The sequence below is a fragment of the Sceloporus undulatus genome, chromosome 3, assembly GCF_019175285.1.
Source record: "Sceloporus undulatus isolate JIND9_A2432 ecotype Alabama chromosome 3, SceUnd_v1.1, whole genome shotgun sequence".
Taxonomy (NCBI): Eukaryota; Metazoa; Chordata; class Lepidosauria; order Squamata; family Phrynosomatidae; genus Sceloporus; species Sceloporus undulatus.
Window position 1 is genome coordinate 140,362,028 of NC_056524.1, and position 72,089 is coordinate 140,434,116.

General features: G+C 39.7%; 1 protein-coding gene across 1 annotated transcript; it reads left to right on the forward strand.

Moving 5' to 3' along the window:
- The first annotated feature begins 9,303 nt into the window (after positions 1–9,303).
- Positions 9,304–35,256, forward strand: TNFSF11 (TNF superfamily member 11). Its single transcript, XM_042459236.1, has 5 exons — positions 9,304–9,548; positions 23,046–23,210; positions 30,647–30,695; positions 30,779–30,877; positions 34,251–35,256. Exons 1-5 carry the CDS (start codon positions 9,321–9,323, stop codon positions 34,670–34,672), a joined length of 963 nt encoding a protein of 320 aa, XP_042315170.1. The 5' UTR covers positions 9,304–9,320; the 3' UTR covers positions 34,673–35,256.
- Positions 35,257–72,089: the final 36,833 nt, after the last annotated feature.

Below are 72,089 nucleotides of genomic sequence, written 5' to 3' on the forward strand. Positions count from 1 at the left end.
GGGTTTCTGAGGCACTGAAGGTTGAGGTACTGGGAAATTATGCTGGCAGTGCTCTCCTGGTTGTGGAGCATGTTGAGAGAAGATGTTACAGCAAAAACCCCACAAGGCCTCTCCTGTTGCCCATCTAAACATGCATTGCAAGAGTACTGGATATGCCATGTACTTCAGTGCTATGAAAACTCTTTGGTTAAGATACAGCCTGATTGAAAAGGTAGGGTTTTTAGGGGTGGCATTTTCTGAGGTATCTATGATGGAACTCTGTTTATTGTAGTTAGGTCTTATGATGCAGGATCTTGGCCAGAGCTGCAAAGAGACAGGTAGTTTCTTTTGATGGGTGGGTGGAGGGTGTTAAATAAATGATCTGCACCAGGTGTCAAATATGCTAGGTATGCCACTGGGGATTGTACAGAAGAAGTGGGATCTGGAAACATCCAGTCAATCAGATGAGAAAGAGAGACTGATGCCTCTCAGGATGCGCAACAAAGGGGCTGTTAAAAGGGGGGGGGGATGCATATGCATTTACAATGATAGGCAAGGGACAGACTAGGAAAATATGATCACACACACACACGGACGCATGCGTGCGCACACACACACACACTGCATATTACACATATCAATAAATCATTTCTGGGCAGCACAGAGGGACTTGAGCAAAGTGTAAAGACCTGAACTTTAAACTAGAGGTGTGAAGTCCAGGTTTCTGGGACTCCAAGAGTGTTCACCCAGCAGTGGGATGGACACCAGTGGGGGAATGGATTTCCTTCAGACCTGGAGTCCTCCATATGTCCCCTAAAGTTGCTCTGAGTACATGAGGGAGAACAGGAAGGGGATGTCCCATTGCACAAATGGATGTCTACTCATGTAGTAGTGGTTAGAGTTTTTTCTAAGTTGTTCCAAAAAACAAATAGCAAAAGGATTCTGTTGTACACTTACACAGACGTTTTGGCCTCAGACGTTTAGAACAGGGAATACAATAGAACTCTGTGCAGTTAACTGAAACCTGTTCTGTTTATAAACTCAAATACCTTTGTGGGGGTGGAGAAAGAGATCTAATTACTGGAAAATAGATGACTGTAAACTCAAACTCATTTTTTTATACTTAAAATAGATTTTGTCTTTGTCCTGTAAAACTCAATTGCCAGGGTAAAAGACTTCTCGGTCTCTCCTGCAAGATGCACACAGCTATCCACATCCGTTCTTCTCCTGACAGTCCATCTCCTGACAGCTTAGAAATTAGCACAACAATTATACTAAATTACTAATTCCATTTACACGAAAAATTGTGGTATTGTGATGTGGGAGGAATCTAGTACAGGAATACTTCTGTTAAAAAACTTCAGATAAAGAAACTCTTTTTAAATAAGGTATTTTTTAATACCTGCCCAGCCTACCTTCTCCTCCTTGTCTTGTGTAGCTGGAAGGTATTTTTTAGGCACATTGACAATCGGAGACTGGTGAAAGAAGGTATTGGAAACACAGACCTCTTCTTTTCTTTCGCTTCATTTATACATCAACCTTTGCCCAATACTGTGACTCAAAGAGGCTAGCAAATTATTAAAACCAGTACAATTTTAAAACATTTGTTGTTAACTGCCATCAACTTGACTTCAACTTGTGGCGGCCCAAACATACAAGTCACCCTATCTTCAACAGCCCCGCTCAGGTCTTCCAAACTCAGGACTGTGGCTTCCTTGATTGAATCTATCCAACTGGAATTGGGTTTTCCTCTTTTCTTACTGCCTTCTTCATTACGAAGTTTTATTGCTTTATTTAGTCAGTCATGTCTTCTCATGGAATGTCCAAAATATGGTAATCTCGGTTGACTTAAAGCTTGATTTGCTTTAGGACCCATTTATTGGTCTGTTTGTTGTTAACAGCACTAAACTCCACTCATGGTGACCCTGTGGATGAGACATCTCCAGGACCCCCTGTCCTCTACTGCTCTGCTTAGGCCCTGTAATTTCAGCCCCATGACCTCCTTGACTGAATCTATTCATGTGGCATGCCTTCTTTCTCTCTTTCTACTGTTCTCCACCTTTCCTAGCATTATTGTGTTTTCTAATGAGTCATGTTTTGTCATGTTGTGGCCAAAATATGATAGTATCAGCTTGATCATCTTGGCTTCCAGGAAGATTTCTGATTTTATCTGCTCAAGTATCCATTCATTCATTCATTCATTCATTCCATTTTTATGCCGCCTTTCCCCCAAAGGTGGCTCACAAGATAAAAAACACTTTAATTAAAAAATAATTCAAATAACCTAGTTAAAACAATATAAAGTTAAGATTAAAAACATATAAAAGTTAAAAACCCATTTGTTTTGTCATTTTGGCTGCCCACATTATCTTTACTACTCTTCTCCAGTATCACATCTTAAATGAGTTGATCTTCCTCTTATCTGTTTTCTTCACTGTCCAGTTCTCGCATCCATACATGGTAATGAGGAATAGAATGACTTGGATGATTCTAACTTGAATGTTTAATTGTATATCTTTACTCTTTATGCTCTTGTCTAGTTCTTCATAGCTGCCCTTCCCATTCCTAGACTTCTTCTGATTACCTGAGTGCAATCTCTGTTCTGACCAGTGTTTGATCCCAGTTATGGGAACTCTTTAACTATTTTAATTTCCTCATCATCTAGGTTAAATTTATATAGTTCTTTTCTGGTCATTATTTTTGCTTTCTTTATGTTCATAATTAAGCCTGTCTTTGAACTTTCATTTTTGACCTTCATTAGTAATTATTCCAGGCCTGTGATATTTTCCACTAGTAGTATGGTGTCATATAGAACAATATAGATTGTTCATGTTCCTTTCTCCCATCTTCATTCCTTCTTCTGAGTCTAAACCTGCTCTTCTTACTATATTTTCTGCATACACGTTGAACAAATTGCGTGCTAGAATGCTGCCTTATCTAACCCCTTTGCCACTTGGGAACCATTCTGTTTCTCCATTCTGTTCCAATAGCAGTTTTGTGTCCTAAGTATAGATTTTTCATCAGGATAATCAGATGTGTTGGCACTCCCATGACTTTAAGAGCCATGCATAGCTTTTCATGATCTATGCAGTTAAATTCTTTGCTAGAGTCTATAATGTATTTCCTGATTTTCTTCTGGAATTTCTTCATGCTCTCCATTAACCATTTGGTGCTCTCTTGGTGCTCTCCATTAAACATTGCATGGCAGGTTACATACCACCATTTGAGACGTCCCCAGGACGTCCCAGTTTAAAAAAGGGGTGTCTCTTCTAGATGCCCCTACTCCTGTTATGGACTCTGTCCGTAAGAAATGGCGGCGGCCGTTCCACACGGCCGCCGCCATCTTGACATAGCGGATGCTGTGCGTCTGTACGTCGCGCAGCACTTATGATGTCGCAAGGGTGCCATTGGCACCTCGCGGTGTCATAACTGTGACACGAGAAGAAGCTCCATTTTGGAGCTTCTTTTTTGCTCTGCGCGGAAGTCGCGCGGTTTGGCTGCTGCGGCTCCCTCGCGGAGCAAACAGTAGTGCCGGCAGACCGCCACAAAGCGGCGGTCTGTAACAGACCTATGTTTACAACATAGTTATAAACATTCAACTAATTCCATCATAGCTTCATAGCTGCCCTTCCAGGTCCAGCTCTTCTGATTTTGTGACTGCCATCTCCATTCTGATTAGGAGCCTTGATGGCACAAGGAATAAATGCCAGTACTGCAGTCACAAGGTTGTGAGTTCGATCCTAGGCAGGGCTCCAATGTTGACTCAGCCTCCCATCCTTTCATAGGTCAGCAAAATTAGTACCTTGCTTGCTGAGGGCAATTGGCTTACAGATTGTAAACTGCTTAGAGAGTACAGATTTCACTTTCTTCAGTAATCATGTCCAGACTTTGCTATTTTCTGCTAGTAGTCACCTGCCTCTTCCTTCTCCAGTTTTCATACTTGCTTCCTTTAAGTCTAATCCTGCTTTATGTTTGATGTGTTCAGTGTACAAGTTAAAAAGACAGGGTGAAAAATACATCCTTGCCTTGACTCCTTTTCAGTTGCAAACCATTTCATATCTTCATATTCTGTCCTGATAGTAGTCTCTTATTCTGAGTACAGGTTGCCATCTAGACAAGCAAATGTTGTGGCACACTCATAATAGTTTTTTAGGATCAAGACAATCAAAGATTTTGCTATACTGTAATTTATAAAGCACAGACTGAGTTTCTTCTGAAATTATTTAATGCACTCCATTATCCAATGTATGTTGCAATATGATCCCTAGTGCCTCTTCCTTTCTTGAATCCAGCTTGGACATCCATACATGGTAAAAGTCTTTGTTGTAGAATTTTGAGTATCACTTTACTTGAATGGGAAATTAATGCAATCGTCCTGTGGATACTGCAATCCCCGGTGTTCCTTTTCTTAAGGACTGGGATGTATATTGAGCGTTTCCATCCTGTAGGCCATTCTATTGTTTTCCATATTTGTGGATGGATTTTGGTCAGAACTAAAGTAAATTTGGTCTGTGTTGCTTGGAGCAGTTCTAGTGGTATGCCATATGTTCCTCGTGATTTGTTTCTCCCAAGTGTTCTCAATGCATTTTGTACTTCACTTCCTAAAACTGTAGGTTCAATTTCAAATGGTTCTTCCTTGTATGAATCTGTCATCCTCTAATCTCTTTTACATTATTCTATAGTGTTTTGTTTTTTACAATTTTTTAGAAGTTTTTACAAGTTGTTTAAAATCATAGGCCAGTATTCTGTATCAACAACAAAGTTAAAGTATACTTAACTAAGGGGTTATGCAGACTGGCAGTTTGGGCCAACCTGGGGGTGTCTACACGACACATGCCCTGGCTCCATGATGCCACATGCCACATCACATGGCACACAGCATCATGATGCTCCTCTGGCACTGTGTCCGCATGAGCAGAGCCAAAGAAGCACTGTAAAACTGTAGCACCGTGGCTATTGTGCCCTTCCTAGGGTGCAAAAAGGAACTGCTTTTTGCAGCTCCTTTTTGCACCCTGGAAAGGCCAGATCAGAGCCATGGTGTGTGGTTGCCGTGCCCCTGATGTGGTTGTAAAAGGGGCAGCTGGAGGCTGCCTCTTTGGGGCTGTCTGTGCAGCTCCTAATTTCTTTCTTCTGGCCCAACTCCCCCCACCCCACGATCCCAAACCTGATGAAAACATCAGTTAACACATGCTCCATTCACTTGCAGAATGGGTCTCCTTCTCCCCATGCAGCTGCTGTCTGGTAAAGTAATGGGGTGTGTGTGTGTATGATTGTGGAAATTGTATCAAAATTGTGACTAAGTAGAGATCATGAATATAGAACTGTTACAGATGATTAAGTCTAAGTAAGTATTCCATAATCACTATTACTACTTAGTCATGATTGTGATGCTATTATCATGATCATAACTACCCCTCCAACTGCTTTACACAAGACATCAGATGCACAGGGAGAAAGAGATCCATTTTGCCAATGACTGTAGTACAGGTGAATGGCGTTTCCACCAGGTTTGGGGGGTTTCCACCAGGTTTGGGGGGACAGGTTTCATAATTAAGAATACAGTTAGACCTTTGTATCTGTGGGGATCCATTCCAACCCTCCCCAAGGATAGGAAAAAAATGTGGGACCTCAAGTGCTGTTGTCCCTAATGCTGGTGTGATGTGTACATGGCTGCTCGCATGACCTCATGCACACACCTCCATTTAGGACAATTGGATGCTGAAATCTGTGGATGGTGAAGATCCAGTGTACTTTGTTTAGTATTTGATACAGGATTCTGGGCAATATATATAATAATTAATTTTTGTTTTATTTTAGCTTACTTGCTAATTAGCTTACTTGCTGTTCACCGCTATGATCTTTGGAATAGCGGTATATAAATAAAACAAATTAATTAATTAATTAATTAATTATATATTAAACAGTTCTACAATCTATAGCATTTAAATCATTTAAACTTACATTTTACTTTTGGGGATGGGTTGCAAAAGCATGCCTGCTGTTAAAAAAACTACAATAAAACTTGTGTTAGGAAAGAATGAGATTCTGTTCCAGATGATCCTACTGTAGTTGTGTGTGCCTGCTTACGACACACAAGATAAGCAGCATCTGTCTCTAAAATCCCTTATTAAGTATGTTTAAATGGCAAAATAAAGATCCAGTAAGCCAAAAGAGATCAGATAAACACACTGTTGACAAAGCATAGATCTTTAAGTTTGGTCACCAAAATGGAAATCATAAGGAAAGTGGTGAATTTTTTTAAAAAAATCATCCCTGGATGCATTTTGGAAAAACTTTCAAGTGGTGTCTGGAAAGCTCAGAATGGTTTTGTTTTGTTACGCAAGGCTCATCTGACCTGGTTGTTTAATTTCACATGTGCATATTACTTGTTTTCAGTTTTAAAAAGTGCTGAAACATGTTGAACTGCTCTTCTTTTTTTGTGGTGCTGGCTCTGGTACCAAATTTTCTACTGAAGAAGTTATGCCCATGAACACATCTACTTGGTTAACTGAGGTATATCTGTACTCAGACAGGTGTAACACAACTTCTGTACTCCTCCTATGTTGTAAGAAATAACAGGCCCACTTTGTTAAGTTAGGTTTGCCTCTAATTTCTTGCAGAATCCAGATCATTTCAGCTTTCACAATTTGCTTCAGAACTCCAACTATCTGTTCTGTATATAGAACCAGCAACTTGCTGTATAGCTATCAGAGTTTCATCCTTATCTTGTTCTTCAGTCAATTCTCTTTACAGTTCCTGGAAATGAACATTTTTTTTTTCTTTTCCTTCTTGACACTAAGATTTTTTTTCTCTCCTACTCTAAATGCAATTACTTCAAAGACAATTCAACTGAAGGGAAATCACTTTTTTCTAGATGTAGGTGTGTCTGTTCTGAGAATAAATCTGAATTTATCTAGTAACGGCACCTCTTTTGCAAAGAAGATTTGCTAGCAATATAGGTTTCACACCTTTTCCTGCTTGGTTTCTTGATTTTTAACAGCTGTATGATAGCCATTACTTATCTAGTGGTTATTTCCATCTCTTCCTGCATTAAAAAAACAACACCTCTTAATCTTTTTTCTTGAAGCTCCTTGAGGACATAGAAAACTAATATCTGGTCAAATTATTTTGTTCATCTGGGTCAGAGGTGGCCAGCCTTTTGGCCCTCTATGGAATGCAACTTTCATCAGCCCATTGCCATTGGTGATAAATGATGGGAGCAAAAGGTAGGAATGTGACATAGAATCATAGAGTTGGAAGAGACCACAAGGGCCATCCAGTCCAACCACCCGCCATGCAGGAAATCACAATCAAAGCATACCTGATAGGTGACCGTCCTCCACTACACTCTGAAGGAGTGTGTTCCACTGTCAAACAGCCCTTGCTGTCAGGAAAGTCCTCCTAATGTTGAGGTGGAATCTCTTTTCCTGTAGCTTGCATTCATTGCTCTGGGTCCTAATCTCTGGAGCAGCAGAAAACAAGTTAGCTCCCCCTTCAATATGACATCCCTTCAAGTATTAAAACAGGGCTATCATATCACCTCTTAACCTTCTCTTATCCAAGCTAAACATCCCCTTCTCTCTAAGTCGTTCCTCATAGGACATGGTTTCCAGATCCTTCACCATTTTGGTCACCTTCCTTTGGACACGCTCCAGTTTCTCAACATCCTTTTTGAATTGTGGTGCCCAGAACTGGACACAATATTCCAGGTAGGGCCTGACCAAAGCAGAATATAGTGGCACTATTACTTCCCTTGATCTAGACACTATACAGTGGACCCTTGTTATCCACTGGGGCTTGGTTCCAAGATCCCCCGTGTATAACAAAATCCATGTATGCTCAAGTCCCTTAAATATAATGACATAGCAAAATGGTGTCCCTTATAAAAAATGGAAAATCAAGGTTTGATATTTGAAATTTATACTTTTTTGAACATTTTCAAACCGTGGATGCTTGAATCTCTGTATAAAAATCTGTGTATAAGAAGGACCGACTGTACTTCTATTGATGCAGCCTAAAATCGCATTGGCTTTTTTAGCTGCTGCATCGCGCTGTTGACTCATGTTCCACTTGTGGTCTACTTGGATTTCTAGATCCCTTATATGCAATTCATGTGATCTGTCTACAGAGTCCATTGGATACTCATCAGGTTGGATGGAAGAGTGAAGGTGCGACATGTCCTTCCAGAAGTCCAGTTGACCATTTGGTGGTTGGAGGTGCTGCAAATTTTTGTTGACATAATAAAAAGTGACCAGTCTTCATAAAACGTGTTGTCATTTTTGCACCCATTACAGACCTTTATGGTGTAAGAGAGTTTGTCTTCTAGCTAAGTGTCCTATGCTCTTTTCTCCTCAATTATCCAGCTTAAGCACTTGGCTATTTCTGCCCAAGCAGGTAGAAGCCATTCCTCTATGCTTTCTGCAAAACAACGTGGATCAAAATGGAAGCGCTTGATGGGCCTGCAGGTGTTTGTTTATTTATTTTGGTGCAATGATTCTCCTTCACTCTCTTTTCTGTTTTGGGGGAGATGAAGTCTTTAATAAGCGTTGATTTTCTGTCAAAAGTGGTCCCCAAACTGTGGCGTTTAAGAAATTTTGGACTTCAGTTCCCAGAAGCCTTAGCCATGTTGGCCAACAGTCTGGGGATTCTGGGGGCCGAAGTCCAAAAAACCCCTAAAGAGCACAGTTTGGGGACCACTAAGTGGTCTCTCTCTCTCTCTCTCTCTCTCCCCATGTTAGTGGGCCCACCGACTCCATAATCCCAGGCCCCAAACACACTGCAGAAATAACCCACTTTGAGACCGCTTTAACTCAGTGGTCTCTAAACTGTGCTCTTGAAGGGACTCCAGTTCCCAGAATCCCAGGCTATTGACCCAACATGGCTGAGGCTTCTGGGAGCTGAAGTCCCTCCAAAATAAGTAAATCTCTTAAAGGGCATAGTTTGGGGTGCAGTTTAACTGATCTGGGCATTCTGGGAACTGCAGTTTAGTGAGGCATTCAGCCTTCTCTGTGAGAGAGAGAGCTCTGTTGCCACAATAAACTACAATTCCCAGAATTCCCTAGCACACTGAGCCAGGGCAGTTAAAGCAGTGAGTGTTTGGGACCCCAGAGCTCCGCCCACTTTCAGCCACCTTTGCCTTCCTTCACATTCTCTCGGTGGGCGTGGCTTCAGGAGGGGAGGCATCCGAAGTTTATAAATCTCATTCTCTTGGTGGGCGTGGCTTAGGGGGGGAAAGCATCCGATTGGCTGGCCGGCCCCGGCCGAGCTTATAAATTGAGCAGCCAGGACTTCAACGGGGTTTTAGCGTCGGGGAGCCCTGCTGGGCGGAGCTCGTGGAGGAGATGCGGCGCGCCAGCAGAGACTACTCCAAGTACCTGCGGGGCGCCGAGGACCCCCACGAGAGCCTTCCCGAAGGACCCCTGCAGGGGGCGCCCTCTCCTCCTCCTCCTCCTCTCCAGGCGGGCCCCACTCAGCCCCACTCCCCCAAGTCCCTCCTGGGAGCCCTGCTCTTCCTGGGGCTGGGTCAGGTGGTCTGCAGCGTCGCCTTGTTCCTCTACTTCAGAGCCCAGGTAAGGCAAGGGCCATTCTCTCATAGGGAAACATAGGAGGATGCTGCCCATAGGGAATCATTGGAGCATGCTTGCCCATAGGGAAACATAGGAGGATGCTTGCCTGTAAGCAATTAGAGACTATTTGCCCATAGGGAAAATTTGGGCAAGTGCTCTCCAGTGATTCCTAATGGGGAGTATGGTTGCCCTATGGGCAAGCACTGTCATTTGTTTTAGCACATCCCCCCTCCTCCAGTGGGTTTTGCCATAGCCAAGCAGAGGGATTGGGATCCAGGGGTTCCTTGGCAAGTTTCTTCACAGTTTTCTTCTTGCCATGGCCACCCTCTGAGGCTGAGAGAGTGTGTCTTGCCCACTGGGGATTCAGACTCATGTCCCTCAGGGTCCTAGTCCAACATTCAAACCACTAACTCACCCAGCCACCCCCAAATAAGGGATCATTCATTGAGTCCAACAAGGTGAATTGACCCCCCCCCAAAAGAAAAGGGTCCCAGCTGCTGCCTCCATTCATTCATTCATTTATTTATTTCATTTAGTTTTCATGCTGCCTTTCTCCTGCAAAGGGAGCCAAGACAACTTACCCTCCCTAAGTGTTAGTCATAGAATCGTAGAGTTGGAAGAGACCGCAAGAGCCATCCAATCCAACCCCCCTGCCATGCAGGAACTCTCAATCAAAGCATCTCCAACAGACACATCTACCTATCTGTATGTATGGAGGCTCCCCATGGGTTGACGGGTGGTGGGCCGTCAACACTCTCTCAGTCTCAGGGAACATGGCCATGGCAACCTTTGGAGAATGACTGTGGTCTCACCCCCTCAAGGCACAGCCATCTTTCCCCTCCACCTTCCAGAAGTCCTCCTTTTTGCCCTCAGGACCTGTTCTCCATCCCAGCCTTTTCTCCAGGAGGAATTCCAATGCCCTCTCTTTGGAGAATGACTGAGAAGCATGCATTTGCATTTACATTGGTGCTTTTAGCTTTTTTGGGTAATGCTCCCTGGGTGGTTGCGCTCCAAAAAAACCCACCCCTTCTATTCTTCAGAAATCAGGCCAAAGGAAGGCGATGGACATCATCACTTCACCCAATGGTGCCCCACCTCCTCTCCATGCACCTGCCGAGGCCAGTTCTTATGGCATCTTTTGCTGGTTCAAAACTTTTGGGCAAGTCTTGGGATAATGTATTAATCTTTAGATGCAACCAGTTTTCCAGTTGCAGCCAAGTGCTCATTGGGGCTGTCAGGGCTTGGAGTTCAGGCACGTTCTGGGCATCTGCACCACAGGTAGCCCTTGTGTATGGGCAAAACTACCACAGTGCAGGTGATGATGGGCAACCGGCATTGTGGATGTGACAACATTGTTCAGCAGGTATCCAAATACCTAACAGGTATCTCCTCCTTTGGAGGTCTTTAAACTGATATCAGATGCTCATCTGTTGGGGCTGCTTTAGCTGTGAGTTCCTGCATGGCAGAATGGGATTGGACTGGATAGCCCTTGGGATTATATTATAAGAGAAAACTAAAGTGTGCGCGTGAAGCCACTCTGAGCAGCATGAACTCCTGTGCCTGTAAGCTTTCAGGTGAGAGTTTTAGTTGTCCACATGTCAGTGGGATGATGGTGAGGTTGGTTTTGTGCTCTTTTACTAGGGCCTGTTACAGACTGCCAAAATAAAGCTGCTTGGGGTCTCTTTGGAGGTATGCTGTTTAAATGATGCATGGGTCCTAAGAGTCCGGAGGTTGCGCCAAAGCCACACTCCATTCCTAAGAACAGGAGTGCAGCTTTGGTGCAGCTTCCGGATTCTTAGGATGCATGCTTCATTTAAACAGCATACTTCCAAAGAGACCCAAACCAGCTTCATTTTGGCAGTCAGTAACAGGCCTAAGACTTCTTAGCTGTGCTTCAAGTTTGAGACTTGTTTGTTCTTGACAGTATCCGGTAGACTGGCACAGTAAAGAGGGAAGGTGGGCTTGCTTTAACCATGCTAAATTTAAGAGATTAAGAATACCAACCATAGGTTTTGCATTTTAGTGCCTTCAGTTTTGTTTTTTGTAGATCCGAAAGTTGTCATGGTTGGTCCCATGAACAATACATGCAGAGGTTAGCAGCCTAGAGATAGCAGCAATGAGTAAGTTGTTGGTTTAAAAATATGCAGGTAAAAATATGAAACTCAAGCAACAGTTGTCAAATTTGTTCAATATATCTTTGGTTGTTATTGCAGAATGGGGGTTATGGCCCTGATGTAGATAATGCAGAGGAGAAAGGGAGTGAAGGCAATCCCTCGGGAAAGTCCTCTTTTATGTTTATTCTTTATTTACTGGTCACACCTCAGTGCCCCAAGTCCCAGTCCAGTGTCTACACCACACAGACTCTAAAGCTTTGTCTCTGAGACATGGCAAAAACATAGATGTGCCACTTCTCTTGGTTGAGGGATGCCAACCATGTCCTGCTATCACATCTTTGCAAAAGAAAACCCCAAGTTCAGCAGGCCGCAAAAATCAAACAGAGAAATAAGTTTTCATTGGAGGCTGCACAATGCATATTATATCTGAATTACTATGGTAGAAGATTGAAGGGAGGAATCGGCCTGCAGTGTGGTTTATGCCTTGGGACTGAAAAGAATGGGTTTTTTCTTGGAAATTACCCTGTTCATTGGCTGAGTTGGCTTTTGTTGTTGTTTTGGTTAAGCTCTCTGAACTTTCTCAAAGGAAGTTGAAGACTGATGTTTGCTTTTATTTCCCTTCCCCAAGAGGTAGAGGCAAATTCTGGGTTCGGGTTTCTCTTTTTTAGATCTTTGTGTAAGAGAAAGAAGGCTACTTGGTTGTGCAGGCAGTAGAACACCATAGAAACATCTGCTGCATGTATGTATTGCAGCAGAAACACAAAGGAGTGGGAAGTCTCCCCAGGCCAGGAATGTAACAATAAGGTTAAAATAACCTTAAAATAAAAGGGCAGATTCCTTTTAAGTTATATATAAAAACCCTAACGTGCTTGTTGGTGTTGACAAAGTGGAATGTAGTGGATGAAAACCCACACTCTTAAAATAAGCTAGTTTTTAAAGGTTTGATCTTGCCAACATGAAGCAATTTAATGTCCCTTTAATGTCAGTGAGAGACCTAAGTGTGTGTTTCAATCTCCTACATTGAAATTAGTGCACAGGGGCTGCTTAACTTTGGCTGAATTGCCTCCATTGGATCTTTTCCTTTTCATCAAATGATGGTAGGGCACAAGGGTTGAGCATTTGGGTAGGGCACAAGGGTTGTGCCCCCTTAACCTCTGTTCTCCTAACCAGCAGGATAGTACTTACCGGTAAACTACCTAAAAGAGAGGTGTATAGCAAAGTAGTTGTAACTGTCCCCACCCCAGCAACCCAAGTGGGCATCAGCTGCCACTGATACATATATAAGAATCAGCTCTAAATGAGTCTTTATTGTGCTTCTGCTTATATATATATTGTGTACTGTGTGACCTAATACAAATCATTTATATTTGTGAGCATCACAGATATTTGTGTTCTTTAACAAATTAGGTTTTAGTCTATGGAGTTATTCACAATGATAATAATATGAACAGTCTCTTGGATCCAATTAAATATCTAGTTCTCTGACCATTGGCTAAAAAAGCAGTATCTCACTTGTGTGAGATTTCCTTCTGTGAGAACACAGAAGAAAGCCTATTAAAGTTTAGGTTTAATTATATATATAAAAAAAGTTAAATGTAGATGAACATGAAAAAACAGACTCATTTGAAAAGATGATGATCTTTTATAATGTCCTTAAATTATATTTTTTATAATTATAATTTTATAATTATAAACTGAATTTCTTAATGCAATGGGGGGGGGATCCCAGTAAAGTTTATGCTTAGAGATCATATACCTCTCAATACCAGTTGCAAGGAGAAGAGAAATAGAAAACCTTGCCATGTCTTTCTTTTGTGGGCTTCTTGGAAGTATTTGGCGCAGTGCTGCAGAAAATAGGACCCTGGACTTAGTGGGGCCATTGGTGTGTTCCAGCAAAGCTTCTCATGCATGTCCCTGTCACTGATATGACTGGGCTACAAGAATTTCTTCATATGGTATAGCTTATTTTGTCAAACCATTTTAGCTGCTGAATGGGCTGATATACCAGTATAATTTAGAACAAAGAATAATGTCCGGGATGAAGTGTATTGTCTGTTGCTCCACATTTGTTTTGGCTGCATCATTTGGGTATACCACAGGCCAAGGGAGCCAAACCTCTGGTGGGCCTGTGGCTGAGACAGTACTGTGAATGTGGAACAGTTGTTACAGAAGCTCTGTTCAGGTGTTCTAAATCCTGAATAAGGCAAATGCCTTATTGAGTGGATCATACCAGCCTCTTGGCTGTTATTTCTGCCACCCTCTACATGTGAAAGGTGACAAGTTGAAGAGGAGAGCCTCCTCTATCTATCTGTATGTATGGAGGCTCCCCCATGGCCCTCCATGTGTTGGCAGTAGTGGAAATGATGTTTTGAGGGGTGAGTATTCCTCATGTATTTGCTTGCTCAGAGTGCGTTAGTAGGGCTATGGTCTCATCCAATTGTAGGAAAGTTTTCTGTACTTAATTTTCCTTTTGAGGCTTTCTTTCCTGCAAAACAGTCCATGCAAACAGTACTTGCAGTATAGTCCAAGGGTTCCATCTGATTGAGTGATTAATGGGGAAACACACCCTTGATATCAGTTTGTCTATTTATAGCCCATCTTTCCCCCAAAGATTAACCTCAAGGCGATTTACAAGATGAAGAGTATTTTTTAACCATTGTCCAGCAGCAGTTGTTGCTATGTGCCTTTGATTCAGACTTACCACAATTCTAAGGATTAGAACCCAGGATTAGGGTTTTCTTGGCCAGATTTGTTTAGAATGGGGTTTACCATTCCCTTCCACTGAGAGACAGTGATTTGCCGAAAGTCACTCAGTAGGATTTCATTGGCGAGCTGAATCCTGGTCCACAGAGAAGTACAGGCAGTTTTATTTAACTAGAATATTAAAGTTTAAAAGTTAAAAAAAATCAGTCCAACCCCTTGGCATGCAGGAATATGCAATCACAGGGCCATCCAGCCTCTTTTTAAAAACCTCCAAAGAAGGAGACTCCAGAGGAGTGTGTTCCACTGTTGAACAATAGAATCATAGAATCATCTAGTCCAATACATAATAAAAAGTTTATTTCCAGATCTGTTTTACCAGTATATTTTTAAAGATTTGAGCAGATCCATTTGTAATGCAACCTTTAAGTGTGAGGTAGCAAATCAGATCAATTTTGTATAGTTTAATGCAGGCCTACACAGCCTGTAAACCATTAGCTGAAGGCAGGACATCAGTCGTATCCTCTGGCATGCCATGGACTTGCCATGCCACCTCGCAGGTCCAGGCAGATAGGAAGAGCAGATACTGTATTGAATGCTTAGGCCCCATACAGCCAGGCCAAAATAAAGCTGCTTCGGGTCACTTTGGAGGTATGCTGTTTCAATAATGCATGCTTACTAAAAGTCCAGAAGCTGCACCAAAGCTATGCTCTAGGTCCTTAGGACTGGATTGTGGCTTTGGCAAGCTTCTTGACTCTTAGTACGCATGCATCATTGAAACAGCATACCTCCAATGTGACCCGAAGCAGCTTTATTTTGGCCTGTCTGTATGGGGCCTTAGTGAACTGCATTTGATTTGGCAGGACACAAGGTGTGATGTCTTGGATGAACTGCAGTGTCTTACAAGCGCAGTACAGCTCTCATGCAACTTACAGAGTAAATTGAGAAAAAAAAATTTCTCCAAATGATACATGCATAAATTAATACCACATCCTCTAGAATTCTGTCAGTCATCTTTGCCCACTGCCACAAACTTGCATAACAGAAACAGAAAACAAAATTTTTGCTCACTTCAACCTTTTCTCCCCCCACCCTTAAAAAACAACCTTTCTGAGCAGCAAAGCACTGCATGCATAGTTCCGTTATACACAGAACACGGTCTACTGTTTTGGCCACCCCATCAAATAAAAATAGGGAACTGAAAAACTTGGTACAGAAGGGCAGCTAAAAATGGATTCACCTTGCTATGTAGAAACAATGGAGAGATTGAGTACTTTTTGGTTTGAAAGAGAAAGCTGTGAAAGGGAACTAAGTGTTCATAAAATTTTGCATAGCTGGAGAGAGCAAATAGTGATCCCTGCCCATCAGTACTGGTACTAAGATCCCCCCATGAAATGGGACTGGCTTGTTCATCCAACCTGTCCTGATTCCTATCCTGACATTTAGGACTATAAAGGAATAGGATGGCATTTTTCTCTATTCCCTCTTCATGCGCAGGGTTATCAAACTGCCTGTGGAGACAGAACATTTAGACTTGAAAGACCATGATTTGTTTCTTGAATTTTCAGGTTGATGTTTTGCTGAGGGGAGGCCATTGATAAAATATCCTAACACAACGTCTTGGAAAGTCTCATACCCCAAGGAGTAACTCAGATTCACCATCTACTGTGTTTCACAATTGCATTAAACTATTAGTAAATGGGAAACATTTTGATGACTTTGGAATGATGTACAAGATAATTTGAAATCAGTATAATAAGGCAGATGAAGAATTTATATGGAGGTAAAGGACTGAGAAGAAGTGGAAAGGAAATGAAGGTCTTATGGCTTTAATTAGCACCAAATCTTCAAAGGAGGGAATTATTATGTAATGAGGTCATTTGTAATTTGTTGATGTAAGCAGTTGTGTAGTTACCTTTTATTTGTTATATGCTATTTTTAAAATAAATTTAAAAACTACTTAATGTCTTGAACTGAAATCTTTGGAATAGAACTGAATAGATGTTGTTGGACATATCACAATAGCTCATACTGTAGTTATTCCCCCCCTCTTCCTCTTGAGGCATTATCTGAGAGATGCAGTTTGTAAACTCAATGGGAAAATTATTAATCCCATATGCAGTATTCTGTTCCCCTCTGCCAGCATAGTGATCCATTGGGCTTTCTAAAACATGCAAAACTCCCTATATAGGTCTTCCTAGCCATTTTTACTCCAATCTGAAGGATCAGAAGCAGGAGCTATTGAAGACCAGGTTTTAAAAAAAAAGCTACTTGAGCTGAAACATACTTTAATTGTGGTTAAACACATCACATAAAAACAACTAAAAGAGTTGTTCTGGTTAAACAGTGTCCCTCCATGTCTATCAGTAGCAATTGAGTGCAAAACATGCCTTTTTGCAGTGTCCACAACTCTCAAGTCTCTGAGAGTTTATTTTTCATAGCAAGTTCTGTGTTCAGAACTCCATTTGAGTTTTGGGAGATGGCGCTGATCTATATTCTACAAGCTTTATTCAGCTTCCAAAATTCAGTTCTCTGGATATCCACTTTCTGAGGCTGTTTAAATTATTTAACAGTTGTGGATCCTATAATTTTCTTGTTTTTCCGCTAAATCAAGTGTGGGTGTAGCTGCCACTGTACCTAACTGCAAAAGTGTGCCCCTATCACCTGCTTCCATGCCTATCTACTCCAGTATTTTCTACTTTTTCATTGTCATAACTTGCAGTAGCTTAATAGTTTAGTAGGTGCTTCTCCAGTAGCTTTTCCATTCCCCTGCTGCCTAGTACTGTGAGATCTTCCTGAGCCTCTGATCTACTTAGCTTTGAACCAGTTATTACTTTTGTGTTTAGGTCAACTGGAAAAAAAAAACCTCACTCTAAATTTATTCACATTCATTTGCTTTCTCTCAGCAGTTATTAATTTGGTCATGGTTTTGATTGTTGGACAGATATGGGAAAATACTGCAAAATTTTCAGTAACATTTGTTAATGTCAATCGGTGACATTGCCAATGTTGAAGGAAGATTTATTTCATGTTCCTGTACAGGTCTGGCCCTTTTAGGAACTCATATCCTTTTCTCACTGGTCAATGCATTGTGTGTGTTACCATATATATCTCTAAATTTAACCTGCCACTCTTATTATCTGTTTATGTGCATGTGCTATCTGCTTGACTCAGATATTTTGCCATCTATCCCTCCCCTGTTGTACTCTTAGAGTGGCTGAAGATGTGTAATAGGTAGCGAACAATCTTAGGAATTTTTGTAAATCTTTATGTTCCCTTTGCCTTGCTGAGAGAGGCCTAAACCTGGCAGCTGCTGTCCAGATTGTGTTGGGTATTGTCAGATGATGTGCTAGGCATGCACAGGTAGGTCAGTGGTCATAAAGCACTGCCGGTAATGTCTTGGATGCTGTCCAAATGTTGTTACATCCTGGTTAAATCAATATTAGGTGCATGGCACTGCAGTATTGTAAACAAAACTCTTGAAAATGCTGTTTGCTTTGCATGTAGTTATGCTGCGTGTGATGGTTCTTCGTTCTTGTTGAAAGATTTCTCTGAAAAAAGAATAAGACGCCCCTAATAAAATCTAATCACTTTGTATTTCCACTCAGTTTTAGGAATCACTTGGCAATAGAACGGATCCTTGGGAAACTGATTGTAGAATAGCTCCTTAACTCAGAAATTAATCTGGACCAAATTAGACATGACAACATGTGTTTCTGCCCAGGAATCTAATTAAAAAGTGGCGTTTTGCTAAAAAATACACCGCGGGTGGGTTATGAGGGCAAACTGCTCCATCACTCGCCTTTTAACCCAAACCATCGTCTCCAGCTCTCTTACTCCTGGTGAAGCATTATTTCGAGTCTGTAGCTCCACTGGGAGAAAAAGAAACACCTGAAATATGAGTGAATAACAGTTACAAAATAAAAAGTTACAGGAGTGAGAGGAGAACTGAGCTTCCAATCTGGCCTGCCTTTAGTATCCCCTTTTTTCATCGAACATATGCATATCCATGCACTGAGCTTCATGTGGCAGATCCAGTTTAAACAAAGTAGATTTGCTGGCATGGCATCTAGTTTGACAATTTCCCTCCTTCACCTAGCTTGCTGGAGCTAATTTGAAACCCCCCACCTTAGTCATTTGCGCGCATATATATATAAATGTATAGTTTTATTAACTTTGTGGAATACTATAGGTATCCCCCTTCAGTATTTTTCAAACCCAAATATTGCATTGAATTCTATGCTAGGCTAGAGCCTAGCTCACTACTGGGCCATTTTGTGTGTTGAGGTCATGGTTTATAATACTTTAACCACATGCGAAACCATACACCAGAGTGAAAAGTGCATGTAGTAATCTAGAGCAGGAAACAGAATGATCCTGTAAATTTCACCCAGGGTGTGGTGGTTGTTTGCTTGCTTTTGCATTGTGCATGTGCGATATTTCCAATTGTGCTAAAAAGAAAAGTTGCAATTGCAGCTCTGAGAGTTGTCTCATCTGTTTGTTACAGGTGTCCAAAACTCTCCACATGATGATGCTTGTGAACATGGGTTCCTACAGTGTCAGTGAAGGAGATGAAATGTATTTTCCATGGTCATGACAGTGTATTTCCCCCTCTTTTTATGGATGTGCTTGTAAAAATGTCTTCAAAGAGTTTCTGTGTACTTTTAGTTCATGCAGGGTAGCATCTCCATGGAGTCACACAGGTGGGATTTCGTTGGAGGATAAAATTTGAAAAACATTGCTGTGAAGATCTTCTACAGCAGTGGTTCTCAAACTTTTTACCATCTGACCTGTTTCCATCTATATTGCCCACCTTCTCGAAGTAGTATATGAATAAAAATATTTTGTTTATTTAGAGTGCTTATTTTCATTTGCACATTCATTTATAACCATATTTTAACATTTCATAAGAATTAACATCATTCAAATTAGAACCGTGTTGTTTGAATAAATTCAGTACTTAACACATGTATAAATTTTACACATACTGTATCACCCAGAACCACACTCACAGATGCTCACTGATATGTACACATCTCAGTCATGGTCTTTTGTTTTTTCTTTCACTCAGAGCACTCATTTACGCTCTCTCACACACAATCACACAGAAACCATTAATTTTCTTGTGTATATGTGAATGTATATAACTGTATATGTGTGCAGGTAAAAAAGGGAAGAAGAGTGTGAGTGTGTGAGACAGAATTTGTGTGTGGGACTGAATAAATCTGAGGGAGACAGCATAATTATTATTTGAACCTTCCAACCAAAGATTGCCCTGCTTATCTCAACTTAGGGCCAAAACAGATGGCTGTATGGGGTGGCTTTGAGCACCAAATTGGGACTGCGACAACTGTATGCTGCAGCCTCGATCTTGTTTTTTTTTTCAGGCACAAAAAGAAGTGGCAAAACACCGCTCCTTTTTGCACCAGAAAAAGGGTGGCTTTTCTATCATGACAGCGGTGGCTTTTGGGTGGCGTATAAATGCCGGAGTGCTGCAATGCTGCCTGCTGTCTGGTTGGGAGGGTGACATGATGCCGGCTTGGGGGCACTGTCAGGGTGTTCGCCGTCTAAATGCCATTCCCTCATGCCACCCTGAAGCTGGCGTACTGTGCTGGTCTGTTTCACCCCTTAGTTTGTGGAAAGCTTCTTTTCCTACCTCTTGAGTCTTCATGTTCATTACTTGTCCTTTAGTCCTTTTGTTTTGGGGGCTTGCTCTGTTTCTGCCCCCTAAACGTTACCCTGCCTTTTCTCTCCTTGGTTCTTATTGCAGTTTGTCCTGTGGGCTCCCTTACTGTTTGTTCCCTCATCTCCTCATCCCCCTGCTTCTTCCAGCCCCCTTTTCTCCAGTCTCTTGACACTGCAAAACTTCTTTTCTTTTGGTCTCAGATCTCATCTGCCTGTACTCTTTCTGGGGTGTTTGGGACCACTAACCCTGGCAGAAGCTGGGCAGGCTAAACGGTGTGTCCCTACTTTGATCTTAGTCCTGTTGAAACAGACAGTGTTCCTCTCCTTTTGATATGAAAACACTTCTTTTTCACTGCCCGAGGACTTTAAGGCAATTTAAAAAAAGTCGCTCCAATTGACTCTACTGTTTTGGGGATGAACTGCTTTTTAAAACATGTGGTTTGACTCCTGAATTGGGATTGGGGTCGAATTGGGAGTGGAGGAGGGTGAGGCCAGGTTGATGGGTGTTCAACTAAGTCAGGTGGCCACTTGTTACCTGGTTTGTTTTTTGGTTTGGTGTTTGCAGGCACACATTTGCAGGTCAGCATTTCATTTTGCCTGGCTTCACTGCACATATTCGCAGGTTAGTGAGGTGGGGGTGAGGGGCAATTTGGTAGGTGGAACATACTCACCAGAAATTTGTCCCCCAGGCGCCTTCTTGCCTACAAAAGGCTGGAAGGGTCAGCACCATTTCCCCCCCTTTTAATCCATTTGCACTCCGAGCATAGTATGAAGCTTTGAAGCTTAGATCTTTGAACATTTCTTGCCTTTGGATGTCCTTTTGAGTAAGGTGATGGGGGTCTCATGGGGAAAGTGCTATCAAACAATTTCCTGAGTGTAAGTACTATTGAATTCAGCTAGACTTATGTCTGAATAGACCTGTATAATATTGCATCACATTTTGTCAATCCTACACCCACTTTCCTGATAATTAAATTTGGAAAATGAGGTAGCAAATTAGAGGGGATGGAGGGAACATATGTGATGACTGACGTAACTGCCCAGGTATGCATCCAATCTAGTGGGAGTGCAGGTGAGCTGTCAGAATGATGGAAAACAGGGAAAGGCTATTTGATGATGCAAATATGCTTGTGCATGGTGGGAAGAAACAAAAGAAAGCCCCACAGCTGTGGTCCTGTGACTGATATGGGTAAACTAATATGGGGAACACAGCAGAAACATCCCCTTGTAATTATGAGACTACATGATGGGGGGTCTTTCCAAACCGATGTGGCTTTCCAAACTGAAATCAGTTCAGATTTAAAAGGGTGTGCGTGGCTGGAAAGTGGTCAGGCTGAGGCAGGATACTTTGCAGTGGAGCAGGGGTACAGCCGTTGGGTAGATTCAGCCCCTGTCTCCTGACTTCTTCAGCCATGCAGCTTCCTAGCTCAGGACTGCTATTTTATTGCCTCACAAGAGAGCACGTGGATCCTTTCACAGACCCCTTAGGCAATTTATCATGTAACTAAAGCCAGCCAAGTTATTTTGGCACTTGAAAGCAGAAAATCCCGCAATCATCTCTCCCAATTCTTGGGTGTAACACTGCAATTTGTTGCCTGCTACAAAAATTATAATTTGCTGCCCTCTCAGCCCTAGTGGTGCAGTGGTTAAATGCCAGTACTGCAGTCACAACATTGTGAGTTCGATCCCAGGGCTCTAAGGCAGACTCAGCCTTCATCTTTTTGTAGATCAATAAAATGAGTATCCAGCTTATTGTGGGCATTTGGCTCACAAATTGTAAACCACTTAGAGAGTGCTGAGTTCAGTATTAAGCAGTATAGAAATGTAAATGCTATTGCATTCATGACACCAAAAATTGGCAGCTGAGTTAAACCATTTTTCTCTTTCACTGTATTTTATGATAGTGCCAGCTTGACTCAACTTTCACATTATCTTATTTCTACTTTTTTCTTTCCACAACTGCATCAATTAACATTTACTTGCCCCCTTGAAAATTTCCTGTGCTATTTACCCCAAATGTAAATAATAGTCCTTTTCTGCATACCATTTTTGAGAGAAGGGTAGGAGATAAATCCAGTAAATCAACTAATAATATCGGTGCATCTAAGTATGATTTGCATATAAGACAGTAAGTGTATGTGCTACACTTACTGTGTGACAATGTATGTCAGTGGTTCTCAGCCTGTGGGCACAACCCCTTGGGGGGGGGGTCAAACGAACTTTTCACAGGGGTCGCATAAGTCCATTAGAAAACACATATTTCTGATGGTCTTAGGAACCAGGACACTGCAATTTTATGGTTGGGGGTCACCATAAAAATACAGACGAACTGTATTAAAGGGTCACGGCATTAGGAAGGTTAAGAACCACTGATGTATGTGCTCTTTCCTTTATAGCAGAGGTGGGGAAAGTGTGGTGCCTCAAAGCTTGGACCCAAGAGTCTACTTTTTTGATTTTCTTCTACTAAAAGTTCTACCGTGCCTTTACCTCCCCAACTGTTTTAGGTTTTAGGCCCAGGTGAGACATTTATTTAACCAGGAAATAAGCTGGAAGTCCTTTCCAACTTCAACCCAAAATTGGTGAACTATCTCTAGGGGCATTTTTAGTAAGAAGGAAAGGAAGGAAGGATGAAAAAGTTTGAAAAATAAAAAACAAAATCCAGTGGTGACATAATGAGGTGTGGGTTATGTCCCACAGAGATCCTTCAGAGGCCATTGTAGTCTTATCTGAACTAGGTGAGCTCATAAAAGTGTGGTTACCATTCGGGACTCCTTTTGCATGTGACCCAGATTATGTGGAAAACAGATAAAGGTTCCATCTTTAGCTAGTGTGGTTGATACCTGCAGATAGACTTAGCCATATCTTGTCATTATTTGATCCTTGAATAGAGGACTGGAGTAAGAAGGGAAGAAGGGTTTGGGGGTGGGGAGCAGAATTTCTGGTTTTTCTGGGGTAGTGTCTATTGTTTGCAGTTAGCTGTTTTTTCGATATTTTGTTTCAGATGGACCCTAACAGAATGTCAGAAGAAGATACGCACTGTTTGAGAACTTTCCTGAAGCTTCAAGGAAGCATCGATCTGCAGGAAACAACCTTGGCAAATCAGGAAAGGCTGATGTCTGAATCATGCCGAAGGATGAAACAAGCTTTTCAAGGAGCAATGCAAAAGGTCAGTTGATTCCAGCAGTGTATAAAGGTTTGCCTCTTCTTGAAGCTTTAGAGTTGCTCCAAAGCAAAGCAAACCATCACACAGAGGCCTAATATTGGCAGACTGCCTTGTATAAGTTCAGGCCAATGAGCTAGCCATTTAATCCCGTTTGACAAAAAAGTCTTAAGTCCATTTCTTCAGCTTCTCTGGTGGATGCAGTTTGCTCAGCTATTTTTGTTAGGAGCCTTCATTTAAGAGTGCTTTGTTCCTATGTCACACAGATGGCATACTTCATAATCACTAAGGGCCTAACTACAGGTTACGTTAATATTGTTAATATAATATGCTTATTGTGACTTACTTTGTGCTCTTACTTTGGCTACATCCACGCTGCAGAAATAATCCAGTTTGACACCACTTTAACTGCCATGGCTCAGTGCTAAGGAATTCTAGGAATTGTAGTTTATTGTGGCACCAGAGCTCTCTGATAGAGAAGGTTAAATGTCTTAGAAAACCATAACTCCCAGAATTCCATAGCTTTGAGCCATGGCATTTAAAGTGGTGTCAAACTGGATTATTTCGCCAGTATGAATGCAACCTTTGAAAGGAAAGGCTGTCATAGAGACAACATTCAATGTTCATTTATAACTGTTTTTGGAAATGTTTGTACTTTAAGATGTTCTGCTAGATTCCATGGATCCTCCTAATAATAATAATAATAATAATAATAATAAATTTTATTTCTATTTCCCGCCTCTCCCAATGGATCGAAGCAGGATTACAAGCATAAAATCACAATAACATCTAGATTACAATTAAATATCATCACTTAAAAATACAGTTCAGAACAATAAAAGCATATTCACTGGATTGGTTAATGATGAGAAAAAGAAAGTCCTCCCCCAAGGATCTTAAGATTCTGGTGGGTTCATATATAGGGAGATAAACAGATTTTCAGATAGTCTGGACATAAGCTGTTTTGCAGGCTCTCTGATGTGAGGAATCAACAGTTATTTTTCCCCAGTGGTTTCTTTCTTCCCTATAAACTCAACAGGGACTTGCAGATCGCTTGAGGATTGGCGGTCCAGGTACCACCACTTTGAATAGCATTGCCATGTAGGGGTTTATAGATCATAACCCTTATATGAGTTGGTGTGGTGTAGTGGTTTGAGTGTTGGACTGTGCAGACCAGGGTTGAGTTCCCTGCTTGGCCATGGAAACCCACTGGGTCACCTTAGCCGAGTCACACATTCTCAGCCTCAGAAAAGCCTGCGATAGGTTCGTCATAAATTGGAAACTACTTGAAGGCACACTAGACAATTCTGTCCACTCGAGAAACCTGGATGTCAAGGGTCACAGTACACCTAAACTACAAACTGAGATTTTGGGGGATTTTAGTCCTATCCAGCATAGGATGAATTTGTTCTCCTTGATTCACCTTTTGACTGACCAGGAACACCTCTGCTTCTTCTGGATTAATCTTCAATTTGTTCATCTCATGCAGTCCATTATTTCCAGCAGGCACTGGTTCTGTATCAAAGTAGTTTCCTTAGAATTATCTGGAACAGAGTGATACATTGGGTGTCATTGAGATATCAGTGAAACTCGACACCAATACTCTGGGTAGTTTGTCCCAACACCTCTATGTGTACATTGAACAGGATTCCCATAGCACCACTTTTGGAATTCACTACTCCATGAAGGACTGGAACCACTATAAAAGAGTCCTCCTAAGTCACATCTCAGAAAGAATCCATGGTCAATGGTAACAAAACCCATGAAAATCCCAGCAAAACTAATGGGGGAAAACTCCCCTGTCCAGTTCCTACCATAGGTCATCCACCAAAGTGACCAGAAGTATCTCCATCCCACAGTCAATGGATCTAGATAATCAATTTAATTCAGGAGCCCCTAGACCTGGAAGCCACCACAGGCATTAGAAACTTGGAATGGGGCACATGGTGAGGAAGAAGACATCCTGATGGACCACTGGCAAGACCATCTCCTCCCCACAGGCTTCATCTGCTGCTGCAGAGATAACAGATGGACAGAGTTAGAAAAAAGTTCATGGAAAGATCTTAATGCTGAAATATCATTTACTTGGGATGCAGGCGTGAAGCTTTTGAGAACGGGTTACTTTCAAGCAGGAAATTCTCTTTATGTATTCAGAAAAGTTCCAATTCCTTTCAAGTATCATGTTTCAAGCAAAGCCTTTCCATTGTTATTTTGGGATTCTGGGTTTGGGGTGGAGAAGGGAGGTTTTGAAGTGCAGCAATTACTGAAAAGCTCAACACAGTATATTTATTCTATGTGAAACGGTGTGGCAGCAAGGGTGATCCAAATGTTTCAAGGATGAGTTCACCAATTTCCAAAGGGTCTTCAGAGTACTTGATTTCTTATGCATCACTGCATATTAAGCTCTGTTTAAATGTAATTACAATCTAATCTAGGGCTGTTTAAGAGCTGACAAGAGTACTAGGCACTTGATATGTATTCTCTTTCCGATTAGCCCCTTGCGCAGGAATCTCTTGGTCCATTTCCTCTTGATTGCCTTTCAGGGATTCTAACGTCCTAACACTTCTGCTAATAAAAATTATGGCAGTAGGTTTTAATTTGAATAGTTCAAAGTTTAAAGAGAAATGTTGTCTGAATTGCACTGGAGAAGGCTGACCTTTAACACAGCCACATGTAGTTGTGTGTTTGCATTCTTGCATGAGTTGGCTTTGGCTTCTGTGTTTTGGAAAAAGTACAGTAATGCCTCTATATGCATCTATTATATTGTTGCCAGGCTTACATAAAGTGACTTGTCAGTGGCATTTGTCCTTGCTGACAGTAATAGTGAACAAGTTTAGCCCCTGTTGTCCTAGTAAAATGCTTCTTTCTTGTAAAGCATTGCTCTTTTTATGATCACCTGAATATATCAGGGGGCTCTTGCATCTTTCTAGAGGTAACTAGTTCCCTGTGTCAGAGAAATGGACAAATAAGCATGCATTCCATCCTGTGACTTTTGCAGCACTTGGATAAATCTGCGCTGTTAGATGTGGTGTTTTCTATGCAAGAAATAAGATGGGATTAGTAGGAGTCAAAGGGTGGTGTTAAGAATTGGGGGCTGCAGTGGTTCATCTGGTTATATTGAGCCCCCATGTCAGATGATCAAGATGGACCGTCTCACACTTAACAAAATATGATTAGTTAATTCTGGCTTCTATGAGAAGCAAAATACAGTAGCAGAAGAAAACATTAAAACAGTGTGCAAAAAGCCCAGCAAATTTGTAGCCCTCAGCAAAAGAACAGTATCCAAGGCCAATGATAGTCACCACAGATTCAAAGGTGGGAGGATCCTTTGGGCACGTTCAGATGATGGTAAAATGCAAAATGCCATCTAGATACAACTTATTTTTCTTTGCTGAAATCAGTGGGTTGCACGTCCACTTAAACATGTTGAAGATTATGGTGTCTTTTTTCTTTGTTGTAGCTTGGCATGTATTTATAAATTTCCTGGTTTATCAAATTCATTCAAACTAAATATTATCTAATGTTTTTCTTTCTTGTAGTTGGTTTGCTGGTTTCTTGCATGAGATTTTAGAAGGCCCTTGATACCCTAGAGTCACAAACCACATGGAGGAAAATGTACCATTTTCTCAGGAAATTGGCAAATGCAGTTAGTTCATGGCTTAGTTCATGGAGTAATTTCCATTCTCCCTTCCTTTGGCAGGATTCCCAGATCCTTTCAGCTTGCAGAAAACTCAGGCCTGGACCTGTCTTACACATGGCAACAAAATACTTAATGCCTTAGATCTCCAGGCTGGCTTTTCATGAGGAATCATTAACATATATGAGAGTGCTTAAGAGATGCTTGTTAAGAGTCTGATCTTTGCAGCTGACTGAAAGCATTGTGTGTGGTGTGAATGAAAGAATGAGAGGCAAGTGTGTAAGCCTAAAGTCCACTAGTTGACCTTATTATTGGTAGAGATAAGGTGCAAATAGGTCCTGGTTTTTATGGATATATTATAAACAATACAGTATATAGTTTGAGAAATGTTGTGGAAATGATTTCTTAATAAGTTTTTTTAAAAAAAGAATGCAAAAGAAAAATACAAAAAATGTTAAGGCTGCAGGTAGACTCTGACATTTCTATTGTAGGGGAATTATAAAATTACCATATTATCAGTACAAATCTTGCAACTGCCATTAATTTACTAAGTGGCCTAAGGCAAGCCATTTTCTTTTAGACACAGTCCCATTACCTGCAATATGGAGGCCAAATGCTGTTGGACTAGGCATAGAATTAATGGGAGTTGCAGTCTAGCAGTATTCAAATGGCTACATGTTGCCCAACCCTGGTTTATCCCAGAATAAATTAATGTATATCATGTCCTAAAGCATTTATAAATGGGTTGTAAATACTATGTTTATAAAATTTGTCAGTGTGCATGAAAGTGATTTCTGTAAAGCAGTTCATGGTTTGCATTCAAGAAAAAATACTCTCTCTCTGACTGGACAGATGACAAAAAGCTATGCATGGCTCTTAAAGTCATGGGAGTGCTAACACATCTGACAGTCCTTGTGAGAAATCTGTACTTAGGACAAGAGGCTACTATTAGAACAGAATATAGAGAAACAGATTAGTTCCCAATTGCCAAAGGTTTCAGCCAAGAGTGCATTCTATCTCCCTACTTGTTCAACTTGTACGCAGAAAATATGAAAAGAGCAGGCTTAGACTTAGGAGTGAAGATAGGGGGAAGGAACATCAACCTAAGATATATGGACAATACCATAATACTAGTGGAAAACATCACTGACTTGGAACAAATAATAAAGAAGGTCAAAGAAGAAAGTGCAAGGGCAGGTTTGCTGGTGAATATAAAGAAAACAAAAATAATTGACCATGGAGGAACTATATAACTTCAACCTAGACAGTGAGGAAATTGAAATAGTTACAGAATTTCCATACCTTCAATCAAACGTTGATCAGAATGGAGATTGAAGTCAAGGAATCAGAGGAAGAGTAGGATTGGGAAGGGCAGCCATGAAAGAACAAGACAAGATCCTAAAGTGTAAAGAGGTATAACTGAACACTAAAATTAGAATCGTTCAAGTCATTGTTTTTCCCATCCCCATGTATGGATGTGAGAGCTAGACAGTTAAGAAAGTTGATAGGAAGGAAACCAGCTCATATGAGATGCAGTGCTGGAAAAGAGTGCTGAGAATACCATAGATACCAATAGGTTCTGGACCAGATCAAGTTGGAACTTTCCCTGGATGCCAAGATGACGAATCTGAGGCGGTCATATTTTGGTCATATCATGAGGAGGCATGACTTACTAGAAAATACAGTAATATTAGCAAAGATACAGGGCAGCAGAAAGAGAGGAAGACCACATGCCAGATGGATAGACTTGACCAAAGAGGTTATGGGCATAAATTTGCAGGACCTCAGCAGAGCAGTTGAGGATAGGGGGTCTTGGAGATAGATGCCTTATCCACAGGGTCACCCTGACTCAGAGGGCAGCTAACATCAACAGTTTTCAGAATGGTTCACCCTTTTAAAATAAAATACAAGGGAGGGTATTGGCCTGTGTAGGTTAACCTTGCCTCCATCATAAATAGTAATTTATGCACATACAGCTCCTTCCTGAGTGTGCCAGAATCATTAGCAAGTCCTTTCCCATGCCAACCTGGGCTAGCTTGTGCTCCCCAATGGGTTCTTGGAAAACACCCATCTCTAACACAGCCTGAACATGCGGGTAATTTTAAGGTGTTATAAGCACTCATGACCTTCTTTCTGCTATAGTCTCTATGAGGTTAACCAAATGCCCAGGAAAGACAGGGCTCTTGTACTTATAACAGTTACAAAAATTGAAAATGGTGGTAGATGACAAGTTGAATACACTTGCAAAAAAATATGATCAGCTGATATTCCACTTTTCCCTCAGCCATGGAAGGACTGCCCTCTTTGCAGTCTACTTTCTTTCCATTAAAAATGAAAAGAAAAGAAATCTTAAGTCAAAATAGAATAAAATGATAGTGATATGAATGGGTTCACTGATGTGACTTACCATTTGCTCTGCTGCAGGGCTGAGCATAGTATGGTCCTCTAGATATTGTTGTACTGCAGTTGCCCTTATTCCGGTCAAGGATAATTGGGGTTACAATCCAACAACTGGAGGGCTGCAATTTGTCTGCCCATGCTGCGTGTAGTAAACTTGTTGCTCTATTTGCAACTAGAAAAGAGCAGTAGCTTATCTCTAGCAAGATCCTACTTTCTCACATCCTCCTGTGGTTTCTTCTACTTAATCACTGACAGGAATATTCTAAGAAAAGATATAGCCATGTTAGTCTGTAAGATCAGTGTATAGAGAGAGCTTGTATTGACTTTAATACTAACTAAAAGAAAAAAATTGGCAGCATGAGCTTTCGTACACTTCCAAATGCATCTGAAGAAGTGGACTTAGGTATGTGAAAGCTCATGCTGCCAACCTCTTTCTTTCAGTTAGTCTCAAAGGTACTACAAGATTTCTATATAAGAAATATTTCAAGTTGTGTACAGTTGCAGATATGTTCAGCCAGTTAGAACACTTCGTTGAGCTCCATATATATATGCCCAGTTTTTACTCTTGTAGCTATATAATTGTGTTCATAAAATTTAAAATGTATTGCCTTAATATACAGATAATGGGAGCTTAGTCTGCTTTCAGTGATGTTTGTGATAAATTATGCTATATAATATTAGGTGCTAAATGGGAGTGTTGTTCTTCTACACATTTCAGATAGCAGGATTCAAAAGATTTCTCCTAAATGTCACTAAGAACTTGATTGCAAGAGCTGTTTGCAGTGAAATAGGTTGCCTTGGGGAATGACAGAGTTGTCTCCTTTGGTGATCTTTAAATAGGCATTAGATGGCCATCTCTTGGGAGTATTTCAGTTTTGTATTCCTGCATGGCAGGGGGGTTGGCTCTTGCAGTGCTTTCCAACTCTAAGTTTCTGCAAATTTTGCTCGCAATGCAACTTTTTGCATTGTTAGTAATAATGGCAATATGTGTTACAAAGATTCACTAGACCCATTCCTGAAGCTTGCTTGTAAACATTATTAACCAGTAGTTCTGTGTTTCCTTTTCGGTTTCCTTCCTGACTTGCAAAGATAGAAACCAGTGGATTTCCTGCAAGATCTTGATTCTGATCTTATTCTCAATGTCAGTCACATACAGTATAACCCTGTTCACATGTTACAGGCATAAGCTGTTGTGGGGGTCCACATTCACAAATTCCCCTGTTCCCTTCCACACAGGGAAGTATATAAGGTACTTCCAGACCTGAGGGTGGTATTGGCAAGCTAGAATGAACCCTGACATTTCCTGAAATTAAATAGTGCAGTACTGTAGATTTGCAAAAAACATACTTGTGACTCTCCCCTTTAAATAAATAAATAAATAAATGTATGCCTCTTTCATTTTCAGGAAGTCCAGCGTATTATTATTGGGAAGGACCAGTCAAGATCAGAAAAATGTAAGTAATAGGCAATGCATTATTGGAAATCTTTAAGTTAAAGTGTTTTCTCTGGTGATTTTAATGAGATTTTTTATCTGTAGCTATAATGGGAGTATCGTGGTTGGATTTACCAAAGAAAAACAAACCTGACAAACCACCATTTGCACATCTCATCATTGATGGCAATAAAATTCCAGCTGGTAAGTTCATTTTTTAATGATTCAAAGTTATATTAGGTTAATGACATTTTACTATCACTGTTGTGTCTGAATTTTGTAGCACCTTTGAGACTAACTGTGTGAAAGAAGTTGCAGTGAAAGTTTTCATAGACTTGGTCTATATTCTGAGGAAGCAGACCAAGTCTACAAAAGCTTATGCTAAAACTTATTTTGCACAGTTAGTCTCAAAGATGCTACAAGATCCCTTTGCACACTGATTTCCCAGATCAACACAGGTTTGTCTCTGATGTCTGAATTTGACAGTATAAATAATCATACCAGACAATAGTTAAGGAAGTGTAACTATAGTTTGGTGTGACTGCTAAAATAAAAAACCATGGTCTACGTCCATATAGCAAAACAGAATCAGAAGTCAGTGTTTGAAAAAATCTTCGCTTGCATTCACAATTTGCATTTCTAAATTGATAAATGATAGTTATGGCCATTTTTCTCCTGGAGACCCTAACAATTACAGTCTTCATACACATTTGGGAGATCAAGCTTAGAGGTTTAAACAGTTATTCTATTCAGTCCAAATTCTTGTGAAGCTGTGGATTTCTCAAGAGTGACAAATTCCATGTGAGGCCTCCTGGTTTAGCCCCCTCCCTTAGTTCCCTATTAGCCATCTCAGGTAAACTATCTAACACAACAACAACAACAACAACAACAATAGGATTTATTTATATACCGCCCAATCACTGGGAATCGGAGCAGTTTACAACAGAGGGGATAATAGATGGTTCCCTGCCCTCAGGCTTACAATCTAAAAGACATGACACAAAAGGAGAAGGGAATGGTGAGGGAGGGAGGGGATCAGGTCCAGCAGTTCTTCTCTCCCTCTGAAGCCTGGACCAAGGCAGATGGACCGGAGGAGGGGGCTTGTCTTCTTCCAGGCAGGCCTGGTGGAGCTAGCCTGCCTCTCTCTCCCTCAAGATGGAGGATGAAGGGAGGGCTTGTCTTCTTCCAGGCAGACAGTTATTATGTGAGTGGCTGGCTGAAAGAATCCAAAAAATGTAAGGTATGCCATTAAAAATGTCAGGGGGGCAGCAAAGATCCTAATGTATGGGGCAGGAACACACATTTGCTGTCCTTACCAAGTTCAGTCATATTCAGATATTGGTTTGTTTCTTGTGTTTTGTTTGATAGAAACTAAAATACTTTGGCAAATATTTGGTTAGTAGAAGAAAAGAAAGTAGCTGACAGGAGTTTCAAGACTAAAGTTTCGAATATGAATGCTGAACTTAAAAATACAGTCTGCCTTTTTTTAGGAACTGTTTAAAATGGGGGAAGACCACTTGCAAAATCATGCCCTTCCGGGGATAGTGTGGTCTGTTGTGTTTCCCAGAAGGTCATTCTTCCTTTTGCAAAAGATCATTTTTCAGTGGTTTCTCACCTTTTGCGCAGGGTGTTCTTCCATGTTCCAAATTCTAAAAGGCTGAAATGCCTCTCCTAAGGTTTAGTTAATGGCAGCAAGAGCTTTAATGTTTAAATATGTTGGTATTTTGGTCCCATTGTTATAGCTTTGGTTCTGCCTACAAATGGCATGTGATACCCATAACATCTCTAAAACTGAATTCAGGCATCAGGCTGACAAAGATCTCTGAGCCACCAAGCAGATCATCTGTATTCTGACAATCATGTTTCCTCAGTCATGAGATTATCATGAGATTATCTAAAGCTTGCTGTTTTCCTAGTGTGATGCTAAAATCTGGAGCTAAATGTTGTCCTATTACCTAGGAGTATAGCTTCAAAAGTTTTTAATCTAGCTTTCAAAAGTGGTGTGATGATTTTATCTTCCTGCTTGATTTATTTGTCTTTTGAACAATTCTAGACAGTTGACATCTTATATCTGCAAAGGTTAGGATAGCATGCTCCAAGCTTTCATAGATTCAGGTGATACATTAATTGTCTACAACAAGTAGTTGATTAATCATTTCTACCAGCAGTTTTGCACTTGTAGAAATGAAAATATTGTTAAAGTATTTTCTCATCCTTAATAAGAAAGTCTGTCTTGATAATGAGAGGTTTCGCCTATTTTTCTTATCTTTTCTTGTTACATTGTGTTGCTTCTTTACAAACATTTTATTTGTTCAAAACCATCTTTGTGCAAAATGAAATTTTTTAATGCAAAAATTGTAATTATACAAAGTACATTGCTTTTTACACAAATGAAATGTTTGTAAAGAGAAGTCCCAAAATGCCAAGAGTCTTAAGAAATGCACAAAAAAGCTCAAAATCTTAACAAAAACCTTTGAATTTTTTTGTTCATGTGTACAAAAACAAAATAAGTGAAGATGCTTATTGCTATACGGGGGATCATTTTAGTGCTGTTATAACAATTTAATCCCCACTGTGGTGAATCATCTTGCACATCCTTCAATATCTCTGAAAAGCCACTATAGTCAGATTTCTGGTAGTACAGATTTTCATTTAAATTGAATTCATTATTTGATTGGCTGAATGGCAGATGTTTATTTAATTTTCTTCCAAAGTAATCAGCTTACCATATATACTCGACTATAAGTTGACCTCATTTATAAGTTGAAGACAGATTTTGGGGCTAAAATTATGGTTTTTGATATGACCCATGGATAAGTCAAGGGTAAAACTTAGGCACATATAGTAAAGGATATAAAGGAAGAAGTAAAGGAAAACAATGCCAAACAACTTACAAAATTCAAGCAGGCATCACTGTTTGTGCTCAAACTAAAGGCTGGATGGATGAGAGAATGGAGAAGAATCAGTGCTTCCAAAACAGATTAAGCTCTTACCTTTCATCAGAGGCTGGTTGCTTTTTTTGGTAAGAGGTGGCATATGGCATTTACATTGACCTGTGGATAAGTCGACTCAGGTTTTTCGGGTCAATTTTTTGACTAAAATGTCTAGACATATTCATGAGTATATACAGTATATAACCTTTTTTATGTATAGGTGGAATCAGATAGTTTTTACCACACTAGTGGCCACACCAGCGCTTAACTGCATAGGTTGTCTAAAACTGTAGAGGGCCCAAACTGGGGCGGCTATCCATCCAGTTAACTGTTACTGTGCAACCCATTTTCTGTAGTTTATTTGCTACTGTAAAGATGCAGATACATATGGGGCCACGCTTAACTAAGGAATGGCTGAAGTGAAATTTATCTTCATGACTTGCTTTATCCTATCTTTGGAGAAAGGTGGGATATAAAATTCAGTCAGTCAGTTAATCAGCCAGCCAGCCAGACAATCATCCTTTTGATAGATAGGCTAATGGCTGCAGACCATTGCAGATGATTATCCATGTGCTGCATCATTTATGTTGAGAATAAACCTAAAAAGAAAAAATAATTCTTCTTCTAATCTGTTTTTCTCTTAGGAACCGGTAAAGTGAATCTTACATCCTGGCATCATGACAAAGGCTGGGCAAACGTACTAAACATGACATTCAGTGATGGAAAATTAATAGCCAATCATGACGGCTTTTATTACTTGTATGCCAGTGTATGCTTTAGACACCATGAAGCTGTGGGGAACTTAACTGGACAAACTCTGCAGTTGATGCTGTATGTGACAAAAACTGATGTTAAAAGGAAAAACTCTGTGGTCCTGATGAAGGGAGGGAGTACAAAGAATTGGTCAGGAGATTCAGAATTTCATTTTTATTCTGTAAATGTTGGGGGCTTTTTCAAACTGAAATCTGGTGAAGTAGTAAGTATCCAGGTATCATACCCTTCTTTATTGGATCGTTCTCCAGAAGGAACTTATTTTGGAGCCTTTAAAATAAGGGATATTGATTGAGCATTGCTTGACAATTGTTCAGGTTTATTTAGCTGGATCAAAATAAAAGTAGCTAAGAGAGATGGTTAACAGCTTGTGGGGTCCAGTTGTACATGAATAACAATTTCTACCAGGCAGCCTTACCCACAACCACTTGCAGCTCTACTCATAGAGTTCGGATGGTTCAGTCCCAAAACGTAATTTCATTGCTTAATTCATATCTTAGTTGTGGTGATCTGGCTTGTGGACTTGGAATAGTATGTGAATGTAAATTGGCAGCCCATCCAGAATATCATCAAAACTATTGGTTGTAAAAACACTTTAAAATCCAAATGCATTTTAAATTTTGTGCTGTGCAGAAAATAAAGGCTTCCTTCCAGACTAAATGAGCCATACTTAGGCCTTATTGAAATCAATGTGGAAACATAACTTGCACCATTAATTTTATGGTAACTAAGTAGAGCAATCTTAGACATGTCTACTTAGAGATAAGTCCAACTCAGTTCTGTGAGGCTTATTTCCATGTATGTATGTCTTGGATTGAGTTCAAAGTTGCAGTCCTAAACTTTGGCCTGTTACAGACTGCCAAAATAAAGCTGCTTCGGGTCTCTTTGGAGGTATGCTATTTAAATGATGCATGGGTCCTAAGAGTCCGGTGGTCGCACCAGAGCCACACTCCATTCCTAAGCACTGGAGTGCAGCTTTGGTGCAGCTTCCGGATTCTTAGGATGCATGCATCATTTAAACTGCATACCTCCAAAGAGACCTGAAGCAGCTTTATTTTGGCAGTCTGTAACAGGCCTAAGTTAGCAATACTTCAAGTGAAGTTCAAAGATATAGCCGTGTTAGTCTGTAAGATTCAGTATGTAGGTTGTATGTACATGGAACTCAAAAAATGTTCTAACTGGCTGACCATGTGGAATATTCCTTATGTCGAAAATTCTTGTAGCACCTTTGAGACTAACTGCAAGAAAGAAGTTTGGCAGCATGAGCTTTCATAGACTTAAGTCTATTTCCAAATGCATTTGAGGGAGTAGACTTAAGTCTACGAAAGCTTATGCTGCCAGCTTCTTTCTTTCAGTCAGTCTCAAAGGTGCTACAAAAGTTCTGGACCTAATCCACACTATATTTCTTTATTCTTACAACACCAACAGAAATTCACAATTTTGATGAAAGATTTAGATGTAGATATTTTCAAATTATGTTTTGTATGTTACTTTGCAAAATAATCTGATAGCACTGTTTCAAAAGTATTAAGCATTGGCAACCAAAACATTGGGAAAAGAGCATTGTATTTTGCCCAGCGTATTGGTTTCTAGAAACTCAATTCAGGGTAAAATGTTAGAATTTTTGATTAGCAATGAAACTGTTTTATGTCCTTTTAAAAATATTTTCCATGATGAAAATATCAGTTTCCTACCAATGTTTCTGCAGGCAGAATTGCATGTTATGTATGTTATATTTTATACCTATGTGCCTTTAATGGTTTTCATTATCTTCTCCTCACCCTTGGGCTAAGCTGTATTGTAAGGTCGAAGGTTGAATTTCTCCCTGACTGCTTATTGGACATGCTGTCCTACTGACTACATCATGTAGGTGTATTTTCTGTTGGGATGTAAGGTCAACAAAGGAGGCAAATCCTATCTAGATGATCCTTAAGTATGGGGTAATTGACTGCATGGCAATGTAATGATACTGACAATTGATTTCATTTATTATTTCATTTTATTAGATACATTTATATCCTGCCTTGCCTCCAGTGAGCTCAAGGTAGCATATGTGGCTCTCCTTCTTAGTACTTTATCTTTACAACCACCCTGTGAGTAAACAATTGTGGTCCATAAGATGCTTTTGGACTAGCATAAATCTTCAGATTTATGCTTTGATTGCCCTATGCAGTCCTTGTGTTGAATGGGAGTATTGCATAATGAAACACATGCTCAAATGTGCCACCAATTGCATAACCAAATGTGCATCCTATGTACATCCACATCACATGCAGTGGGCATGCCCATCAGCACAACTCTACCTCTGCACCCTAGAACTGAATGCAGGTATGCCACATTGGACAAAAGTGACCAACTGTTTTTGTAGGGTAACAATGCATGTGCAAGACAACAGAAGGATTCTAGCTACTGTATTTTAAATGAGATATTCTTGTAGTCCCATATAATCAGTGATCTTTAAGGCATTGAATATTCTTGATTAATTAAAGCAAATTCACAACAATTTTAAAATATGATTTGATGGGTAGGGACTTTCTAAGTCTTCAGTTTATAAATTTTCAGACTTTACATGCTTAGATTGGTAAACATCTTCCTTCAGTATACCTACTATGTCATACATTGTTATTGTTATCTGCCTACAAGTTGATCTCAAGTCATGGAGACCTTGTGGATGAGACATCTCCAAGACTCCCTAGCCTCCACTGCTCTGGTTATGTCCTGAAAATTCATATCCAAGACCTTCTTAATAGAGTTCATACTTAATAGAATATGTTGTCTTCTTGTCTTTCTACATCCCTCCAACTTTCCCAGCATCAATGTCTTTTCCAGTGAGTCATGCCGTCTCATGATGCAGCCAAAGTACGATAGACAATCTTAACTTGATCATTTTGGCTTCCAAAAAGATTTCAGGTTTGATCTGTTGCAAGACCCATTTGTTCGTCTTTTTAGCTGTCCACGAAATCCTCAGCACTCTTCTGCAGCACCACTGAGGAATTTATTTTCCTCTTACCCATTTTCCTCACTGTCCAGCTCTTGCATCTGTACATGGCTTGTACAATTCTAACTTTCATGCTCAATTCTATATCTTTACACTTTAGAATATTTTATAGTTCTTTCATAGCTGCCCTCCCCATTCCTAGTCTTCTTCTGATCTCTTGACTGCAGTCCCCATTCTGATCAATCTTTGATCCAAGTTACACGAACTCTTCTACTATTCCAGTTTCCTCTTTGTCTAGATTGGATTTGTGTAGATTTTCCATATACCTGTATAGAAATACTGAACTTGTAAAGCTACAGTGTATTCAGCAATGGTTCAGATGTAACCACAAACCATAATTAACTATTATTAGCATGCTCTCCTCCCTTTCATGCTCAAAGAGAGCATGAGTGAACCTTCTGTCTTTCCATTTGGAAAGCCTGTGTTTTGTTGTCATATTCATATTTGGCAAAAAGTGGTTTACTTAAATTTACTTCACCAAGCCTGGCTGTTAACCCAGTTAGTCTGGTTTGAACCTTTAATTTTCATTCCCTTATGCATGAAGAAGAAGAGTGTGTATGCACTCTCAATGCCATGTTGGATTATACCTGGCCTGAAGAACTGAATCAGATCACTGGTCCATTTAACTCAGGAATGTCTATTCTGCTTGTGGTTTGTTAACATCTTTGGCTCATTCCCACTGCCTCAGATTTAAATAGGAGATGACAGGAATTGAGTCTGGGATCTTCTATTTGCAAAATCTGTGTTCTAGCACTGAGCTTTAGCCTCCCTCCCTTATGTTCATGTCATTAAAAGGTTTCTCTGGCATTCCATATGATGGATGTACACAATATGTTCTATTCATAGTTTAGAAAAATGTCTTGGTCACCACCTAATAAAATCATCTGAGGTTGACAAGAAATTTTAAATTGGAAATTAAGTCCATCTTTTTCTTTTCATTTTTTAGTTCTGCAGTTGATTTGTCATTGCAGGTAGAGTTTGTAAGTCCCATATATTAAGCAACAAACATACAATTTGAAAAGTGCTCTTAAGAGATTCTCAGCATTGTTTCATTGCCAGACCTTGCAAATGCATAGTTTCCATAAAGGTAAAATGGGTATTTTTGTATTCTGTAATATCAAGTTATATTTCAGATGTAATTTTTTATTTGAAAAGTTTTGTAATTTATATTTGTCCTAAACTGTTTGATACAAATATTTAAAATCTGACTGTATGTATATTTAATGTTTGAAAATTGTTTGTACAGATATGGATTACTGGTGCACTTTCTTAATCCCAGTGGGGGAAAAACAGCAGCTAAAATGACTATTTGCCACTAGCAAATGTGATATATTTCTTTGTTTTTTATTAACTTAATAGCTTTTGATTAATATTAACTTAATAGCTTTTGATTAATCTTATCAGTGTTACTGAGAAGTCAAGGGTCATATACATTATTAAACGACAACTGTTGATAATTTTAGGTGCTTTTCACATCTGAGCTTTACTCCAGAAGCCATTTGTTCTTGGGCATTCTCTCCTATGTCAGTTTATAAATTTCAGAGAGAAAAACATTGGTTTTTGCATGAAGGGATGAGCTAGTGGTAGCAATATGCGTCTTGAAGGCTGCAGCTTTGGAAAGAAATTAACACAATGTGGCTGGTATTGCAGAAGGTATACAAAGGACCAAAGATATTTTTAAAGAGTATTTATGTAATTTTTCAACAGACATTTTATCATATACAAATCTCGCAAATCTGTAAATGCAAAGCAACATTTGTTCAACAAATACTTAGAGGCCCATGTTACAATAATTTTATACTGTACAATAAGCATTGCTTTTGAATGTTACGACTTTTTTTATAAAAAAAAATAAACATATTTCTATGAAAACAGAGGTTGTGGTTTGCATTTTTCTCCTGCTCCCACATCCTTTCTCTGCAGATTCAGCTCTTCTGACTATTAATAGCACTACCCACATTATACTATGGAGGTGCAAAGGTTCATAACAAAGTGGCATTCATTCAGGATGTATTGCAAAGCAGAATGGTAAATGCTCCTGCATTCACTATGAGCAAACTAAATGCAAATTATACAACAGTAGCCCTGCTTTCTTTGTAGTGTATAGCCAAACTGTAGGTGCTCGCAATCACTATATTTTGGTGCTTCTCTCTTTTCCATCTCAGTACAAGAGCCAGCTGTAATGCATTACAATATATGAACAGACTGATTATGGAAATTCAGGTCTGGCTTGGCTTTGACACTTCTAATTTCAATCGCCTTGTGGGTGGAAATTGTTTTTGGGAGAAGTGAATCAATAAGCAAATATGTGCTTAGCAAGAAGAAATTTAAGAAAATTGCAAGTACAGTCGGTTACCAAAATCTGCAGATGTTCAAATTCCCTTGTCCTTTATGGCAGCACCACCATTAGGAACAATGGGACTGAAGTCCTCCCTCTCTCCCCCTCCGAGGCTCATGCTGCAGACTTGGCTTCGGGGAGGTTCAGAGACTGAGGCTGGAATCTGTTGGGTCGAGGGAGCTGGCACTAGTGCCTGGGTCTCAGAGCCTGGAGGTTCCATCCTGGGTGTTGGGCTTGGGGGCGAGGGGAGACTTAAGCCTTGGCTCGCTTCAGCCAATGGGCTCTGGCCTCCGCCTCTGAAGCCAAGCCTGGGGCAGAAGCCTCAGAGGAAACAAGGGTGGGTGGGTGGGTGGAGGACTTCAGTCGCATTGTTCCTAATGGTGGTGCAGCTGCATGCATGCATGCACCACCATTGGGGACAACTCGGGCTTGCCATCTGTAGATGCTCAAATCTGCGGATGGCATGTCCATGGATACCAAGGTCCCACTGTACACATTTTAGAGGCTGTGAATATATTAGCAGTGAGAAAGATGTAGACATAAAAGAGAGAGGTTTATGGTTTTATGTACAGAGACACTCCTCAAGGCTACTTGCTTGATTAAACTTGCTGATTATTTGGGTTGGGATGCTGTAAATATATGCTTTTGAGGAAAGTGTGTAGCAACAAACTCAAGGCCAGCAAGGTTCTCAAATGTCCACCCCAAAGCACATTCAGAACCAGGTCTGTACTGTATTAGACTGAGATCTCTTCTTTCTGCTCTGACATAAAAATCTCTGTTATTTCCTTGTCCCTGCCCCCTTTTTTAAAAGCATGTTTATCAATTTTATGCATTTTCTCCCATTCACTATACTGTATGTGTTTTTAAAACTGCATGCATTTTACATATACAGTTTTCAAATGTGCGCATTTTTACTGTAGTTAACTGAATCAGATGTCAGCTTGGAAAAATACAGACACCCAACTGCAATTTATGTCCAGTTCTAGGCAATTCAAATTAGACCAGTTGTGATCCAAAATTCAATGAAACAAATTTCTCACTCATTTGTAGTGTTTGTTCTGCAGCAAAACCAAACTTCAGATAAATATCCTGAATAGACTGCAGATCTATTATCACAGTTTTATTGTAATCACATCTCTGAAAAAATGGTGACTGGATGCACAGAATGAAACAGAGTTGCAATAGATCATTAAATTTTTGTAGATAAGCAAAAACACTTAGTCAAGAGCACCTACCTAGGACTATGGGTTCACAAATACAATTCAGAAATCAAGACTACCCAGAGACTTCTAATAAAAGCCAAGGCAGAAATGTTTTTGCTTATGGAACGATTTATTTATAGTATTTATACCCTGTCATTCATCCAGAAAAGCTGCTAGAGCAGCGTACAATTTATTTCTCTAAGGCGTACAATATAAAGGAGACAGGACACACAAGGGAAAGGGGATGCTATGGGGAAGGGCATTAATTTCAGGAGATGCGCCTGCTCAAAGTCCAGAGCAATGGCGGAACATGAAGAGAAGGACTCTAGCCAGTCACTGAAGCCAAGCCATGATGAGAAGCAAGGGCATATATCCAGATTGGTATGTATAAGTGCAACCTTAAAAAGGAGTGGATGTAGAAGAAGGTAGGAACTAGATGAGTACCATGAAGGATTTCACCAGCAAAATCCCTATAGTCATCAGAATATTGGGGAAACAAAGCTGACAGAAAATACAACTCATCATGTGAAAGGAAGTGGTGGCTAATTAAAATGAAGCCCACAAAAACTATTGATGCTGGCCATGAAAGCCTTTGACTTCACATGTGAGTTGTACAGTACTGGTTTTTTAAAAAAACTATTTGTATAGTGGCTTCCCTCCCTTTAGCTTTTAAATCATCTGCAAAATGTTGGTGTGCCTAGTTATTTTTGGATGTTGGCCCATGAGCCTGTGATCCCAATATTTGTGATTTCTACAAACACATGATGCACTGTGTTTTCTTCTATCAACCATTGCCATGGTTGCTGACCAGCTTTGAACAAGGAGCTGTGGCTATTACTGAAGTTCCTGCAGCAGAGTTTGGAAGGAGGTGTCAGAAGTAAAAATCAGAGGAGACAGTGATAGATAACACTTTGCTGTCTATGAGGCTGTTTGTCAGAGGTCTATGAGTCGACATGAGTGATGCTGTTGACACGAGTCAACGGTGTGGTGCAGCAGCTAAAAAGGCCAATGTGATTCAAGGCTGCATCAATAGACGTATAGTGTCTAGATAAAAAGAAGTAATAGCGCCACCTATTCTGCTTTGGTCAGACCTCACCCGGAATACTGTGTCCAGTTCTGGGCATCACAGTTCAATAAGGATGTTGACAAGTTGGAGCGTGTCCAAAAGAGGATGACTAAAATGTTGAAAGATCTGGAAACCATGTCCTATCAGGAGCGACTTAGGGAGCTAGGGATGTTAAGGTTAAGAAGTGATATGATAGCCTTGTTTAAATATTTGAAGGGATGCCATATTGAGGATGGGACAAACTTGTTTTCTGTTGCTCCAGAAAACAGGACCTGGAACAATGGATGCAAGCTCCAGGAAAAGATTCCACCAAAACATTAGGAGGAACTTCCTGACAGTAAGGGCTGTTCAACAGTGGAACAGACTCCCTCAGAGTGTAGTGGACTCTCCTTTGGAGGACTTTAAACAGAGGCTGAATGGCCATCTGTCGGGGCTGTTTGAATGCGAGTTCCTGCATGGCAGAGGGTTGGATTGCTTGGCCCATGTGGTCTCTTCCATCTTCTATGATTCTATAATTCTATGTGGTTTACTCTGATTCCAACTCCAAAAAAAGCATGCGGTTTGCCATGGTGTCCTAGTGTACCTTCTGTTCTCAATCAGGTAACATCACTCCAGAATTAAACTTGCAGAAAGGTTTGTCATGAGAAAAATGAAGATGCTATCCTCCCAAAGTCATCAAAGGATGGAAGGGCTGGGGTTTGGTAGAGAAAATACTGTCTTGGTAAATGTGGGTAGGAAATCACATTTCTATAGAGGCATGAATGGTTCTTCCATTTGGATACTACAAATGACCTGGAGTGTCCTGTGACTGTGATGAAGAGAAAATGACATTTCAACAAGAAATGAAATGGAGGATAAAAAATGACACTTAGCTGGATTTCCCCAGTGATACCTGTCATTCACTCCTGCCACGGCGAAAAGGTCATTTTCAAAATGTAAGTTTAATCAAGACTTTCCTTAAGAACATGACAGTCTTTCAGGGAATAGCTGTTCTTTTGTTAGAGACCAAATGACTATATCAACCAGAAGTTCAAGCGTGGGTGTGTGTATTGATGCATGTCAAAATACAGAGACGTTTTGAATTGAATTGGGCTGCAAAGTTGGAAATGGTCTTTATTAGTGAGAAGGCTTGGTGTATAGAACTGGGAGGGGGGCCCTCCCCAAAATGTATTTTAAATACAAACCCACAACAAACTATGCCCTCACTGGTTCTGTCCAGAGGTGGCACAGAATTGCATAGTACACATTTTAGATGGAATGGAAGATGACTTGTGCAGACCTAAGTGGATTAACCTCTGTTCAGCAGTACAAGAGCACCAAGGGCTACTATGGACAGACCATACCAACAAAATTTTGATGGGAGGCAGAGCCGGTAGATAAATCACCTGGTCACAATCTTCCACAATGTGTGAATTGTATTATAGGGGTTTTTTTTGTGGGTTTTTTGGGCTATGTGGCCATGTTCTAGAAGAGTATATTCCTGACGTTTCGCCAGAATCTGTGGCTGGCATCTTCAGATAATGTTGGCCTAGAATTCTCTGAAGGCCAGCATTCTCTGAAGATGCCAGCCACAGATGCTGGCAAAACGTCAGGAATATACTCTTTCTAGAACATGGCCCAAAAAAACCCACAAAAAACTATGGGTGCTGGCCATGAAAGCCTTCGCCTTCACATGTGAGTTGTATTGGGGTTTTTTTCTACTTAAATTTTAGCAATTATGTCTATATGTTAATTTTACTTAGCATATAACATTTTGTGCAACATTTTAGTTCTTTGAGGATGCATAAGAGGCCACCCTGTGCATGAGTCCAACATAGTTTCCACTTTTGCAACTGTTTGAAGAACTAGCTGCAAACCCAGTGGAACAAGTGGAAGCATGTTGAAGGACCACAAGGATAAATGTGGTACCTCTTGTGCAGCTGGAAAAACCAAAGGAACTCTGCTAGCACAGCACTGTTTTCCTCCATTAACATTGGCTTGGATTTCATCCATAACATTGTTTTTAAAATGTGTTTCCTGGCTGAAATAGGCAAATGAAGTGTCCAGTTTTAAAATGTCCAGGAAAGAAAGAAAGAAAGAAGCTAAATCTACATTTCTTACATAGGTACATTCTAGCCATAAAACTGTTAAGATTATTATTTGTTTGTTTTCTACAGCTCCAGAGAACAGGACCTGGAGCAATGGATTCAAATTACTGTATAGGAAAAGAGATTCATCTTGACATTAAGAAGAACTTCCTGACATTAAAAGCCATTCAGCAGTGGAATGCAATCACTTGGAGAGTGTTGGAATCATTTTCTTTGAAGATTTTAAAACAGAGGCTGGATGAGCATCAGCATAGCAGGTGGTTGGACTGGATAACCCTTGAAGTCTCTTTGAACTCTCTGGCCCTATACAGACAGCCAAAATAAAGCTGCTTCAGGTCACTTAGGAGGTATGGTGTTTCAATGATGCATGCGTCCTAAGAGTCTGGAAGTTGCACCAAAGCTGCACTCCAGTCCTTAGGACTGGATCGTGGCTGTCTGTATCAGGCCTCTGATTCTTTGGTTGACAATTTGAAATTTGTATGATGTATTAAGTTGCAGTGCTTCACAAATAAGCCATATCCATCATTTGTAGAAGCATGTTGTGCATGTGAGTTCATCTGTTTGATGATACTGATGGATGTAGTTTATTTTTAAAAAGTTAATTGTGCAAAGTTTATAGATGATACAAATTTCAAATTATCAACCACCTACATGAGAATTAAAATTGTGAGTGAAACACATTTTTTAGGAACACAGTTTAAGCCAGATGATCCCAAACGTTTTAAGGAGAAGAAATTTCATAGTAGAATTATAGACACATAATAATAATTTTGACACTAAATGTAAGATTGACACATCCTCTCTTTCCTAGTCTATCTTTCTTACACACAAACACAGTCTCTCTCTCTCTCTCTCATATATATATATATATAGATAGATAGATAGAGAGAGAGAGAGAGAGAGGATGGTACCAATCTTAATTTTTGTGTGTTAAAAAAATGTTAAATGTGGATGGACCTGTCTCATTATAACACTTGTTAGGAAATGTTCAAGCTGGACTAACTAGCATGACAATCTCCATAAACAGAAAAATTCAATCATGTCTGTTAATGGCTTTGGTACTAATAAGGTGGTAAAACAAGTGTCTTGTTTACCAGAAATCCACTAGAGCAAATTCTCCCTCCTCCACTTGAAGAATATCATGTAATTATTTTTTTAGAAGGAGAAAGTTTGGGATTAATTCTACTTGAAATGCATTTTCTCCCCAATTTACAACAGCTTTAGTGACAGTGTGTGTGTGCACACTTGCTGTCTCTGCAGACCCCAAAAATTGGATCCCCAAGCAATTCTGTTTTGTGAACGGTTCAAAGAAGGAAAAGAAGGAAAATGTGATAAGTTAACAATTGTGAAGGAGGCATAAACTGAAACGCTACTTTCTGAAGGCAGTAACATTGGGACCTGCCTTGAATCCCATTGTGGGAGAAAGGTGGGATATAAATCCTTGAAATAAATAGAAAAAAACCAAGTAACTAACATCAGCATCTAATCAAAAAATTATAGGAAAAATCCAGCTGAAGTTAGAGTAGACTTATTGGAATCAATAGGACATAGTTTAGCTAGCTTAAGTCCTATTGATTTCAGTAAGCCTGTTTTAGGTATAACTAACATTGGATTCAGTTCTGTTTGTGTCTGTGGATTTCATCTAATTGTGCTATAAAATAAGATGCCCAAATATGAAAATTAATTGGATTTACATAAATCTTATTTTAGTTTGACAGAGAATTGGGCCATCTGACAAACAAGGCAGTGGAGAACCCAACTCAGCATTATCTGGCTGCCTCTGTATAAAAGTGCAGAGAGAACAAATGGACTTTTGGTCATTTTAGGTTAGGAAGGAACGAAATTTGGTCAAGTGTGGGTTTGTTACCAGCATGAGACAGTCTGTATCAACAATGGTAATGGGACAGCTACCAAAGGAACTGCAGGACCTTGAGCTCCATTTTCCCCTCCTGGAGAGGGGACAAAATAACAAATGTTTGTAAGCCACTTAAATAAGCATTACCAAGAATGTGCAATGGCAGTTCTTCCATTTGAATGCTATTATAATTATAGCTGCCTGACTGTTGGCAGTATTCATTCTGGCACTTAAGGACAGATTCCTTTTATAGAATGGTGTGCACAAGAAGGCCGAAGCTAAGACTGTATTTCATGACCATGTCCACATTTCGCACACTGAGGAAATGATATTACTTTGTATAAACAGCATCCTTGAGTGCAACGGACCCATTTGAAATCCCATTGATTTTAATGGAGGATTAATTACACAGTTTTTCACCATTGAAATAAGTGTTTTTTTAAATGCTTGCATTTTCTGGATCTTGTAGATTGAGTTGTGCAATTTGATATTTACTAATTTTTTTTCCGAAACATGTAGTTTATTTTAGTTAAAGTTTGGAAAAGAGAAGGATTGGTTAGAATAGGAAACAGCGAGGTGTGAAGAGCAGAAGCTCATTATTATGCACATCTTTCTAAGCCAGTGGTTCCCAATCTGTGGGTTTGGACCCCTTTGGGGGTCGAATGACCCTTTCATGGGGTTGCCTAAGACCATTGGAAAACACCTATTTAGTTATAGTTATGAAGTTGCAACGAAAATAATTTCATGGGTTTGGGTCACCACAACATGAGGAACAGTATTAAAGGGTTGCAGCATTAGGAAGGTTGGGAACCACTGTTCTAAGTCAAATGTAGACAATCTGCTCAAGGCTGACCTGTCAAGGGCTTGAAAAATCATCTGGTTTTTTTCCCCCTGCTTACCTGATACTGCAAAGATCGAAGGCGAAAACATTTCAATCTCAGGACCAACCACAGTGCAAGGTTGTGATGGTGTTGGGGCAGAGATGTCAAATTATGCAAGGCTGGCATGGAGGTGCAAAGAAAAGCCTAAGATCAACGCACTAGGACCAATTCATATCTTGAACATCAATGCTTTTTTAGACAGCAGTTACTAGAATCCTCCAGGCAGTGTCAGGACGGTAGTTCAAAAAGTAATTTTCTGAAGCTTCAAGGAGCAGCATCTCCCATTGTTGTCAATCTTTTAAACTTCTGCACCCTTTCCAAATACTATAGTTAGTAGTGTTGTCCACACAACTGGATTTTTAAAAATTGTCTTCAGCAAAAATCCAGCTCTTTTCTCCTGCACGGTCCCTTACTTGAAAGTATGACATAATGCTCTTTTAAAGGTACAAACAGGCAGGCTTTACTGAAGGAAATGGGTTATTTTCTTCCATTAGTCATTTTATAGTCACTATTGCTTAAGCAGAACTTGTCTTTGAATTTAGTGACCTAGATTTAAAACAGGCCTGAAACCTTTGTTCACGATTCAGTCAACCTCTTCCTTAGTACTTGGAAATTAAGTACTTTGTGGGTGGTAACTATGTCACTTGGTTGCTGCCTTTATGGCCTTCCTCTTAAAAAGGTGCTTTTGCAAATGAGAAGTCTTCCTAGGTGCATTCTTACAATTGCTCTGAGTTAGATTTTCTTTTCCTTATATCATAATCTGAATGGTAAAACTAAATGCCGCTATGAACGAGAACAATATGTGTTTTTATTGAAAGGAACACTTCACTGCAAAAAACAATGTAGAGTTCTCACATAACCAGACTAATCTGTTGTCTAAAATAAATTCCCGGGGATTTCAGCTTTCTTTCTAAGAATATAACATATAGATTCTCAAGATTGTGATTCAAGACTGTAGGCCTGTGTTTGAAAGTTTACATGGAGCTTTATTCCATATAAACTCTACACACTATGCCTTTGCTCTTTGTAGGACACAGTTACATGTCTGAGTTTCCTTGTGAGTACAGTTTCTTTGTGAATTTTGTTGCAGTACAGAATTTTATTGTGACCTCATAATTTAAATTTCATGCGGAATCTATATTTGCTTGATACAAAGGTCAAAGAGGTACTGCAAAATGATTCTGTGACTATGTTACTCATGCAAATCTGCTTGGGAAGTGGCTGTCTTTTAGGCTGACGGACAGAATCCGATATTATCTTAAGGAAACAGGATCTTGTCACTCTAAATGCCATTCTTTCTTATTAATCATCCTTTATAGAGGGCAAAAATAAACATTGGTAACTTAGGAGTGTGCTTTTCATTCCAACTTTGCAACTGGGTTAGCTCCAAACAACTGTGATCAGAAAAATGTAGCTGTAGGTTTGTTCTATATATGCAAAGAAGTGTTAATTGTCCTATATAGTAAGTTCTATAGCTGCTCTCGCATTTTCACTTGTGTGAGTGGAAGAATATTCTTTGGATTCAGTTTCTTTTTCTTCATAGCACTGTAGCACAAAATGTAAAGCACCACTTTTATGAGCAGAAGGCATCTTATAAATGCTGAAACTGACCTTTGGATCTAAACCAGTAGTTCAAATGTTTAGATAGATTTTGCAATGATCTTTGATGCTGTTGGTTATGACATGATCTTGCCTTATTTAAGGTTTTGGCAGGCTGCTATGTGACACCCAGAGTTTGAGGTAATTTGACTGTTGGGATGCTTTGGACAAAGTGTTAGAATTAAATTGGAAACCTGCTGCTGCTGCTGCTGTTGTTGTTGTTGTTGTTGTGTGCCTTCAAGTTGATTCTGACTTATGGTGATCCTGAGGTGAACCTATCACAGCATGTTCTTGGCAAGTTTCTTCAGAGGGGTTTGCCTTTGCCATGCTCTGAGGCTGAGAGAGTGTGACTTGCCCAAGATCGCACAGTGGGTTCTCATGGCTCAGCAAGGATTTGAACCCTGGTCATTAGAGCTATGGTCCAACACTTAAACCACTACACATACTGACTCTGATACCTTATGTGAAATCCATGCTTAGCAATGAAACTCACTGGGGTAGCCTTGAACAAATTACTAATATCTCAGGTTTACATCAAAATGGTTGAAAGGTGACAATGATACCACCACATTAATGTAAGTGAGTTCTTTGGTGTAAGAAGAATAAAACTTGGATAGATATGTGATTTCAAAATCTATTAATGTTTTGTTCTGAGGGAAAATTCTAGCAATTATCTCTTTTTATTTAAATTGCTAGCTGCATCAGTAAAATTGCCAAATCAATTAATGCTCTTATTTTCCCCCCACTTACAGAGCTGCAATTGTGTGTTCCTTCCAAAAGAATAATGAGTGATGTAAAACCTGCTGTGTGAAATTGGAAACAGGGAAATTAATGAAGTCTCACTTGTAGCTGGTTTACGACTGTGTTTTTGTGATAGGAGCAGGAATTCTGAGATTAGAATTCGATGAACAACCTTTCAGATTCTCTAAGTCATGTTTACAGCACTGTCTAATAAAGAATAAGATGACAGTTCTAGAGCATGACTAGACTAGCATTCTCAAGAGAGATTCTGCAGACTTAATCATGCAGAGTGCAATGTCTGCCCCAACTGCAGACATTGAAACCAATGTCAACTGACCAAAAGTGTTTTGTCATGTTGACATCTCTGTGCTGAAGAACACAAAGCCCCAACTAATTATTTAGGTTTTATTCAGCTTAACCAGAGCCTCTTAAGTTCAGATAGTAAATAAAAATTTGCAAATGCAGATCCCATTGATGGTTACAGAGGGTTATGTGGGCACATTCTGGTTAAACATCAACGTGTCTATGTGCATGTGTTTGTACACATATGCATTTACCTACTGCAATGCACTAAGAGATTTTATGACAGTGAAAACTCTGAAATTAGTAGTAATTGGGTTTGTTGCCCTGTTTTCACAAAAGGAGGGCTAGTGTGGTGTAGTGGGTTGAAAGCTGGGCTCAGAGTAACCAGGATGTGAGTCTCTGCCCAGCTGTAGAAACCTCAGACTTAGACAAAGGCAAACCTTTTCTGAAACATCCTAAGGCAGAGTTGCCATAAATCAAAGTTGACTTGAGGACACATAACAAATCACAGAAAAAAGGAGTGTCATAAGGACCCAAGAAAAGCAGAGCAGAGAAAGCAGGGTATGGGGAAGGCAGAAGGTCTGAGAAGGTGGTAGATGAAGTTGAAATCAAGATGGCACCAGTGAAACAAGGGTTCTAGGAACCCAAAGGTTAGAAAAACAGTTCAGAAGAGGGATTTTAGGAATGGATAGGAAAATGTAGGGACTGTTATACAACAGCTAGCAAAGCAAGCAAGGTTTGCGTTGGCTTTCAGGTGCAGAGTTTTTATGGGTCTGACTATAGAGATCTCTCCTCTTTAACACTGCTAATTTTACAGTGGTTTTGCTGGTTTTGGGATGGTGGGAGTTGTATGTGAGTGTGTGTCAAGACAGTGTTATTCAGCTTTGCTCTTTCTTCTCTGTTTTAATTTTATGCCTTAACAGTGCCTTTCCATTTCCATATAATCAAATGTGATCAGAGATGCCACAGGTTTGATGGTTTGGGGTGGGGCCATATGGATGTCAGATATAGAAATACTAATTTCTTTTTAAGAAACAAATACTTTAAGCTATATTTTGAAATCTTAGAATCATAGAATCATAAAGCTGGAAGAGACCTCAAGGGCCATCCAGTCCAAACCCCTGCCATGCAGGAACTCTCAATCAAAGCATCCCCGACAGATGGCCATCCGGCCTCTGTTTAAAGACTTCCAAGGAGGAAGGCTCCACCACTCTCTGAGGAAGTGTGTTCCACTGTTGAACAGCCCTTACTGTCAGGAAGTTCCTCCTAATATTGAGGTGGAATCTCTTTTCCTGGAGCTTGCATCCATTGTTCTGGGACCTATTCTCTGGAGCAGCAGAAAACAAGCTTGTTCCATCCTCAATATGACATTCCTTCAAACAAGGCTATCATACCACCTCTTAACCACTTCTTCTCCAAGCTAAACATACCCAGCTCCCTTAGGTGCTCCTCATAGGGCATGGTTTCCAGACCCTTCACCACCTGATTTCTTGATCAGTTTATCAACTGGATCTTTAAATTTGATCTTTAATGCCAATATAATTGCTACAGCCCTGTTCAAACACAGACACATCATTTCCCAATACCTCCAAAGGTGTAATTAGGTAGATTCTCTCTGACATTTCCAGTCCAATAAGCTGACTTATTAATAGATCTGGATACATATCAGAAAGCCAGAAATCATAGGCTTAACAGAAACCAGAAAGCCTCTTATTTTTCTTGGCACGTATGAATATGAAATTACCATATTCTGTAACTAGTGATGTTGCAGTATATTCAATAGCCCACCCAGTTAGGCTTTCCCCCCAAAAATACTCCATTCTAATCTCAGTCTTGTTCAATTTTTTTGTCCTCTGTCCTTTCCAATTGTCACCATTTCACACTGAGTAAGTACACTCAGCCCTTACAAGCTGTTTTGAAATGCAAGGGGTTTTTTTTGTCTCTCCCCCCCCCATTTTATTTCACTTCTGTCAATCAGAAAGCTTGCTGATACAATTCTCCTTTAGGAACCATCACTTGGAGAATGTGCTCCCTGTTTCTATATCTCAAGGGTGGCAATTATGTGTTCCTCCAGATATTGTGGGACTGGAAGTCCCAGTAGCTATAGCCAGCCTTGTCAATGATGAGAAATGCAAGAAATTGCAGTCCTGCAACATCTGGAGGGATGCATGATTCCTATCATCTCTCTCTCTCTCTTTCTCTGAGATACAATTACAGGCACAGATTTGGTCTAGCACTTAACTGAAATTGCTGGTATACAGAAGAATAACATTTAGGACCAAATGAGGCCCCACAGCCTCCTGTTAAGGTGAAGTGACTTTACACTTTTGGCTTGAGTACAATGAAACAATATATACAAATTCGGAATCAAAACTGTGAGTTCCAAAGATTGAAGAGACGGAGTGATGATAGCTGGGTGACAGAAAGATGAGGACAAAATGGCTGGGGCATGGAAGGGAATTTAAAATTTACTGACGTTATTTTTGCTAGAAATATTTTAAAAGAAGATTCCCTCCTTTGCAAATATTTGATTTGCCTAAGTGGCTTGAGCTTTAGGGAAATTATATCCAGAATCCTGTTGATAAATTATGATGGAAAAAATGGACTTATGCCAACTTGCAATTCCCTTTTTTGGTCATTGCAGAGATTGGAATTCTGTTTCAATCATGACCCAAATCCTCCCCAAACCCACCTTGTAAGCGGCACAGACCCTTTTTCCTATAGCTGGATGCAGTGCAAGGACATCAACACTAGGGACTTCCCAAGGACCCCTTGGTCTCTGTTAATGCCTGTTGCAGTGTGTACAACTACAAGGAAACATCTGGATGTAGTCCTATTCACACCCCCTGCTCTCCAACAATGTGGAAACTAGGAGCTGAGTTGCTTATGAGGTGGTTTGTGGGAATAGCATGGAGAGACATTAGTTGCAAAGACTTAGCTATGTGATACATGGACATCTCCCAATGCAGGATTCCAGTCAGTATTTGCATAGCTGTCTTTTTGATATGCAAACGTAGGCCAGAATCCTGGTCATTCAATATACTGGGATAACTGTGCCAGAGTACACAATGGTGGAAGGAAGAAAAGTCAAGGAAAGGCCATGAAACACATAAGATGCTGGAGAAACAGGGTACGCGGGGCCAGCAGATTTTCTTTTCTTTCCCACAACTGTGCAACACTGCAAAAATTGCGACTGCTAGTGGAGAACACCAATAGGACCCAGCCACCACTTGTGTGCTGTTTTTAATCACACAATTGTATGTGACTTAAAATTAAAATTGAATTGGTCCTGTCCATATTACTTATTTGTTTTTTTAGTAACTTCCACATACAGTTGGCCCTCTGTATCCATGGATTTTTTAGCCATGGTTTGAAATATATTTTTTTTTAAAATTCCTAAAAGCAAACCTTGATTTTGCTATTTTACATAAGGGGTGCCATTTTACTATGCTATTGTACTGAATGGGACTTGAGCATCCACGGCTTTTGGTATCCATGGGGGTCTTGGAACCAAACCCCAGCAGATACCAAGGGCCCACGGATGGTAGTAATTTGTCTTTTTCATCAATAGTAGTTTTTGTACTCTTTGCTTTACCTTTTGGGCACTGAAGCACTCTCTCTCTCCTCTTTTTCCACGCGTAGCTCATTCTACAAACATTCTCTATCCTATCTTTAAAATTGATGGTGACCTCTGCTGGAGAGCAGCACTTGTCCTTGCAGAAAATATGGACCAAAGAGCTCTTGGTGACCTCCAGACCCATGCCTGCTTTAGTGCTGATGGTGTGCAAACAGTGACACATACTGCTTCAGATCGATCCAGTCAAAAATCCACCAAACAGTGATACCTTTATTGGCCAACCAAAATGCACAATATACATATTGCAAGCTTTCGAAGCTTCACTGGCTTCTTCATCAGGCAAGGTGTTACAAACCAAACAGGAGAGGGAAAATGAAGATGCTAGTCATAGGCCTGCATCTTACTGTCTTTGTTCTCAGTTCAGATGGCATGGAGGGATATTTCTAGCAGGCTTCAAATAAAGTATTGCAAGGAAGCCTCTTGCATTTGCTCACATCTACAAGGACCATCCTCCCCCCCCCCAAGTTTAGCTGGCTTCCAAAACAGCTCTCGGAAGAATTTGGCCATAAGACAGGCAGTATGAGGTTGTTTTCCCACAGCTCATGGGCAAATCTTTCCCTGCTTCCAGGCACCCCTGTGGCTTTTGAAGGGTGCCTTTGAGAGTACCCCACTCTCAATCCAACTCAGGCTGAAGAAGAACCCATCATTAGCAATTGTATATAAATGGCCACTGAAGGAGACAATGTAATTACACAGTGATTCAGACATCTGTGACCTTTATAGAGGAATTTTTCGAAAGCAGATTGCTTCTTCTGACCTGCTTTTAGTTTACACTGTGGTAAATGTCATTCTAAAATGAAGTAATAGCTGCCAACATTATCCTTCAGTTTAATTTTATTTCAGTTGTGTATTTTTCAGTGAGCACACTGAATAGTCTGCCTGCTTTCAGACTTGCACTGAGATAACAACAAGAGAAATGCATCTGCACTATGTGGCACAAGAAGATTACACAGCAATGTTGACTATCGGTTTATTGCTGGGGCCATAGAGCATATTCCTCTTTGAGAGGAAAGTCTTGATACCAGGCCTGGGATTCACAAACTTATAAATGGTATGGAGGGAGTAAACAGAGATCAATTTTTTCTCATAATGCTTGGCTTTTATGGTGTGGTAAATTTTATATGTAGTTGGTTTATGACGGACAAAATGAAATACTGCATTAGATTAATCCATGGATGACAGATCTATCAATGATGTGCCATGCAATTAACTGGACTGACCATATTTGTCTTACTTCAGAGTAGGGAGGCTTTTAGTCCTCCAGATGTTTTGGTCAGTGGCAAGGCTTTTAGCTTCCAGTACAGCCTGTGGCAAGCAATTCCGGCAGTTATAGTTCAAGACATCAGAGAGACCCAAAGTCCTGCCTTCCCATCTTCTAAAACACATACAGTTATAAGAACACAGCCCAGGGAAAGACCCTCCTCATCTTTTTCCAGTTAAAAGTGGGAGGAATAAAGATGGGGCAGTCATTAAAAAAGGACCTATTAAAATGATAAGCCTGTGCATTTTTGATTGTTCAGCACTGATTGCATATAAATCTGAGCTATTGGTTGCATTTTACTTGTAAAGTTCTGCAAGCCAATTTTGAACCAAAGCTCTCCACCTTGGCAGACCAACCCTGTCAAATGCAGAAATCTTCCAGTAAATATTGATGCTTTCAGAGCAGGCTGGAGAAAGTCAATTCGCAACATATAATTTTGAGAAGTTTTGGAAACATCCAGTCAGTCAATCACTTTAATTGTACCCTATCTTTTTTCCAACACTGGGATTCAAGGAGCAGATTTTATTCTGCTCTAAAAGTGACATTGCAGTCTACCCTAGAACAGTGCAAAGGAAATAAATTTCAGGCCCCTGAAAGAAAATAAATGTTTCCCAGTTACATCAAGCAATGGTCCATTTAAGCTAGCATCCTGCTTTACCCATTGGCTATCCATGTGACTCAGGAAACATTTACAAGAAGGATAGAATGGTCAAAGCTTTCCCTAGTTGACTCAAGACATTTTGCTGCCTGAGGCAAATAGCAAGTTGTTCCTTTACCACACCTGGGGGACTGTAAGGGGAGCTGTGCAAGCTGTGTGACACACATTGCTCTTTCCCTCCAGCCCCTCACCTTCCTTTGCTCACTTCGCTGCCTAGCACTGGCTCATAGTCTGCTCAAACCAACAACATAGGGCAACAGTGGCATCACTAGGTAGGGTTGACAGAGTGAAAACTGGAGAGGCCTCTTGTATTTTCAATGTTTGAGTAGACGAGGGAATTTCAGCAAGTGTTCATTATCATGCAACCACGTAATATTGAAATTCCCCCTTCTGTACAATCACTAAAGGTACAAGATCCCTTTCTAGTTTTGACTCTGGCAACCCTACCACCATGTCACACAAAGCAGACCGCAGTATGTGCAATGGAGAGCAACAAAGCAACATGTGCTAAAGTGCATGGCCTGGGCTGGCTGCATGTTTTTGTGCCAAGGGCCTTTCCCACCAGTTCCATCCATAATGCACTGGGAGGAGCAACTTGGTGAGCCACTGACTAGTGAGGAACACACTGGTGCCAAGTCACTGGTTTAAGTATATGAATGTCCTGGGGCAGGGAAGGAGTCAAGAGAAATGCTGGTAGGTTAGCCTGGTGTGCGTGTGCACATGTGCATGTGCATGCATGCATTTTATTTATTTTTTACTTTTGGCAACTTCATGAATTGCATATGGTTTTAAAAGACAAGGGATACTTAGAGGTGGTTTTGCAACTTCTTTCCTCTGGAATATAGCCTACAGCACCTAATATTCACTGGTAGTCTTCCAGCCAAGTACCAACCCAGCCAAGTCCAAGATCAGACAGGATCTGGTGCCTTCAGGGTATTTAGGTGCCAGTTAGACTGGCTTTTTTTGTTTAGCTAAGAGGAATTCCACTTATCTAAGATGGCCAGTACACTTCCATTTGATCACTACCACCTTCAAGGTGAAGCAAGATATGTCTAGCTTTACAGCAGTATTATGCTAGCAGGGAAGTATAGATATTGAGCATCCCTAGCAGCATCTACAGTACATTTTCTTCTTGCTTGCCTTGAAATAACTTGTATTTTATCTGTCTGTTGGAATTCAAGCATTCACCAGAAGATGGCACTGTTTGTTTGTACTCCAGTTACCTTAACAAAAATCCAGGTGAAGTCAAAATATTATTTATTGAAAGTGACCACAGTTTCTATTGTAGTTTCAACCTGTTCTCTGTCAGGATCTTGCAGGTATATATGTTTCGTACACCAACAAGAACAAAAAAATGCATACAGAGTTCTTAGCAAAGTTCGAAAAATACATGAGCTGCTCTTATACTTGGATCACCGAGAAGGGAGCTGACAGTGACAGCAGTTCTTCACTATCTCAGGTGGGAAGTCTTCTTCAGCCTTTACAAGCAATTCAAGTAAACAGTTTTTTGCTATAGACACAAAACCACAGGCTCACCCTTGTGTTTTAAATATTTTTAATTAAAAATAAAACAAAAACAAACCTGACTATGGTTTGGATAATTGGCTTCTCTTAAGCTTTCACAAGTACTCCTTCATGAGTACAGATAATTTGAACAGCACACTTATTTGACACCAATTTTCTTAATGTCTAGACACTTGAATAAATGAACTTACATTGTCGAAAGTGTGAGATACTTTTCTGACTCCAACCAGAATTCACTGTACTGTGGGATACAACAATGGGCCATGTTTAATGGATTACTTATCTGTACTTATCTGATGAAATAAAACTGAACTATAATAAAATTAAAGCAAATAAAGTAAACCAGACACTCTGTACATTGGGGGGGGGGTTATTTCCTGAACTTTAGTGAATTTCAATATAACCTCCCTTCCTCCATTGGGGAAAAAAATCATTTTCTCCCAGATGGGCCCAGCCTACTGACAAGCATTATGGGCATAGCATGAGGTGGCGTGACTCACTGGAAAAGATGATCATGTTTACACAATAGACGCCAGTTAGGGGGAAAGGAGAATGGTGGATTGAGTCAACCAAGAAAGCCACAGCCCTTAATTTGCAAGACCTGAGCAGGGCGGTTGATGACTGAAGTTCTTGGAGCTCTCTCATGTGTTGGGTCACCATAAGTTGAAATCACCCCGATGGCAAATAACAACAACAAACTGACAACCAGAGCACATTGCTTTTGTTTTGTTGCATTATTGTTGTTGTTCATTGCCATGAAGTTGACTTTGACTTATGGTGAAACAATGAATGAGAAACCTCCAAATCACCTTATCCTCAACAGACCTACTCAGATCCTGCAGACTCAGGGCCATGGCTTCCTTGATTGAGTCTACCCATTTGGATCGTGGTCTTCCTCATTTCCTGTTGCTTTCTGTCTTATGGTCCTTTTAGTGAGTCATGTCTTCTCATGATATATCCAAAGTATGACAGCTTCAGTTAAGTCATCTTGGCTTCTAGAGACAGTTCAGGATTGTCTCTAGGTCCCACTTATTTGTCTTTTTAGCAGTCCATTTGACATAATTTATAACACCACATTTCAGATGAGTTGGTTTTTCTCCTATCAGCGTTCTTCACTGTCCAACTTTCACAACCATACATAGAAACTAAGGAAGTAGACTGAAGTCTATGAAAGCTCATGCTGCCAACTTCTTCCTTTCACTTAGTCCCAAAGGTGCTACAAGATCTCTCTACATACTGATTCTACAGACTCACACAGCTATATATTTGAATTCAACCATACATAGAAATAGGAAATATGATGGTACAGGCAATCTTAACTTTAGTATTCAATGACATATCTGTACACGTCAGGATCTTGTCTAGTTCATTCATAGCTAACCTTCCATTTCAATGCCTTCACTGTCTACTTTAAAATTATGTAATCATCTGTGGCAATTATTTTTGTTTTCTTTACATTCAACTGTAACCTGCCTTCACATTGTGATTTGCCAAAAATGGGATGGGAAATTAATTCTGCCATTATGTTACACTGGCTGGGACAAAACGGATCCCAGGGAAAAGACAAACAGACTTACTGATACATTTTCTGTCCCAGCCCTCGCCTTATTCTTTTTCCTCCAGGACAAAACTGTATATGTCAAGTGAATAAATTTTGGGACTGCTGTTTATTACTACACAGGTGATAATCTTATGCAGGCACTTACACTGTAGGTCTAATTCTGTGTATATTCTTCTGGAGAAAAGTGCATCCATGGGACTAAAATGTCCCATTATAGTTCATGAATGTTAAGCTCCAAGAAAAAGAATATCCAAGGCTTATGGTTATTAGTATCCCATGATTACTATTACATTGTTGAAGATGTTCTGTTTCATGACTAATTTAATCAAAAGAGTTTACTTCCTTAATCAACTGGCCTTGACTTCCCAATACTGATGATTTGTGCCACTGTTATTTACCTGAAATGCTATCCAGGAAAAAGCCACAGTTTTCAGAATAAAATCGTAAATTGCTATGACTTGATATTTTGTAGTATTGTGGTTAGGTATCATCAGTATTGTATAGAGTTGGAAGAGACTGCAAGGATCATCTAGATCAATCCTCTGCAATGTATAATTAAAGCACTCTTCAGAGATGGTCACACTGCTACTGTTTAAAGTGAAAGTCCATCACTCCCAAGGCAGTCCACACCTCTCTTGACCAACTCTAGCAATCAAGAAGTTCATCCTAATCTTTAAATGGAAGCTCTTTTTTGTAAAGTCAATCCATTGGTTCATGTCCGATTATCTGGAGCAGCTGAAAGCAAACTACATCTGTTACATAACATCCTTTCAGGTATTTGAAGGTGGCTGTCCCATCATTTCTCAGTCTTCTCTTTTCTACGCTAAACATATGTTGGCGCGTTACAGACCCACTGGATTGTGGCGGTCTGCTGCAGGAGCTGCTTGCAGCATCCGGGAGCCTCAGCTTCTAAACCGCGGGACTCCCGGACGCTGCGAGGAATGAGAGCAGAAATCGCGCTCCTTCCTGGGCCCTGGAAGTGGCGCCGCAAAGCGCAAGGCGTTTTTTTGCGGTGTCACTTCTGCCACGACACGTCTGGACGCTAGGCATCCAAGACGTCAAAATGGTGGCGGCCATGCGGAACGGCCGCCACCATTTGTTACGGACAGATTCCATAACAGGAGTAGGGGTGTCTAGAAGAGACACCCCTTTTTAAAACTGGGACATCTTAAGGACGTCCCAAATGGCGGTCTGTAACCCGCCATAGTTTCCTAAGATTAGCTTTATAGGCTTGGTTTTCAGACTTTTTACCATTTTACTTACTTTCTCTGGATATGTTTCTGCTTATCAGTATCCTTCAAGAATTGTGGATATCTTTCTTGGACTGTGGATACATGATAAAATCCTAGCTTGCTATACTGTTCTGGATCAGCTTTCAAATGTTTCTCCAGAAGCTTTTGAGCTGTGTTCTCAATATGTTGGTGAAATCTCAGAATACTAAATGGCTGAATATATTTAAAAATAAAATAAAAGTAAAATAAAAACAGTCTATCCCTATAATTTTTTGTGGGTATTTTGGACTATGTGTCCGTGTTCTGGAAGAGTTTATTCCTGCTGTTTTGCCAGCATCTGTGGCTGGCATTTCTCTGAAGAAAAAACTATGAATGCTGGCTGTGAAAGCCTTCGAATTCACAGTCTATCCCTATATAGATTACATGTGTTTGCAAGTCCAATCTAGATTAATATCCACAGTTTATCTTAAATCATATATTAGCCTAATTAATCAGCGCACACTTCTTCTAGAGGTTAGAATTTACAGCTATAAAAGCAATGTAACAACTAGAACTCTTTGCTTTTCTTTTGAGCACTGTAACCTTATCTGTTCTCCAGTAAATCCATTTACAAGACAACCCTGAATCCAAAGCAACTTTGCATTTACTGAGTGACATTTGAAAACTTTCTTGTGTACACAGTATGTGGGAAAGTTACAGTGAAATGCATTGTGCATTTGAAATATCCCCAGATTCTTCTTATAGGCAGGATAACCATAGATTGTTCTAAAATCCTGTTTATGGGATTGTTCCTGGAAAAATGGTTTGCCTACACTAGTCCACAACGACTTGTTCATGTGTATATGCTTGCAGATTCACTCCATGGATTAGATCAAGTACAACAGTCCATAACTGGTAATACATTCAAGTAGGTTAAATGAGTTGTGGATTGAGCTATAGCCTGATAAATTTTAATAAATAGCTCATATTTTTAATGACAAAATCATCTCCAAGAATATAACTGATGTACGAAATATAAAATTCAAATTAGCATAATAAAGGCAGGACCTGTAACTTGGAATCTTGAATAAAGCCATAAATAGCAGCAGCTTCAAATAAATGAGGAATTCATGTGTTTTGCAGGCCTTTTCTGTTTCCTATGGAGAAATGGATAGAGAATTGTTTGCCTAGGCAGCAGGTCCCAATTCTCAGGTCAAATCAATTACCAGTTGACCCTTCTGCTGAAATAAATGCATGTAATACCAATAGCTGCAAGATTTAAAAAGTTGCTAGTGCAAGGCTTTTGGCTATTATTATGTTAGTATCTGTTTCAAGTTTAGAAAATCTATACATTTGATCTCACTTTCTGAAAGAAGAGAGGAGCATTCCTGCTGAGCTGTTAATAAAATAAGAACTTTTTTTAATGATTCATCTGAAGCAAGGCATATGTTACCTTTCTGCTAGGGCCAAGGCAAATTGCAAACTATCGGAAGTGAAATTTAGAAAGGAAACAAGGGAGTTTATCACACCGGAGGAATTTCTCTTAATTTCGAATGAAAAGAAAGTGGTGCCAGAATGCATTCACGTAAAGTTGCTAGTTTAGCAAAATTACGTGAATTTGAATTGCATTCAAACTGGCTCCCCATTGCCCCAAAATAGCATGTCATTGCCCAAATTTGCATGTGGCAGTCTATCAGGCAATAACATGAAACCCCATGATTGCGCTCGGACTGACTTCCCATTGGTCGAATTTGTGTGTGGCGGTCTATCACACAATAAACTCCAAGGTAAAATGGAGAATTGGGCTTATACAGATAAAATTCAGTATACATTCTGTACAAATGTTAGATACTTTAGCTTCAATTGTAGTAGGAGATGCTAGAATTGTATCTGATTGGGCCTCACATCTCTAAGGTTATAACAGATGGAGGTTTGAGTGTTAACAAAGGTCTTTGTACAGCTTTTGGCAGTTAGCGATATTGAAAATGAATGTCACTAGTATTTCTACTGATCAGTGAAGCGGAATCATGGCAACAAACTTCACACTATTGAATATATAATAAAACTTTGTGTTAAGGCTAGGACTATACTCTAACCTCAGGATTTGATTTAAACCCAGACATGGCTATTCAGAAAGTAGGTGGATTCACCTGAGACCAATTCAGAGACTACTGATTTGATAGGGATTTGAATTAAAATATCAGCCCAGAAACTCAAGTCTCTATAACACCTTCTAATTGTCATAAAACACTGGATTAAATTTACAGGTGTAACCACTTAAGAAGGGATCACACATGCCATGTTTTAGACAAATATGTGCAGCAGGGATTGCACTTTGCTGTTGTGTGCCTTCAAAGTTGCTTCTGACTTATGGTGACTTTCTTTCTTTACCTTTGCTACACACCTTTACATTTTGGAACTACCAATATATGTTTTTTCTTTTTAAAATATTCTTGGCACAATTTGAAGAGGTTTCCAGGGACAGTTCCCTGCCAAGCTGGAGATAAAATAGATTCAAGGAGCTTTGTGCAAAAACAGGCTTTTAGTTTGAAGGTTTCCATAAAAGAAGGGATACATTTATTCCCTGGCATTTATCAGAAGGGAGAGGCGAGCAGTTGTTATAAAAATGACAGGTAGCATAGAGCTCTAATTTAAAAACCTGCAAAATTTTAAAAGAATAGATTTAGTGCAAGATGGGTCTCCCGTATGAGGTGGGATGGTGAAGTGTTTTGCTTCACTTTGCCATACGCTAAGTGTTGTTGTTTTTTAAGGGGGACAATTTGTACAAAAGTGAGACTGTACATATCGGTGTCCCCAGGCAAGAAATCTGCAAAATTCCAGAAAGATGTGTTCAGAAGCTGGGGAGTTATGATGATGAATGAAACACAGTTTAAGGCTTTTGTTTGTTTTCTATTCTATTCAAGTACAATACGGTATCAAGGGAGTGGTGGATGGGGAGCATACAGTGGCAGAGGTGGAACATCCAGCATTTTCCAATTAAATACTCAGTGTTACAATTTCCCAGGTCCCATAAAAGCTCTTAATGATGCAACTCCTCACTTGTAAAATGTGTCCTGCATTGTATCGCGTCAACATTCCTGCCCCAAAGCACTGAGACTGGGGAGCCCCAATAAAACCATAGGTGATGACTGGACGTTATTGCTCTCAGAGCTGCTTTTTCGAGGCTTCATGACTGCAGGGAAGAGCGTATGCATTTGCAGTATGCATGCATACAGGGACAGGTCTTCTTTTAAACAAATGAAGTGCAGAACTGGCCATTGTGATCCTGTCTCCAAACCTCAACAAATTCAGTGTAACTACAATGATGTGAAATTGGCTTGATATTTTGGGCAAACATTTCTGGTTAGTGTTTGCGTTGGAAGGCAATGTTTAGCAAATGCTGTGTGGAAGACTGCTGAGGGTGTCTTCCTTATGATTGTACTTGATAGAATGGTGTAGATTGATGGGCAATGGAGGAAATAGAAGATCAAATCTGAGCAGCCTTGTGTCCCATTTTTGGCAGAAAGACAGGCTAAAAGTCCAGATCATCTATTCATCAGGCAGTCAATTGGATGGACTTTGCGAGGAAAAGCTGCAGGTTCATCTGCAGATATATTGTTGTTGTTAATTATCTTCAAGTTTGCTTTGACATATAGCAACCCTACAAATGAAAGAACTCTAAGACACCCCTGGCTGGCATCCTGTTCAGTAGTTACAATGATGTAAATCAGCCTAATGACATCATAAACTTTGGAATTCATGGTTCCAAATTCATGGAAAGTTCTCCACCCTGCCTCAAAAATAATCTTAGAAGCCAGGCAGCTCCATAGGTATGTTTTTTTAATAATAATAATAATAATAATAATAATAATAATAATAATAATAATAATATTTTATTTACATTTCCCGCCTCTCCCACTGGATCAAGGTGGGATTACAACCATAAAACAACATACAATACAATGGTATCTAAAATACATATTATAAACAATAATCAGTTAAAACTTGAATTAACAATACTAATAAAAACACCAGTTACAATATGATGTTACGATCAGAAGTGGGATTTCTTCCATAACTTTACAGAAGGTTGGGAGTCTAAAGGAGTGATAAGACGGATTTTCTCTGGTAAGTTGTTCCATAACGTGGGGGCCATGGCAGTGAATGTTCTATGGGAAGTTGATATTAATCTAGTCTTTGAGTATTCGAAAAGATTCTTCCCAGATGTTCTGAGAGTGCGGGGCGGATTATGTAGGGAGAGGTGTTCCCTCAAGTAACTCAGGCCCAAGCCATGTAAGGTTTTAAAGGTGATGACCAACACTTTGTATTGTGCCTGGAAGCTGACTGGCAGCCAGTGTAGAGATTTTAAAACTGGTGTTATATGATCTGAGCTGGATGTCCCAGTGATCATTCTGGCTGCTGCATTTTGAACTAGCTGAAGCTTCCGAACTCAATACAAAGGTAGCCCCATGTAGAGCGCATTGCAGAAATCTAGTCAAGAGATTACCAGTGCATGTATCACTGTTTCAAGGTCCTTTCGGCCCAAGTAGGGGCGCAGTTGGCATATCAGCCGAAGCTGGTACCAAGCACTCCTGGCCATCGCATCCACTTGAGATGATAACTGTAGAGATGAGTAAAGGAATACTCCCAAACTGCGAACTTTGTCCTTTAGGGGAAGTGTGACCCCGTCCAGAACAGGTTGGCAAATCTCCATCCCTGGCCTTGGGGAACCTATCACGAGTACCTCTGTTTTCTTTGGATTCAGCTTGAGTCTGTTTTCTCTCATCCAGCCCATTACCGACCCAAGGCAAGCATCCAGAGGAGAGATGCCATCCTTAGTCACTGTGTCAGTCGGAGACATAGAGAGATAGATCTGGGTGTCATCAGTGTACTGATAACACCATGCTCCATGTCTCTGGACGATCTCTCCCAGTGGCTTCATGTAAATGTTAAATACTATGGGGGACAGGATGGCACCCTGAGAGATGCCAGATGTCAGCTCTCTCTTAGAGGAGCAGCTATCCCCCAGTCTCACCATCTGGAATCTGCCTGAGAGGTAGGAAGAGCAGCAGGGCAGTGAGTAAAGAAGCACCCAGCTTTCCAAGGCAGGTTTTTGGAGAGTGCATTGTGGATCATAGCTATGTCTTCCAATGCAGGATCTCAGCACCTGTTATTATAAGCCCAGTTTAAGTCTTGCCTACTCAGGGCTGTGGTTTTGTTAAATGAGTGAGTTAACTTTTGATGTGTGTTTCCTTTTTCCGTATTGCTTTCCACTTTATCAAGCATTATTGTCTTACCTAATGAATCATGTTGTCTTCTGATACGTCCAAAGTACAATAGCCTGAGGTTAATTATATTGGCTTCTAGGAAAAAAATTGTCCCATTCATTTGTCTTTTTGGCAGTCCCATGTTATCTGTAGAGCTCTCCCCTAGCGCCACATTTCAAATGAGTTGATTCTCCTCCTATCAGCTTTTTTCACTGTCCAGTTTTCACAACCATACATAGAAATCAGAAATACTACAGGATGCATGCACCTTACTTTGTTATTCTTTATATATGTTTACTTACACTTGAGCAATCTTATCTAGTTTCTCCATAGCTGCCCTTTCAACTCCTAGTCTTCTGGTTCCTTGACTGTAGTCCTCATTTTTATTAATGACTGAGCTAAGGTATAGAAAATCTTTTAACTATTTCAGTTCTTTATCATTCACTTTAAAGTTATGTAAATCATCTGTGGTCATTATTTTTCCTCTGAATGTTCACATACAACTATGTTTTCCATTTACTTTGTTCATTTTCTTCTAAAGATATTCAAAGTCTTTGCTATTTTCTGCTAGTTATATTGTGCCTTCTGCATATTTTAAATTAGTGATGTTTTCCCCTAATTTTCATGCCTCTTTCCTTCAAGTCTAGTCCTGCTTTCCATATCATATGTTATCCATACAAATTAAACAAATAAGGTGATAAATGCAGCATTTTGTTGACCCCTTGCCAACTGATGAAATTCACTAGGAGAATGTGATCACAGCCCCCTGGAGCTAGATTCATTACAGATGTGTCACTTATCAGATGGTTTTCTCTCTCCCTCCTTCCCCAATAACCTATCATTTCCATCAGTTCTCCACATATTCCCTCTCTTTTTGTTACATTCTTGCACACCAGAATTATGATATACTCTTATCATCTTCTCTTGGATTTTTAACTGGGGTGCACAAAGTGGATTTCATACACACCATTTATCCCATATATTAAGACAAATCATTCCAAATCCTTTATATATTTTTTTAACTTTCTACTTCTTTCTGAATGTTAAATTTAATAATTAACAAGGACAACTGGTCATGGTTTACCATACTGAACTTATTGATCAACACAGCCACTGGTCCACTATAGGTGTTACCTTGAGGCTCAGATACCAGATCCAGGAAGGGATCCTGAGGATAAAAAGGGAAATGTGATAGACAGGAGTCCTTGGATTGGAACTGCAGGGCCAATCTGGAAAGGTGTTCTGTCACAACAATTGCTAACCATGCTGGCAATCTCTTGAATTTAGTGGTACCGCTTTGCTACTTAGTAGGCATATGGAACAAGAAACTGTAAAGGATTATATGATCAAATGGGTGCGGGATATAGGATGTGAGATTATAATTGAAGAATGGCAAAACACATGGAAAAAGACAAATAAATTTACAGTGGCTCAAGATCCTAAAGAGAATCATATGGAAATAATGAATAGGTGGTATACACCATGGAAATTGAAAAAGATTTATAAGATAGTACAGTACAAGGGTTATGCTGGAGATGTTAAGAAAAAGGGACGATCTTCCAGATATGGTGGCGATGTGCAGAGATCCTGAAATTTTGGAAGGAAGTTCATGAGGCAATCCAGCAGATTTTTGGGATAACTTTGTCAATGAACCCTAAACTTTATTTATTAAATATGACCTCGACCCTGAAAGAACAAGATGAAAATAAATACTGGAGGATAATATTATATTTAGTTACCACGGCAAGGGTTTCAATAGCCAAATTATGGAAATAATAATAATAATAATAAATTGTTTATTTGTTAATCACTTTTCCTATGATCAAAGCGGTGTACAGTATCGTTAAAAACAAACAATAAGAACAATTAAAAATCCACATCTAGATGAGACTGGGGGATAAATTGAAACAAGATTAAAAACATATGAAGCAAGACCAACATGGGAGGATTTGATGCATAAGGTGAATGAGTACAGAGAGCTAGATAAGACATCTTGCCAGGTACAGGAGCAAAATATAACGGAAAGGAAAGACAACTGGAAAAAAGTTTTGGCTTTGTGGGAAAGGAAATGGAACATAAAAACAAACTTATTAGATATGTAATAGTTCATAATTGTGTTATGATAATTTGTGTAACGGCATTCTTTTTCCTCTGTTTCATATTTTTATCAGGTTTTTAAAATCAATACAGGTCTGTAAATGAACAAATGGCACCCCCGACAAAGCTTTTCACTCAAGAATAAGATCTGAGGATTTTAAAAGTTAAAATGTATTAATTCATTATGCAGGCACAAGACATTTGTTTTGAGACAGGCAATGATGAAAATGTTTAGCAATCTCTGCCTTAATCGATCTTGTTTTTCTTTTCATATCTTGCGTGTAATACATAACGATACAGCTGGTTTATTTTTAATAACTTAAAGGAAAAGCACTCTTTAAAATCCTAGGAACTAAAGGAAGGTCGACAAAATCAATCAGGACGAAGAGATCAGAAGATGTTTGTATTTTGAATTTTTATTGTAACACCTTTTTTATTGTATTGAATTAATAAAGATTATCACATTAAAAAGAAAGAATTCAGTGATACCGTTTTGACTCACTGGCTGTTATGTTGGGTTTGGACATTGAGATGCTATGAAAACCTCTAAGATGTTCCTGGTGTTGAGTTCTGTCAATTTAAAACAACAGCACACAAACAGGAGGAGGAGAAGGAGAAGAAGTAGAAGAAGAATTAGACATTGCAGGAATCAGCAATGATCTGGTTATCAAATTTGCCCTTCAGCTCCACTGAGTTTTCATGGCAATTACAAGACTAGCAATTTTGCTGAAGGTGCAGAAGGAGATTGTGATCCTATTTACTGTTCAACAGCTGCCGTGTATATTGGCTCTGCTGCAGAGCTGAAAACAGTAAACATTTTATGGTGTCTCTAAAGTGAATGGATGAGTCTCGGAAGGGGTGAAATTGTAGTCTAATATAAATTTGCAGCACTGCTTTGTAAATAAAAATTGTATGAAATTTTCACATCAAAATTGCATTTTACAAAAGGAAGGCCTGTATTCCAATTTATTTTTATTTCATAAAGGTATCAGGTATTTTCCCCGCAAAATTATCCTTACCTTTCTCAAGATCAAGAATCTGATGATTCAGTGCGATTATTTTGTTAGCTTGAAAAGTGATTTTGAAAGAGAAGCGTTCATAAAGTGCTGGTATTCTAAGCAATGCCCTAGTTTTAAACTATCCTCTAATCAACATTCTGTATTAAAATAACCAATTTTCTGCAACAAGAAAATTAAATTCTGCAATATGATTAACTGTGCAAATCAACCTTTTGTTGCAGCTGTCTGCTAAACATAATCTGTCCTGCCTATGGATCAAGAAACTGTGAAAGGAAAATCAAAGGCCATACACTGGATTGCTGTAATCTTGTTCAATCACAACTTTGCATTCTGTGATTTCCATGGCCATGTTTAATCTTATGGGCTAAGTCTAACTTTAGTCCCAATTAGACTTTGTTGTTGTTGTGTGTCTTCAAGTTGTTTCCGACTTGAGAGCATGTAACTTGCCCAAGGTCACCCAACCAATGGGTTTCCATGTCTGAGCAGGGATTCGAACCCTGGTCTCCAGCATTGTAGTCTAACACTCAAACCCCTACAACATGCTGGGTCTTTAGACTAGGACATGAAAGAGGTTTGTTATCACTAATACTATAAGATACTTTGATATGTTGGCTATATTTTAGTTGGGACTGTAACTAGATTGAGCTTTGTATGTTCAGACAAGGATTAATGCCTAAACCCTCATGCTAGTCACAACCAGAGTAATTGCACCAGATCAATTGCTGAGTGATAAATCAACTTTCATTTATTCAGTGGGTCTACTCTAATTGTGACTAGCATTTGGATCTAGGTCTATAGTCTTTAAACAATAACTGAATTCTGTGCTCAGTCCATGCCTTTTTTGTGTTTATGTAAAATCACAGAATGCATAGACATCTCAGGTCAAGGAACCTGTTTATATTGCTGCATGGAGTCCTAAGAAAGGCTATAGCTTGTGAACAGATTAGTATGATATGGTATTCACCCATTATAATTAAGAATGCTTTCATGTAGAAAAGCACGGTCTGAGGGATTATGCTTTATTTCTGAAGCAGAGGTGGAGATAGGGAGAGGACATTTTACACCATTTAGTTAAAAAATGTAGAGACATCACCGCTGCTTAACTCTATCCCTCAAATGGCATCTTTCAGACTAAAACATGATATTCGGTGCCCAACTTACATGGGAGCACCGGCCAGCATTGGGTGGAGCTCAATCATCACCCCTTTGGTAGGAAACTAGCTAGTTGCACTATGACATAACAGTATAGTAAACTTGATATTACCAGGTATTACATGAGGTAGCAGAAATCTCCAAAAATGCTTTTAAATCTGGATTACCAAAGGAGCATTAGAATAGACTGTCTTCCACCTTATTAGCAATTTAAAGCTATTTAAATATTTACTATTCTAATCCTTCCAAATTGCTTTTTTATAATAATCTCTTAATAGGCTCTGAATTACTATTAATCGTTCTTGTGTTCTTCCTTAAATCACAATTTAGGTTCCCATTAAACTCTCTTATTTGCCTTAATTATTTGGCTAATTTTAATCTTACAGGCATCATAGCAATAGAGTTGAAAAGTTGCAGGTGTTATATCCACAGAACTCTGTATCAAGGGTAAGGTACAGGTATTGAGGTTCCTCTCCTGACAGCCCAAGCTTTTGGATATGTCTGCAGAAGCCACTTGGAATGACCTCCATTCAATGCATTGCAACTTTCAGCATTTATTATCTTTGGCTTACTGTTTAGAACTGCTGGGAATCGCTGTCCAACAACATCTGAAGAGCTACATGATTCCTGCCCCTGCTATAGATTACTGGCTGTCTTCATATGAAGAATGTCAACACCACTACAAGTTAGGTTTGACAGAGTGAAAACTAGTTGTGTACAACATGGAATTTCAGTGGGTGCTGCTTATTACCTGGTTGTATGACAAGCAACACCTGGTAATATGTCCTCTTCTACACAACTACTATAAGTACATTAGCCATCTTTAGTTTTTAATCTGGCAATCCTACTACTAGTAGCTCTTTGGGACGGCTGTTAGTGGCGTGGATATTGCCCGTATAATCTGCTCTATGTGATGCTGTGCAGGAATACATAATAATAGTGCTCCTGACAGATGGTTACAAGGCAAGGGGTTGGATTGGATGGCCCTTGTCATCTCTTCTAACTCTATGATTCTATGCAGGCGACACAGCACATCAGTAGATTCCCTTGAATCTGTGCACGATATATGAATTGTATTGGTCGACATTTGTATGCATTCATAATTGCCTACATATATGGAAGTTGTCTTGATGGTACATAAAGCTTTGCTTTGTGGAATTTAGTAGAACTTTTCCTCCGAAACCACTTTTTTCACTGGATTCTAACTATAAACTTTATTGCATAGTTTAAAAACCTGAATTACCACTGCCAAATTCAATGTGAATTCTGGATACATCCGGATTTTATCACACACATTTTTGCTGCCAACATCGCCGGGTGGGTGCATCCTGGGTAACATCCGGCTAGAATCCGAGTTCAGCCAGCCCCCTTTCAAAGCCGGGAGCGTAAACCAGGAATTCATCAGTGGTAATTCGGTTTTTTAAATTGTGCGATAATCTTCTATGACTAAATCAAGTCATACTTTAATTATGACTAAATCTGGATCCAACATAAGGGTAGTAATTCAAATTTAGTGCCAGATAGAATTCCTGAAGAGTAGAGGAGACAGGAATGAGGAAGAAGACAAGGTCTGGTCTGTATCATGTTTTTAGAATTCTGGAATTGTTCTCCCTCAGACTGAAACCATAAATGAAATTCATTTAATATTTTCCACCCATCATAACCTGAAAAAGATAAATCACCCAAGAAAGAGCCTACCATTATGTTGTTTCTTGCTGCTTTCCAGATTGTAACATGGCACCCTTTGAACACAGCTTTCCTCATTTAGGATGCATTTTAAGTGACGGATTTCTGATAAATTAAGGATTAGTCTGGAAAAAAAATTGGTTTCCATTAACTTGTCATTAACTTTCTCTTGCAGTTATACAATTTGCTCTGCTACAATTCACATTGTGCTTGCCCCACTTTCATTAAAAAACTCATTATTCCTAGATTTATAACTCCACGATAGAAATCTATTCATGAATGCTGCTGAAAGTTTGTAATTCAGAAATGGTATTGTTGGTTGGTTAAATATTAAAATAGAAATATAATCGTTTATTTTGAACATATGCGAGGTTAGGAAATGACAACTCCATTTAGTGCTTTCACAGTCTTGTAACAGGATGATTAATTTCTGTTTATGATTATTAGTAATATCCACTATAAAGTAATATAATTAGGGATGAAATACACATTTTAGATACGAAAAGAAGGAAAACCAAACAATATAATCTCTTATAGCAGTCTTGAATCCCAGTTTGGGAGAAAGGTGGGATGTAAGTCTTATGAATAAATAGTAGCATGTACAATTTTTACTAGACTTGTCAAAAGAAAAATTGTGAAGCCAAAATTGTATAAGTTAACTCATCATGTGGCTTCTCCCTTTGGCATCAGTTGCATGGCTGACGGTTGGTTATCTCACCTGACAGAATCCCTAAAATTAACACAGCAACAATAACTAGCCAGTTACTCACCTACTCTCTTCCTTCTTTGTCCATTCTATAAATAGTAACTTAGAGACAGAGAAATGGTCAAGCAAAGCTACATCGTGTAACTTTGGATAATGGACTTGAGGATAGAATATGTCTGACCACATACAGATGAGCTGCTTTCATTTTACATGACATGTGGAACATATTGACAAACAAGAATATTTGAAGTCTGATATAACTGAAAGGAGATTCTAGGCCAGGAAATACAGTTCAAATAAATAACAAGCAGGTGCTAGAATCAGTGGCATCAATAGGCTTGGTGTTACCCCCAGTGCAGTAACTCATGGTGTCACCCACCCTGATTGACTTCTTCCCATACCATACTGTACAGAAACCTTAGTTACGTTTTTTTGCACTAATGTTACTCATAAATCATAATTCCCATATATCACTGAATGTAATGGTAAAACAACTAGCAAAATTAAAATTATTTCTGTAAATTTCAATACAATATGCACAGCCTAAATATACTTACATATATGTGGTTTCATCTGGTTGAAGTGAAAAATTGGTAAAATGTGGTGTTTTTAAAGAAAAATTTAAAAGTACATTTTATTTTTAAAAAATAATTTTTATTTTTTAAAAATACATATCTGAAGGCTCTCCTTTCTCCTCCCACTGAGCCTCACCTCACTCACCCCATCTCTTCAGCATTTTAAAGAAACACACATGAATGCCACAGCCCATTTCTGCCAAAAGACAGATGTTTGGGGAGCAGTGGTGTCACTTCCCCTTTAAGGTGTCACCTGTTGTGGCCCACATATCCCGCACTCTGCTAGTG

What these genes read in the sequence shown, in the direction of transcription:
- TNFSF11 (XM_042459236.1), top strand. Translation starts at nt 9,321, where the DNA reads ATGCGGCGCGCCAGCAGAGACTACTCCAAGTACCTGCGGGGCGCCGAG. An exon ending in CCAGTCAAGATCAGAAAAAT is followed by an intron (nt 30,696 to 30,778) that starts GTAAGTAATAGG and finishes TTTTATCTGTAG; the next exon opens with CTATAATGGGAGTATCGTGG. An exon ending in TGGCAATAAAATTCCAGCTG is followed by an intron (nt 30,878 to 34,250) that starts GTAAGTTCATTT and finishes TTTTTCTCTTAG; the next exon opens with GAACCGGTAAAGTGAATCTT.